Source organism: Tachyglossus aculeatus, chromosome X3, assembly GCF_015852505.1.
Source record: "Tachyglossus aculeatus isolate mTacAcu1 chromosome X3, mTacAcu1.pri, whole genome shotgun sequence".
Taxonomy (NCBI): Eukaryota; Metazoa; Chordata; class Mammalia; order Monotremata; family Tachyglossidae; genus Tachyglossus; species Tachyglossus aculeatus.
Window position 1 is genome coordinate 12,978,891 of NC_052099.1, and position 72,089 is coordinate 13,050,979.

General features: G+C 44.1%; 1 protein-coding gene across 1 annotated transcript; it reads right to left on the reverse strand.

Moving 5' to 3' along the window:
* Nucleotides 1–18,921: 18,921 nt before the first annotated feature.
* Nucleotides 18,922–58,434, reverse strand: HSDL2 (hydroxysteroid dehydrogenase like 2). Its single transcript, XM_038770214.1, has 12 exons — nt 58,174–58,434; nt 57,779–57,907; nt 50,305–50,468; nt 49,236–49,334; nt 48,972–49,086; nt 42,213–42,316; nt 39,893–39,991; nt 30,030–30,224; nt 29,492–29,563; nt 25,948–26,097; nt 24,798–24,926; nt 18,922–19,699 (listed from the first exon to the last, which is right to left on the reverse strand). Exons 1-12 carry the CDS (start codon nt 58,251–58,253, stop codon nt 19,587–19,589), a joined length of 1,449 nt encoding a protein of 482 aa, XP_038626142.1. The 5' UTR covers nt 58,254–58,434; the 3' UTR covers nt 18,922–19,586.
* Nucleotides 58,435–72,089: the final 13,655 nt, after the last annotated feature.

Genomic DNA, 72,089 nt, shown 5'->3' on the forward strand with positions numbered 1-72,089 from the left:
AGTCACACAGCTGACAATTGGTGGAGCCGGGATTTGAACCCATGACCTCTGACTCCAAAGCCCGGGCTCTTTCCTACTGAGCCACGCTGCTTCTCGTATCTATCCGAGCACTTAGTATAGTGCCTGGCACATAGTAAGCGCTTATTATCATTATCAAATGCTATGTGCCAAGCACTGCACTGTACGCTGGGATAGACACAATAGTCAGATTGACTGGGGGCCCTACACCATAAATGCCTCGCAGTCTGAGGGGGAGACAGGTATTGAATCCCCATTTTACAGAGGAGGAAACTGAGGCACAGAGAAGTTAAGTGATTTGCCCAAGGTCACACAGCAGACAAGTGCTAGAGCTGGGAATGAAACCCAGGTCTCCTGACTCCCGTATCTGGGCACTTTCTACTAAGCCATGCTAGGCTTCATCAGATATTTTGGTGTTTATATAGCCCAAGGTCCCTTTACAACAATAACTCTTTTTAGGGTTTAGGGAGAAAGGAGTAGCGTGTAAAAGGAAAGCTGAGGCATCTGAAGTGCCACCACTACCTGCTGCCTTTCTCCCAGTTTAGCCCAAGAGTGTTGCCATGCCAAGTGGGCATCGCTTCCCTCTGGGAAAAGAAATTCTGCACACATCTCCCCATTGCTACCTAGAATTTCCTGATCGGAGCTCCCTGCATCTGGAGTCTCAATTTTTTTAATAATGGTATTATTTTTATATTATATATTATAATATAATATAATAATATTATATAATATAATATATTATAATATTTTTATAATCGTATGTGTTAAGTGCTTACTATGTGTCAGGCACTGTACTAAGCTCTGGGGTAGATACAAGCTAATCAGGTTGGACACGGTCCCTGTCTCACATAAAGCTCACAGTCTTAATCCCCTTTTTACAGATGAGGTAACTGAGGCATAGAGGAAGTGAAATGACTTGCCCAAGGTCACTTAGCAGACAAGTGGCAAAAGCCGGGCCTGTGCTCTATCCACTACACCACGCTCCTTCTCATTCAATGGTATTTATTGTATGTTTGCACTGGGCAGAGCATTTGACAGAGCACAATCGGGTTGGTAAACTGTGTCCAAACTGAATGACTTGTATCTACCCCAGTGCTTAGATCAGTGCTTGGCACATAGTAAGCGCTTAACACATACGATTATCACGATGGGTGAACCTTGTCTGCACGCCCTGTAAGACTGTACCTGCAGTAACTTGGGTACAGTCCTACAGTGACTTGTCTGCTGTGTGACCTTGGGCAAGTCACTTCACTTATCTGTGCCTCAGTTACCTCATCTGTAAAATGGGGATTGAGACTAGGAGCCGCACCTGGGACAGGGACTGTGTCCAACCAGATTTGTTTGTATCCACCCCAGCGCTTGGTGCCTGGCACATAGTAAGTGCTTAACAAATACCATAATCATTATTATTATTATTAATAGTAGTAGTAGTAGTAGTAGTAGTCTACTACTACTACAGATGCCAATTTGTACTTCCCAAGCGCTTAGTACAGTGCTCTGCACATAGTAAGCGCTCAATAAATACGATTGATTGATTGATTGATTGATAGTAGTAGTGTGGACTAGTGGGTAGCACACAGGCCTGGGAATCAGCAGGACCTGGGTTCTAATCCCGGCTTTGCCACTTGTCTGATGCCTGGGACAAGTCACTTCATTCCTCTGTTGGACAGGCACTGTGTCCAATCTGATTAACTTGTATCCACGCTTCACGGTGTTGCTAAAATCTGCCCTTTCTACTCCATCCAAACCGTTGCCACGTTAATACAATCCCTCATCCTATCCCGCCTGGATTACCGCATCAGCCTCCTTGCTGACCTCCCTGCCTCCTCTCTCTCCTCACCCCAGTCCACACTTCGCCCGGATCACTAGCCTCTGAAAACGTTCAGGACGTGTCACCCTGCTCCTCAGAAAACTCCAGTGGTTGCCCATCCACCTCGGCATCAAACAAAAACGCCTCTCCATTGGCTTTAAAGCACTCCATCACCTTGCCTTCTCCTACCTCATCTGGCCTCTTTCCTCCATCCCAGCCCACACACTTCGCTCCTCTGGGGCTAACCATCTCACTGGGCCTCGATCTTGCGATCTCGCCTATCTCATCGACGACCGTTCTCCCACATTCTGCCTCTGTCCTGGAATGCCCTCCCTCCTCAAATCTGACAGACAATGACTCTCCCCTCCTACTTCAAAGCCTTATTGAAGGCCCACCTCCTCCAAGAGACCTTCCCAGACTAGGCCTCACCTTTCCTCGTCTCCCACTCCCTTTTGCTTACCGACATGTTCCCTTTGCTCCTTCCCGCTCCTAGCCCCACAGCACTTATGGACGTATCTGTACTTTTATTTATTTGTCCTGATGGCTGTCTCCCCTACTCTAGACTGTAAGCTCATTGTGGGCACGGAATGTGACTGTTTATTACTGTATTGTACTCTCCCAAGCGCGTGGTACAGTGCTCTGGCGCTGCGAGTCAGAGGACCCAGGTTCTAATCTCGCTCCGCCACTTGTCTGCCGCGAGACCCTGGGGAAGTCACGTCACTTCTCCGTGCCTTGGTGATCTCGTCTGTAAAATGGAGATTAAGACTGTGAGCCCCAGGTGGGACAGGGACTGTGTCCAACTTGCTTAACTTGTATCTATCCCAGCGTTTACCACAGGGCTTGCTACGTAGTAAGCACTTAACAAGTACCTCTAATAATAATAATAATAGGTCAGTAGACTGAGACTGCTACTAAACTTTCAATAAATACGATTGAACACGCTGCATTAATTTCACATGCAAATACACAAGTATGCCAATCATGCATACATCCCACAACCACAGCACACATCCACCCCACAATTGACGGCTGTGATTCAGGAGTGCTAGCAGCTGTTTTCCCAGATCCACAACCAGCTTCTCTCAACTTCTATACGCATATGGTTGTACATATTTATTACTCTGTTTATTTATTTATTTATTTATTTATTTTACTTGTACTTTTCTATCCTATTTATTTTATTTTGTTGGTATGTTTGGTTCTGTTCTCTGTCTCCCCCTTTTAGACTGTGAGCCCACTGTTGGGTAGGGACTGTCTCTATGTGTTGCCAATTTGTACTTCCCAAGCGCTTAGTACAGTGCTCTGCACATAGTAAGCGCTCAATAAATACGATTGATTGATTGATTGATTGATTGATAAGACCTTATAATAGTGGTATTTGTTAAGCGCTTACTATGCACTAAGAACTATGTTAAATTGGGGTTGGTACAAGATAAGCAGGCAGACACAATCACAGTCTAAGTGAGAGGGAGAACAGGTACTGAATCCCTATTTTACAGATGAGGAAATTCAGGCCCAGAGAAGTTAAGTGATTCACCCAAGGTCACACAGCAGGTAAATGGAAGAACAGGGATTAGAACCCAGATCCTCTGACTCCCAGGCCGTGCTCTATCCTCTAGGCCACACTGCTTCCCTGAGTGGTTACTTCTTTGGAAGGAATATAATAGTTTCAGCCTTTTGAATCCTTGTGCTGGCAAAAGGAGACAGAAAAAGAGCAGGGAAGCAGAGAATTGAGTACTCTGAACCACTCCCCCTCCATGGAAATAGCTATCCATGCTGTCATAGACCTTATCAATCTGAAACTGACCTATTCTTTCTATTTCCAATAGAAAGAAAATCATTTTCATCCTCAAGTTTGTGATCATTCTTTTGGTTTGAGGGGATTTAATAAGGTACAAATAAATGGTCACCATACATTAGCCTGGAATCTCTAGACCGAAAGCTCACTGTGGGCAGGGAACGTGTCTGACAACTCTATTGTTTTTACTCTCCCAAGGTGGGGGGGTAGAAGCAAATTGGGTTGGATACAGTCCCCGTCTCACATGGGGCTCACGGTCTCAATCCCCGTTTTCCAGATGAGGTAACTGAGGCACAGAAAAGTGAAGTGACTTGATAAAATTGTGACAAAAAGGGTTGACACCGCCTAATGCTGGCTGGCTAATGTGTGAGATAGCCATACCCTAGTCTCTCCTGTTAAGAATCTCCTGAAATTACTTCATTACGGACTGCAAACTAAGTGTGGATGCAGGGTGGGAATTTCAGGCAGAACTAAAAGTATTAGTCCTAGCAAGAGAAGGGCTGAGAAGAGAATTAAACCAAAGGATGAAAACATCTCTGAACTATAATGTAGGTGCAAGTTATTATCTGAAGTCACTTAAAAGTCATTTTTGCATCAACGTTTTGGGTATGCTTTTGCAGCTAAACATCAGAATTATGAGATCGTTACATTTCTGTCCTATGTGAGCAGATTATGGGGAATTCACACTAAATTGCTCTGAGAGATATGTGTTTTCATGTTTGAGAGGTAATCAAAAGACTGTGAGGCAAAGAATTGCTTTTCAGCTCATAATCACTTTTTAATCAGGACTTGTGCCTTTTGCTATTTTATAAATGGGGGCAATAAGTAACCACGCTGTTTCAGTCCATTGCAATCAATGAAGCTGACACATGGATTTGCAGAAATGCTTCATTGACTTCAGCGAAGCTAAACTCCAAAGGCGATAAAACATCATCAACCAAAGCAGTTATCAAGAAATCAATGGAGCTAACCTCCCGGATTTTATATACGTATGGAGTCCATTGTTTCCCAAGGAGCATTTTCCAAAGATCTTGGTCCTTTACAAATATCCTGTGATCTTCCAAATAAAAACCCAAAGGGCAAGGTTGGGTTTCACCTTGAAAGGCGACAGCAGCTACACAGAGAAAGGTCCTGCAATGGACAAAGTAATAATAAAAATAATAATAATTGTGGTACTTAAGCGCTTACTGAGTGCCAAGCACTGTTTTAAGCACAAGTTAATGCTTGTGCTTAATGCCTACCCTCGTCCCCCTCTCCACCCCCCCATCTTACCTCCTTCCCTTCCCCACAGCACCTGTATATATGTATATATGTTTGTACGTATTTGTTACTCTATTTATTTTACGTGTACATATCTATTCTATTTATTTTATTTTGTTAGTATGTTTGGTTTTGTTCTCTGTCTCCCCTTTTTAGACTGTGAGCCCACTGTTGGGTAGGGACTGTCTGTATATGTTGCCAACTTGTACTTCCCAAGCGCTCAGTACAGTGCTCTGCACACAGTAAGCGCTCAATAAATACGATTGATGATGATGATGAAGTTAATCAGGCTGGACACAACCCGTCCCACGTGGGACTCACACTCTTACTCCCCATTTTACAAATACGGTAACTGAGTCCCAGAGAAGTTAAGTGACTTGCCCAAGGTCACACAGCAGACATACGGCAGAGCTGGGATTAGAACCCAGGTCCTTTGGACTCCCAAGCCCATGTTCTATCCAGTATGCCACATTGATGCTAAGAATCACCATCAATGGTATTTATAATAATAATAATAATAATGGCATTTGTTAAGCGCTTATTACGTGCCAGGCACTTTTCTAAGCACTGGGGTAGATACAAGGTAATCAGGTCGTCCCACGTGGGGCTCACAGTCTTAATCCCCATTTTACAGATGAGGTCACTGAGGCCCAGAGAAGTTAAGGGACTTGCCCAAAGTCACAGAGCTGATCGTCATCCCCCGGGCCTGGAATGCCCTCCCTCTGCCCATCCGCCAAGCTAGCTCTCTTCCTCCCTTCAAGGCCCTGCTGAGAGCTCACCTCCTCCAGGAGGCCTTCCCAGACTGAGCCCCTTCCTTCCTCTCCCCCTCGTCCCCCTCTCCATCCCCCCCATCTTACCTCCTTCCCTTCCCCACACCGCCTGTATATATGTATATATGTTTGTACATATTTTTTTTTACTCTATTTTATTTGTACATATCTATTCTATTTATTTTATTTTGTTAGTATGTTTGGTTTTGTTCTCTGTCTCCCCCTTTCAGACTGTGGGTAGGGACTGTCTCTATATGTTGCCAACTTGTACTTCCCAAGCGCTTAGTACAGCGCTCTGCACACAGTAAGCGCTCAATAAATACAATTGATGATGATGATGACCAGCGGCAGAGCAGGATTAGAACCTCTAACTCCCAAGCCTAGGCTCTTTCCCCGATGCCACGCTGCTTTGTTGAGCACTTGCTGCGAGCAGAGCACTAAGCGAAGAGCTTAAGTAAAATGCAACAGAGTTGAGAGGCACAGTCCCTGCTCACAAGGAGCTTGCAGTCTAGTGACCAGCTTGGAGACAGAGGAAAAGACTACAGGGGTGGCAGCCACTGGGGATTTAGGGACCACCACCACCACTACTGGGGATTTAGGGATCTGGGGGACGGCTGGCTTAGACTGCGGTGTCTTCCCATGCCACCCTCACCCCCCTCCACGTGCCATCTCTAGCGGGTAGATGTGTCATCAATCAATCAATCAATCAATCAATTGTACTTATTGAGCCCTTACTATGTGCAGAGCACCGTACTAAGCGCTTGGGAAGTACAAATTGGCAACACACAGAGACAGTCCCTACCCAACAGTGGGCTCACAGTCTAAAAGGGGGAGACAGAGAACAGAACCAAACATACCAACAAAATAAAATAAATAGGATGGAAATGTACAAGTAAAATAAATAAATAAATAAATAAATAAATAAATAAATAGAGTAATAAATATGTACAACCATATATACAGGGCTCACAGTCTAAAAGGGGGAGACAGAGAACAGAACCAAACATACCAACAAAATAAAATAAATAGGATGGAAATGTACAAGTAAAATAAATAAATAAATAAATAAATAGAGTAATAAATATGTACAACCATATATACATATATACAGGTATATATGGCTGTATGTGTGTCATGGCTGGAGTTGGGTGGGCAGAAGCTAGTTTACCATCAGTGAAGCACCATGGTTTAGTGGACAGATTGAAACAGGAGGAGAAGTAGGAGAAGCAGCACAGAGCACAGGGCTGGGAGTCAGAAAGTCGTGGGGTCTACTCCTGGCTCCACCACTTGTCTGCTGTGTGACCTTGGGCAAGTCACTTCGCTTCTCTGTGCCTCATTTACCTCACCTGTAAAATGGGGATTAAAACCGTGAGCCCTCTGTGGGACAACCTGATCACCTTGTAACCTCCCCATCATCATCATCAATCGTATTGATTGAGCGCTTACTGTGTGCAGAGCACTGTACTAAGCGCTTGGGAAGTACAAATTGGCAACATATAGAGACAGTCCCTACCCAACAGTGGGCATCATCATCATCATCAATCGTATTTATTGAGCGCTTACTGTGTGCAGAGCACTGTACTAAGCGCTTGGGAAGTAAAAGTTGGCAACATACAGAGACGGTCCCTACCCAACAGTGGGCTCACAGTCTAAAAGGGGGAGACAGAGAACAAAACCAAACATGCTAACAAAATCAAATAAATAGAATAGATATGTACAAGTAAAATAAATAAATACAGTAACAAATATCCCCAGCACTTAGAACAGTGCTTTACACATAGTAAGCGCTTAACAAATACCAGCATTATCATCATCATCATCATCATCAATCGTATTTATTGAGCGCTTACTGTGTGCAGAGCACTGTACCAAGCGCTTGGGAAGTAAAAGTTGGCAACATACAGAGACAGTCCCTACCCAACAGTGGGCTCACAGTCTAAAAGGGGGAGACAGAGAACGAAACCAAACATGCTAACAAAATAAAATAAATAGAATAGATATGTACAAGTAAAATAAATAAATACAGCAACAAATATCCCCAGCACTTAGAACAGTGCTTTACACATAGTAAGCACTTAACAAATACCATCATTATCATCATCATCATCATCAATCGTATTTATTGAGCGCTTACTGTGTGCAGAGCACTGTACCAAGCGCTTGGGAAGTAAAAGTTGGCAACATACAGAGACGGTCCCTACCCAACAGTGGGCTCACAGTCTAAAAGGGGGAGACAGAGAACAAAACCAAACATGCTAACAAAATCAAATAAATAGAATAGATATGTACAAGTAAAATAAATAAATAAATACAGTAACAAATATCCCCAGCACTTAGAACAGTGCTTTACACATAGTAAGCACTTAACAAATACCATCATTATCATCATCATCATCATCAATCGTATTTATTGAGCGCTTACTGTGTGCAGAGCACTGTACCAAGCGCTTGGGAAGTAAAAGTTGGCAACATATAGAGACGGTCCCTACCCAACAGTGGGCTCACAGTCTAAAAGGGGGAGACAGAGAACGAAACCAAACATGCTAACAAAATCAAATAAATAGAATAGATATGTACAAGTAAAATAAATAAATAAATACAGTAACAAATATCCCCAGCACTTAGAACAGTGCTTTACACATAGTAAGCGCTTAACAGATACCATCATTATCATTATTATTATTAGTTATACAGCACTTACTGGGTGGAGAGCTATATTAAGCGCTTGAAAAAGTACAGTATAACAATAAACAGTGACAATCCCTGCCCACAACGAGCTCACAGTTGGAAGCCCCACCTGGGACTGTGTCCAACCCGATTTGCTTGTATCCACGCCATCATCATCATCAATCGTATTTATTGAGCGCTTACTATGTGCAGAGCACTGTACTAAGCGCTTGGGAAGTACAAATTGGCAACATGTAGAGACAGTCCCTACCCAACAGTGGGCTCACAGTCTAAAAGTGCTTAGTACAGTGCCTGGCACGAAGTAAGTGCTTAACAAGTTCCATTATTATTATGGTATTCATTCATTCATTCAATTGTATTTATTGAGCGCTTACTGTGTGCAGAGCACTCTACTAAGAGCTTGGGAAGTACAAGTCGGCAACATATAGAGACGGTCCCTACCCAACAACGGGCTCACGGGGGGGGAGACGGACAACAAAACGAAACATGGTACTTGTACTTATAAAAATATAATAATAATAATGGTATTTGTTAAGCACTTACTATGTGCCAAGCACTGTTCTAAGCACTAGTAGATACAAGGTAATCCGGTTGTCCCACGTGGGGCGCACAGTCTTAATCCCCATTTTACAGATGAGGTAACTGAGGCACAGAGAAGTGACTTGCCCAAGGCCACCCAGCAGACAAGTGGCGGCGCCGGGATCACCTTGTACCTACCCCAGCGCTTAGAACAATCAATCAATCGTATTTATTGAGCGCTTACTATGTGCAGAGCACTGTACTAAGCGCTTGGGAAGTACAAATTGGCATCACATAGAGACAGTCCCTACCCAACAGTGGGCTCACAGTCTAAAAGGGGGAGACAGAGAACAGAACCAAACATACCAACAAAATAAAATAAGTAGGATAGAAATGGACAAGCAAAATAAATAAATAAATAAATGAATAGAGTAGTAAATATGTACAACCATATATACATATATACATACAGATATATACATTCTGTATATATATATACAGAACAGTGCTTTGCACATAGTAAGCGCTTAACAAATACCAACATTATTATTATTATTATTATTATTATTATTATTATTATTAGAACCCACATCCTCTGACTCCCAAGCCCGTGCTCTTGCCACTGGGCCGTGCTGCTTCCCAAGGTTACGGTTGGAGCTAAGGGATTGTCATTTGTACTTCCCAAGCGTTTAGTCCAGTGCTCTGCACACAGTAAGCGCTCAATAAAGACGACTGATGATGATGGTAATCCAAGGTTACGCTCGGAGTTGAGGGGAGTATGAGAACTCCTCCCTCCAAGGACCGCGTTCGACTCGCTTTTCGTCCATCGTGATCGTGGATTCTCCTCTCAGGGTCGCACCGGGAGATTTTCCAGTCCTCTACCGTCTCAACTACAGGAGGGAGAGTCAAGCAGAGGCCTACCCGTTCCATTCCTAGCTTGGACAGTGGCTAACGAGCGGAAGGCCATCTTACAAGTCAAAACTTGGAAGACCGAAACTTTCTCAGGGAAGGTGGGGAGGGAGATATTCTATTTATTTTATTATTTTATTATTTTGTTATTTTGTTAATGACGTGCTGTGACCCACTTTTATAGGAACTGTGAGACCATCTCTCTGTGTCGCCAGCCCGTCCTTCCCAAGCGCTCAGTACAATGCCCTGCACGCAGTGAGCGCTCAGTAAATACGAAGGAATGAATCTAGCTTTCTGTTTATTCCGACACCCGTCCCCATGTTCTTTTTCGTCGTCCGTCTCCCCCTTCTCGACTGGGAGCCCGTTGTTGGGTAGGGGCCGTCCCCAGATGGTGCCAACTTGGACTTCCCGAGCGCTCAGTACAGTGCCCTGCACAAAGTAAGCGCTCAGTAAATATGAATGAAGGAGGCCCTGGTTGGGCGAGGCCCAGGCCTGACCCCCATTCTATTTATTTTATGTCGTTGGTATGTTTGGTTTTGTTCTCTGTCTCCCCCTTTTAGAGTGTGAGCCCACTGTTGGGTAGGGAGTGTCTCTATAGGTTGCCAATTTGTACTTCCCAAGCGCTTAGTACAGTGCTCTGCACATAGTAAGCGCTCAATAAATACGATTGATGATGATGATGATGATGAAAACTCCCCTTTGCTGGGAAACTGAGGCACGGGAGAGAGTCGAGGGCGGGGACTCAAATTTGCCGCTCAGAAGGAGGCAATGGTAAACCACTCCCGTATTTTTACCAGGAAAACTCCACAGACTGATTGCAGATGGAGGCGGCGCGTTCCGGGAGAGATGCGTCTGTGGCGTCGCTATGGGTCGGAGACGACTCGACAGCGAAAGACAAGATCTTGGATTGTTGATTGTTATTTTGTTATTGTTCTATGTGCCTGTTTTCCTCCGGGAAGGGGACCATTCGTTCATCCAATCGTACTTACTGTGTGCAGAGCACTGTACTAAGCGCTTGGGAAGTACAAGTTGGCAACACATCGAGACGGTCCCCACCCAACAGCGGGCTCACGGTCCAGAAGGGGGAAACAGACAACAAAACGTGTGGACAGGAGTCATCAGAACAAATAGAATTAAAGCTAGATGCACATCGTTAAGAAAGGAAATAGAATAGGAAATATGTACAAATAAAATAATCTGTACAAACGTATATACAGATGCTCTGGGGAGGGGAAGGAAGGAGGGCGGGGGGGGTGGGGAGGAGGAGAGGAAAAAGGGGGCTCAGTCTGGGAAGGCATTACCCCAGGGTTTAGTAGGGTGCTTGCACATAGTAAGCGCTTACTAAATACGGTTACTACTACTACTTCTAGCTGCAATTCCCAGTTTTAAAAGGGTTTGGAGGACTCGGTGATTTTTCGATTGTGAGCCTCCTGAGGAATAGAGACCTTGAGGAATTCTGGCCTGTGTATTCTTTCCCAGCGCTTAGTACAGTGCTCCGCACAGGGTAAGCACTTAACAATCAATCAATCAATCAATCAATCGTATTTATTGAGCGCTTACTATGTGCAGAGCACTGTACTAAGCGCTTGGGAAGTACAAATTGGCAACACATAGAGACAGTCCCTACCCAACAGTGGGCTCCCAGTCTAAAAGGGGGAGACAGAGAGCAGAACCAAACATACCAACAAAATAAAATAAATAGGATAGAAATGTACAAGTAAAATAAATAAATGAATAAATAGAGTAATAAATATGTACAACCATATATACATATATACAGGTGCTGTGGGGAAGGGAAGGAGGTAAGATGGGGGGATGGAGAGGGGGACGAGGGGGAGAGGAAGGAAGGGGCTCAGTCTGGGAAGGCCTCTTGGAGGAGGTGAGCTCTCAGCAGGGCCTTGAAGGGAGGAAGAGAGCGAGCTTGGCGGAGGGGCAGAGGGATTGGGGGCATTCCAGGCCCGGGGGATGACGTGGGCCGGGGGTCGAACAAATACTATTACTCCTAGAAGTGACGTGGGAAAAACCTGGAGCAACCCAGAAAACAAGTTCCTTTCTAGGCACTGAATCCCAACCCTGGAAATTGGAACAAGTCGCTTTAAAAAAATCTCGGTTAAGGAGCTAGGACATCAAATGCAAAGCAGGAATAAAATATTCCTTTTTGTACCACCATTATTGCAAAGGAAATTAGAATGTTTGTGCCCTCACTGGAGTCACAGTATGTAATGGATTAAATTAAACAAGACATATTTAGTAATCAACCCTCAAGTATTCTACTTCTGCAGGAAACACTATAGTGTATCATTCTTTAATAAACTTTCATGAATACAGAGTCTTTCCAACGTATTTCCTCATGCATATGCCTGGGCTACATAAAAAAGAACTAGGGTAGGACATGTTTTCCATATACATGAGTCAAGTAAAATGAAGGCAGGGAAGCTAGAAAAGCCGTTTTGTGTTCATAATAAAGACATCTGGGATTTCTTAATGAAGAAGAAAAAAGATCTTGTTAGGTGCGTAGCAGATTGAGATTTTATTTCAATAACAAAGGAATCACTTTTCACTAAAACAACAATTCAGATTCCAGGTGATTGCAAAGACCAAATTCTCTATTATTTGTAGAGTCTTAGCTCCAGATGATAAAGTCAATCAATCAATCAATTGTAATTACTGAGCACTTATTCCGTGCTAAGTGCTTGGGAGAGTACAACAGAGTTAGTAAACCCAATCCCTGCCTTCCAGGAGTTTACAAATTTTGACTTGTCTTATGCTGGCCTTCCAAGTAAGGAGATGCAAAAGTTTAAAGATAAGTACATAAATGCTGCAAGGCTGAGGGGGTGAGAGAGAGTACGTAACTGCTTAGCAATCAATCATTCAATCGGATTTACTGAGTGCTTACTGTGTGCAGAACACTGTGCTAAGTGCTTGAAAGAGTACCATGTAACAGTTGGTAGATATGTTCCCTATCCACAATGAGCTCACAGTCAAGAAGGGGAGATGGATATTAATATAGATACATTTAATTACGAATATTTACCTAAGTGCTATAGGGCTGAGGGAAGGTGCAAATCCTAGTTCAAGAAGTGAGTGGGGGAAAAAATAAATAAGAGATTAATCAGGGAAGGCCTCTTGGAGGAGATGTGCCTTCAATAAGGCTTTGAAGGTGGGGAGAGTGAATATCTGCCACATACGAAGAGGGAGGGCGACCCAGGCCAGAGGCAGAGGAGATCGAGGTACAGTGAGAGGGTTGGCATTAGAGGAGCCATGGGCTGCTGGTAAGCGCTCAATAAATACGACAATGAATGAATGAAACTGGAGAGTAGCGAGGTGGGGTAGGATGGGGGGGCAAGGTGATTGAGTGCTTTAAAGCCGACAGTAAGGAGTTTCTGTTTGATGCAGAGGTGGATGGGCAACCACTGGAGGTTCTTGAGGAGTGGGGAAACATGGACTGAGCGTTTTCGTAGAAAAATGAACCAGGTGGCAGAGTGAATTATGGACTGGAGTCGGGAGAGGCTGGAGGCAGGGAGGTTAGCAAGGAGACTGATGCAGTAATCAGGGCAGGTTGGAATAAACGCTTGGATTAATGCGGTAGCAGTTTGGACGGAGAGGAAAGGGAGGATTTTAGCAGTGTTGCGAAGGTTGAACAGACAGGATTTGGTGACAGATGGACTATGTGGGGTCATTCAATCATTTATTGAGCGCTTACTGTGTGCAGAGCACTGTACTAAACGCTTGGGAAGTACAAGTCGGCAGCATATAGAGACGGTCCCTACCCAACAACAGGCTCACAGTCTAGAAGGGGGAGACAGACAACAAAACATGTGGACAGGTGTCCAAATCGGGTTGAACGAGTGAGAGCAAATATTTATAGAATTTCAGCTCGGAGTGATAAAGCCAATCGATCTGTACCTAAATGTGGCATCTTGGTGTAGTGGGTAGAGCATGGGCCCGGGGCTCAGAAGGTCAAGGATTCTACTGCCACTTGTCTGCTGAGGGAAGTTGGGCAAGTTACTTAACTTCTCTGGGCCTCAGCTGCCTCATCTGTAAAATGGGGATTAAGAATGTGAGCCCTATGTAGGACCGTAACTGTATCCAACTCTATTAGCTTGGATCTACCCCAGGGCTTAGAACAGTGCCTGGCACACAGTAAATGCTTCACAAATACCATCATTAGTAGTAGTAGTAGTAGTAGTATTTACTAAGAACTGTTGTGCTCAAGGTACTAGGCGAAATTCTTGGACTAGTTCAATAAGTGCCCTCAAGGAGGTTACAATCTAGTTGGAGAGATAGTAAAAAAAAAAATAATTTAGAGATAGGAGAAAGAAGGAAAAGTGTTTAGGTAAGATTAGTGAATGCTTAAGTAAAAAGTTAGAAATATAACAGCAAACTCTTGTATTTAAAGTCGGCGTTTCAGAAGGTAAATGTTGTATAAGATGCCTTCTTGGGCCATAGAGGAACTGTTCCAAGGAATGATGCAAACGTGGATATTCCATTTAGTCTGGCCTCAAATAAAACTAATAATAATGATGGCATTTATTAAGCGCTTACTATGTGCAAAGCACTGTTGTAAGCGCTGGGGAGGTTACAAGGGGATCAGGTTGTCCCACAGGGGGCTCACAGTCTTAATCCCCATTTTAGGCACAGAGAGGTGAAGTGACTTGTCCAAAGTCACACAGCTGACAATTGGTGGAGCGGGGATTTGAACCCATGACCTCTGACTCCAAAGCCCGTGCTCTTTCCACTGAGCCACGCCGCTTCTTCTTCTCAAAGCCGGGGGATGAAGGGGCAAAAGGAAGCAGCACGGCATAGTGGGCAGAGCACAGGTATGGGAGTCAGAAGGCCATGGGTTCTAATCCCCGCTCTGCCACTTGTCTGCTTGTCCCCATTTTGCAGATGAGGCCACCGAGGCTCTGAGAAGTCGGGTGACTTGCCTAAGGTCACACAGCAGACATGTAGAGAAGCAGCGTGGCTCAGCGGAAAGAGCACGGGCTTTGGAGTCAAGAGGTCATGGGTTCAAATCCCAGCTCCACCAATTGTCAGCTGTGTGACTCTGGGCAAGCCACTTGGCTTCTCTGGGCCTCGGTGACCTCATCTGTAAAATGGGGATTAAGACTGAGCCACATGTGGTGTCAGCCTGATCGCTTTGCGACCTCCCCAGCGCTTGGAACAGTGCTTTGCACATAGTGAGCGCTTAATAAATGCCATTATTACTATTATTATGTAGTGGAGCCAGGATTCGAACCCACAACCCCTGACTCCAAAGCCTGTGCTCTTTCCATTGAGCCGCGCTGCTTCTCAAGGAGAGTGGTTATCTTTTGCTTGTGGATTTAAGCGGGGAGAGGGTTGGTCTCTCATTTCTGGTCAGCATGGCGGCTTTATTCTATTTTATTTTGTTAATATGTTTTGTTTTGTCGTCCGTCTTCCCCTTCTAGACCGTTAGCCCGCTGTTGGGTAGGGACCGTCTCTATATGTTGCCAGCTTGTACTTCCCAAGCGCTTAGTACAGTGCTCTGCACACAGTAAGCGCTCAATAAATACGATTGATTGATTGATTGACCTTGGGCAAGTCACTTCGCTTCTCTGTGCCTCGGTTACCTCACCTGTAAAATGGGGACGGAGACTGTGAGCCCCACATGGGAAAGGGGCTGTGTCCACCCCAGCGCTTAGTACATTGCCTGTGACAGAGTAAGCACTTAACAAATACCATCATTGAGAAGCAGCTTGGCGTAGTGCATAGAGCACACGCCCGGAAGTCAGGAGGTCGTGGGTTCTAATCCCAGCACCACCGCTTGTCTGCTCTGTGACCTTGGGCAAGTCACTCCACTTCTCTGGGCTTCAGTTACCTCATCTGTCAAATGGGGATTGAGACTGTGAGCACCATGCAGGGCAGGGACCGTGTCCAATTTGATTTGCTTCCATCCACCCAAAGCAACGCCAGGAGAATGGAACAAGGGTAATGGGAAAGATGCCAGAACATTCACTCTGCTCCTCCTCATCATCATCAATCGTATTTATTGAGCGCTTACTATGTGCAGAGCACTGTACTAAGCGCTTGGGAAGTACAAATTGGCAACATATAGAGACAGTCCCTACCCAACAGTGGGCTCACAGTCTAAAAGGGGGGGAGACAGAGAACAAAACCAAACATACTAACAAACTAAAATAAATAGAATAGATATGTACAAGCAAAATAAATAAATAGAGTAATAAATATGTACAAACATATATACATATATACAGGTGCTGTGGGGAAGGGAAGGAGGTAAGATGGGGGGGGATGGAGAGGGATCCACTTCTACTTAGGAATGAGAATGAGACTCTTAGGCTTGACTACATCATTTGACAAGATGGCATTACCCATTACCTCCTAAATTACGATCATCTTTCATAAACCAATGGGGCCAACACGTTTATTAATCACTTTAGGTAGCCTGCATTTAGCTGTCAACCTGAAAATAATATAGAAATTCAAGCACTATTTATACCTAGTACACTTCTGTTCTGAACACTGAGTTGAAATGAATTAGTATTTTCTAGAGAGTTATGTCTCTCAGTTATAATATTCTTTGCTTAGGCTAATTATTTTCTGACTTTCACTCACTTTTCCCTCTTGGAAACAAGAAAAGCAGAAACCATTTCCATCAGTTGGGTGAATTTCAAGTAGTGGTGGGGTGTTGGAGTAGAAAGGACAACTATAAATATATATACACCGTACACTTAGTGTAAAGCTTTCAGCTGCATGACAAAACACTAATATATACTGAATTTCACCTATACCACAAATGAATGCTTGGCCCAAACAAGACTGCCTAGACTTTTTTCCAGCTAACACTAGTTTAAAAACTCTCACCTTGCCGCTTTGATACATTTATAAATCTTTTTTTTTCAAATCCCAAACAAGGCCTCTTTATCCTGAGCCATCAAACAATTTGCCAGTAGGGAGAAAGACTTTTAATAGAGCAGTGGTTCTTGGAGGAAGGGAGGAAACAGGATGGCCATACTTTATGGCGTAATTGCCTCCATCTCATAGATTCCCCACCCCAACTCCCAATTTTGGGAAATAAAATATACATTTGTTTCTTCCCCATATAAATAATTGGGAGCAGTTCTAAAATAAAAATCAAATAATCCCAAACAAGGCCTCTTTATCCTGAGCCATCAAATAATTTGCCAGTAGGGAGAAAGACTTTTAACAGAGCAGTGGTTCTTGAAGGAGAGGGAGGAAACAGGATGGCCATACTTTATGGCGTAATTGCCTCCATCTCATAGATTCCCCACCCCAACTCCCAATTTTGGGAAATAAAATATACATTCGTTTCTTCCCCATACAATTGGGAGCAGTTCTAAAATAAAAATCAAATAATCCCAAACAAGGCCTCTTTATCCTGAGCCATCAAATAATTTGCCAGTAGGGAGAGAGACTTTTAATAGAGCAGTGGTTCTTGAAGGAGAGGGAGGAAACAGGATGGCCATACTTTATGGCGTAATTGCCTCCATCTCATAGATTCCCCACCCCAACTCCCAATTTTGGGAAATAAAATATACATTCGTTTCTTCCCCATACAATTGGGAGCAGTTATAAAATAAAAATCAAATACATTGCGATATTTGTTAAGCACTTACTATGCGCCAGGCATCGTACTAAGCGCTGGGGGAGATCCAAGGTAGTCGGGTTGGATACAGTCCCCGTCCTTCACAGAGCTCACAGTCTTAATCCTCATTTTACAGATGAGGGAACCGAGAAGTTAAGTAACTCGGCCAAGGTCACACAGCACACAAGCGGCAGAGCCGGGATTAGCATCCAGGTCCTTCTGACTCCCGGGCCCGTGACTCTATCCCGTTCCACGCTGCGTGCACACTCGAGTAAAAAAGACGGGAACGGTCAGAACGACCGAGAGATGGGTTCACGTGGGGAAGGGGAGTTTCTAACAGGCCCGCGGGGCCCGTGTCCTTTGCTTTTTGGTGGGCAAATGAGATCTGATAAAATACGATTCTCTTTTACGAGTATTTTTCATTCCGTGTGTTCAACAGATTTCTGGTTTCTCCTAGGCTTGGAATTCTTCAACCTCTGTTTCGCTATGCCACACCATTTTGGGTGTTAAAACAGGTGCCCCTGCACCCTCTGCTGAAAATTTTATATTTTTCTCCTCTAAACTGTGAGCTCACCGCGGGCAGGGACTGTCTCTTTATTGCTGTACTGCGTTTTCCCAAGTGTACAGTACAGTGCTCCACACGCAGTAAGCGCTCAATAAATACGATTGAATGAATACCCCGATCAGAAATAAGGTGACCATTCATTCAATAGTATTTATTGAGCGCTTACTGTGTGCAGAGCTCTGTGCTAAGCGCTTGGGTGGTAGCAGGAGTAGCAGCAGGGGGGATGAAAACAGTGTCAGGGACGATGGGTGAGAAATGCAACCGTGCAGCACGTCGGATGGACGAGGGAAAGGATGTCAGTCTGGCAGCCAGAGGCACACGTGCAATGATTAGACTGTGAGCCCACTGTTGCCAACTTGTACTTCCCAAGCGCTTAGTACAGTGCTCTGCACACAGTAAGCGCTCAATAAATACGATTGATGATGATGATGATGATGATTCTGTCAAGAGCATGGGCCTCGGAGTCAAAGGCCCTGAATTATGGTCATTCGCTCATTCAATCGTATTTATTGAGCACTTACTGCGTGCAGAGCACTATCCTAAGCGTGACAATCCCTGCCCGCACTGGGCTTACAGTCTAGAAGGCTGCTGTGTGACCTAGGGTGGATCACCTGACCTCTCTGTGTGTGCTTAGAACAAAGCTTGTCACACAGTAAGTACTCAATAAATGCCATAATAGTAATAATGCCAGGGAATGCGGGTTATCAAAATTCACTGAGTGCTTAGTATATGCAGCACCTGGAAAAGTACATTAGAAGAGACAGTGTCCGGAGTGTTCCTCTTACCTTCCTCCCCTTTTCTTCTCCTTTGTTTCCTTCTCTCTTTATTGCTAGACATAATTCCCCACATCAATAGCCCCTTCCCTGTTAAAGATTTGCCAATATTATGCAAAACACGGGACAATTATGCAGATGAATACAGTAGCTTAAATTAGTGGTGGTTTCCCTGTGTTTTTTTCCCCCCAAATATTTTGTTGTCTAATCACACAGAAACTAGGAAGAGAAAAACATTTATTTTTATTTCAGCGCATTTACACATACTTTGGGGGAAACAGAATGTATGCTGCAAACACTGTAGTTGGCTTACAAACTCTCCTTACTAAGAGTATACTCGCACCTATCAAAACGAATCACTGAAAGATTTCTTGAAAACAGAGAGTACATAAACCTGACAATAAGATTCTCATTCATTCAAAATCCCAAATTAATTTTAAAATTATCTCGCTTTACTATAGCATCTGGTAAAAATATTTTGAGAGAGAACAGATTTGAACTCGATTTTGCTTCTTAGGTCACTAATGTTTGGATAAGGAGCAGCTAGTTTAGCTTCTGACAATAAAGGGAAATGCCTTTAGGCTACTGAACAATGAATGACAAATGATAACGAGTTCGACTTGCTAGGTGGATTTAATCCAGCACCTCACAAAAAATATAATATGTGATAAGAGTAGAGCCCATTGGGGAATGGGTACGCTTTACAAGTCTGGGTGGAAGTAGATGAGCTTACTGTTTAAATTACCCTTTCCAGTTGTGCTGACATACAGATTCTATTAGCGCAAACTTGAATCACTTAATGAAACAGAAAAATAAAAATCAAACATTAGTGCTTTTAACGAAGAGGTTTTTACTTAAGGCTGGTGGCTTACATGGTATTACGCCCTGTTACAGTTTGGAGTTTACTTGATTCATTAATCTTTCCAACTTGATGGCCAGAGACATGTTACCTTTAATCTTCAGCTTTCCTGACATGAATGCCATTGTTGGCTTTAGTTTTCCTAAAACGAGAAAGAACAGAAGCTCTAAAGGGGAAAAAAAGTAAACAATAATACACTTGGAAATGAGCACTCAATACAGTAGTATTTTGAAAAACTCTACTACAGCTCTGCAATATTCTCTGTCATGAGGAGGTGCAGAAAGACTATCATTCGATACGAAATACGATTGATTGACTGATTAGCGTTAACATATTTTACACCATCACAAAGATCCAAAGTATAACAATTTTATATACATATGTATACATATATGTATATATAGGCATATATACACATATATATGCACATATATGCATATATACATATACATGCACATATATGCATATATATGTATATACATGCATGTATATACATATATGTGCATATATATGCATACATACATATACATGCACATATATGCATATATATGTATATACATGCATGTATATACATATATATGCATATATATACATATATACACACACACATATATACATATATACACACACACACAAATATATATTTTATATATATATATATATATATATATATATATATATATATATATATATATATATATATATATATACGCACACACACACCAAAAGAGATGAATGGAAATGGAAAACAGTAACAAACTCAAAAACACACTATTACATTTCTACATTTGATAAAGTCAGCACAGTACTGTGCAAACTTAATATTTCTGGATAATAATAATAATGATGGCATTTATTAAGCGCGTACTATGTGCAAAGCACTGTTCTAAGCGCTGGGGAGGTTACCAGGTGATCAGGTTGTCCCATGAGGGGCTCACAGTTTTAACCCCCATTTTACAGATGAGGTAACTGAGGCACAGAGAAGTTAAGTAACTTGCCCAAAGTCACACAACTGACAGCGGAGCCGGGATTTGAACCGATGACCTCTGAAAATTAGCATCTCGAAAGTAAGTGGTTTGATGGAGAAAAAGTATTCCCTATCAATGCTAGCATTCAACACTTTTGAATATTTTACACTCCATTGTAAGATTTAAGTTTCAAAACATAGTGTGAATAAATGCAGTATTTATATGAAAGTTGACACCTCTAAGGACTGAGCATGGATAGTTTCTTTCCTTTAGAGTTCATGTTATGTTTACTATTACATACTTGTGTGTAAAGTGCAACGATTGGTAATTGAATTTGTATACACAAAACCTGATTAAAACACCCAAGTGCATTTGATGCAGAAAATTCCTTTTGAAATGGCCCTTCCCTCTCCCCTCTGGCTTAACAATGGCTCTCCCTGCCTTCAGGACTCTCAAGTCTTTTGGGAGACTGCAAGAATGCCACCCCACTACAAGATAATCTGGAGCAATGTACATCCAGTTATATTCATTCAATCGTATTTACTGAGCACTTACTGTGTGCAGAGCACTGTACTAAGCACTTGGAAAGTACAATATGTGTCTGTGTGTACACACATATACACACACATTAGTTATGTGCAATCTTCTCTCACTTGTGCTACAGAATTATATCTGGCTTTCTGGCTTCTTTATATGTGCCCAATGCCTATGTGTGTTTGTCACGTTTTCCCCCAGTAGACTCTAAGCTCCTCGAGGGCAATGGCCATCTTTCCTATTTCCTCTGTAATTCCCTACAGGGAATACAGAGAACGGATCCCTGCACACAATAAATGTTGAAAATAAAAGTCACCTTCAGCAGCAAGGAAAGCAGTTCCTCAGGAGTGAGAATTATTATTCCCTCCCCCCACAAACGAGCTAATTATTTATATTACTGTCCATCTTTGCCTCTATCCTCTGGATTGTACACTCACTGTGGGCAGGGAATGTGTCTGTTGATTGGTATATTGTACTCTCCCAAGTGCTTAGTACAGTGCTCTGCACACAGTAAGCACTCAATAAAAGCAATTAAAATGAATGAATCTATTCTCTGGCCCAAGCTGAACCTGTTACGGTTTACAGCAACTTGGGCAAGTATGTCCCCTAGGGCTTCCCCTGGTTTCAGAGCTCTCAGTTCATGGCTTCCCCAACTCCTTTCTCTCCATTTTGCCAGAAGAGTATTGCAATAAGAGCAGTAAAACACTACAATAAAGATCTGACTTTATGATCTTCAGGTGCAAAGAGACAAACAGACATCTGTGCCCCGAGAATTTGCCACTAAGTGAATGAGGACGTATTTCCTCGAGTCAAACCTTTCATCTTCTACAGTACTAAACAAATGTTTCGGAAACCTCGACAATAAAGTTTCGAATATACTAAAGAAGGCAACATGAGAGTTCACAGTTCCCTGCGGGAAATAAAATTGTATCCATACAGTGTTCCTATTTCGGGTTAAGAAGTTTTGGGAAAGAGCTCTCCTGGCCTCTCCTGGCTAAAAGAAGAAATGTGAATTTGGATTACTTGCCTAGTTCTCCGCTTTGGTTACAAGCTAGTACTATAAACCTGTGGGTGTATATATGTCCATAGGTTATTTGTCTATTTTTCCTTTTATGTTCGAAGATGTCACTGATCAGATCAGACCCGGTCATACCGAGGAGAGCGCGTGGCAAAGTCACTCACACTAGTGCAAAGTCTGAGGGGCCTGTTAATATATTACGGGGTGGAACTGCCATTTATTATGCTGTTGATATATTTATAAGAATTCCATGAACAGAAACAGCCCCACTGCTACAAACGTACTCTAGAATTTAAAAAATCATCCCCCCAAAAATAGGACGAAAGCTTTGAGATTGACCCTTCTTGCAAAACACTAGTGGAATATTAAAATGGGAGGCAGGGATTGGGATTTTCCAGGGGGCTGCATTTAAGTGAACTGTGTAATCCATAAATACATGGACTTTGCACAAGCCTACACTGACTGTCCTTAAGAATTTAAATTGTATTACAGCTATCTTCACTGCACCTCTTCTTGATTTTTCTCTTTTTATCTCCTCTCTCCCCTCACCACCCCACATTTTGTTCCACAGCCCAAAAGGGATAAAATGGACAGCTAAGGAAAGGGTGGTGAGCTCCAGTCTTGTCTCATTTTTTGCCGCCGTCGAGTTGTCTCCGACCAATAATAATAATAATAACGGCGGCATTTGTTCAGTGCCTACTATGTGCGAAGCACTGTTTTAAGCTCTGGGGAGGATACAAGGCGATTAGGTTGTCCCACGTGGGGCTCACAGTCTTAATCCCCATTTTACAGATGAGGTAACTGAGGCACAGAGAAGTGACTTGCCCCAAGTCACGCAGCAGACGTAGCGACGCCATGGACGCATCTCTCCCAGAACATCCCGCCTCCATCAGCAATCGCTCTGGTAGTGGATCCAGAGAGTTTTCTTGGGAAAAATCCATAAGCGGTTTACCACTGCCTCCTTCTGTGCGGTAAATTTGAGTTTCCCCCCTCAACTCCCTCCCATGCAGCTCCTGCCTGGCACAGGTGAGTTTTGACTTGTAGCAGACTGCCTTCCACTCACTAGCCACTGCCCAAGCTTGGAATGGAATGGACAGTCTTAATCCCCATTTTACAGATGAGGTAACTGTGACAGAGAGAAGACGGTGAGCCCGCTGTTGGGTAGGGACTGTCTCTGTTGCCGAACTGTACTTTCCAAGCGTTTAGTACAGTGCTCTGCTCACAGTGAGCGCTCGATAAATACGAGTGAATGAACGAATGAAGTGACTTGCCCAAGGTCGTACAGCCGACAAGTGGCAGAGCTGGGATTAGAACCCAGGTCCTTCTGACTCTCAAGTCTGTATTCTTTCCACTAGGCCACGATGCTTAGCATATAGTAAGCACTTAAGAAGTACAGTGGTCAGGGACTTTGTCCCTTTCTCTTCCTCTCTGAGCTGTTTTGCCTCTAGGCCTGCTTGATTGTCTCAAAGCAGGATAATCAAGGCCGGCAGATCACATATCCTCTCTCCTTTCGTCCATCCCACCCCCGTCTTCTCAGGGAGATTAGCGTATCAACTAAAGAGGATGAAGAGCAGTTCCTTCCTCAGCAAGGTCAGGACACCCTCTAGCTTATCAGTGGTATTTGCTCACCTGGAGAACAGCGCAGGGACGGGAAATTGCCCCAGTGGGAATTTACTGCTGCCAGTCTTAAAGTATAATAATAATAATAATTACGGTACTTGTTAAGCGCTTATTATGTGCCAAGCACTGCTGCACTGGAACTGAGTTAATCTTGCCTAAAAGGGGAAACTCCGTCAACTCTGCTCCCTACTAGCGCTAGTAGAAGTAAACCTGTCTCTGACATACTGGCTTGAATACAATGCAGAGTCCGTGAGGTTTTCTTTGACAGCGCTTAAATACCATTAAAAAAAAATCCCGGCCCACAAGAACCTTGCCACCCTATGGTCACTTTGACCACAAACAGCTTTTGTTCATATAATTCACCTACTTACTCACTTAGAACAGTGCTTTGCACACAGTAAGCGCTTAACACTCTTTTAGACTGTGAGCCCACTGCTGGGTAGGGACTGTCTCTATGTGTTGCCAATTTGTACTTCCCAAGTGCTTAGTACAGTGCTCTGCACATAGTAAGCGCTCAATAAATACGATTGATTGATTGATTAACAAATGCCATCATTATTATAGCTGGCCAGTGACACTACACAAAACCACTACCACTATTAGCAATTCCTCTGCAGGATGTCTTTGTGACTGGAGCAAGCCTTAGCTGGTGCTTATGACAGACGGCTGGAAAGCAGCAGGGTCTAGTGGAAATCTGGTAGTGTCACATGTCTCCTGTGTGACCTTGGGCAACTCACTTAACTTCTCTGGGCCTCAGTGTAAAACACTGAGACTGTGAGTCCCAGGTGGGATATGGACTGTGTCCAACCTGATTACGTTGCATCCACCCCAGCGCCTAGCATTTTGTTCGGTGCCTGGCACATAGGTAGTGCTTAACAAATACCATTCCAAAGGGGGAAAAAAAAACAACCAGACACCACTAAAGTCACCACCAGGGTCATCAGTATTGAGTTGTCTGCCATTTGAGGAGAAGGGTGTTGACACGTGGCTAAAGAGACGCAAGAGCCCTGGACATGGGCAAAACGTATCACAGGACTATTGGGCTCTTTGAAAAAACAAGAGCAATTCATTTATCCACGGCTAATTCCTTGGAAGCTTACCTGAAAACATTTTCACAAAGTCGCTGGTGGACATGCTCATCACCACATCTACCTTATCAGGTGGTGTTCCATAGCCAGCACTGCCACTGTTGTTCTTCAGATCAAGGTACCAAGTTCCACCGCTCTCACCTAAGCGGAAGAATAAGTTGTCACAAGACTGTCGCTTTGAGCTCAGTTTCTACTGCCTCTCCCCAAGTCAGGTTATTTCTCAAACCCGTACATCTGCAGTCGCCCATGTCCATAAAGTTATTTACAATCAGATGTCCCTCTGCCATCTCCAGAGGGTTGTCCTAACCAGGACAAAGTGAAATTGCAGTGCACGCCTTGCTGTAAATTTTACAACCTGATATTAGTACGCTGGATTCTGGACAACCTGTGAGCCAGTGTAACACCACACTACTTGTGGAAAACGGGGAAAGCAACCTTTTTGACGAGGACAGGGCAGACTTAAAATAGATGCAGAAAAATGACCTCTCATAAAGCAGGAATGCTTCTGGGTGGTAGGCCATGTGCTAGCCTTTACAGAGTGTGTCATCCTGAGGTGGAGAATATTTGGTTTACTTCGCTAACCAACTCACCATAACTAGACTGCACTACGGGTGTTCTTGGTAGACAACAATCACATTTCTCAAATCGGCAGCTAAGCTCCTTTGGATCAATGTCTACGAATAAAATCTCCCCTGCTCCTTCTTCCACTCGCCCACTGACTTCCTCCTCAATTAACTGCCCTAAATAATCTGCTTCTATTAATTACTGGATTTTTGCATTATGTCATTGCCATATCCATGTGCCGATTTGCTCTTGAAATCTAAAACAGTCAATAGCATTTCCAACATACACAACGCTCTGTAAACGCTGAGGAAAGGCCCGAGGACAGAATCAAGGACATGGATTCAATCAAGGTCCCTGGCTCACAGGGAGTGCTGACCAATGACCACTTGCTATTTATAGCTGGGCACGTACTCTTTAGGATAAGCTTCCAACTAAACTTGCGAGTAGGGGGCTTGTCGTTCTACATAGTTCTCTGGGGAGTCTACTACATAATCAGCCAATTCAGAGGTAACGGCCACTTGAATCACACTGAAGAATAGTTTATGATAATCATTACAGAGTAACAGAATATAGAATAATTGGGGGACTTATTCCTTACCAGATAGTTCAAACAGATAAATTGCCTGGGTGGACTTCACAACTTCTTCACTCAGAGCTGCCTTAACGATTCTAAAAGTTTGTTCAACGGCTCCAGAAGGGGTAGGTACTTGTTCTTGGGTTGTCACCTCTGCAAATGCTGGAGTAGCACCTAAAAGAAATGTTCCCGGCGTCAATGTTTATCAGTCAGTCAGTTGTATTTACTGAACACTCACTGTGTGCGGAGCACTGTGCTAAGCAGCTGGGAGAGTACAATGCAACAATATAACAGACATTTCCTCTGCCCACAATGTGGCATTCCTTTTCCACAACAAATCACGGAACATTCAATTTGGAACGGCTCGCCTGGCTCCATGCGGACCCAACTCCGCGCTGAGCTCCAAAGGGGTGGGACTGATTTTGGAAATCGGGATGAGAGATGGCCTAAAATCAGCCCGTTTGCTACCTAATAACGGAGTGGAAACCATCCCCGGCTTAATCTAGGTCAGAGATCCATTCACTAGATAAAAGGAGGCTGTAAAAGTCAGTAAAGCCCCCGCAGAAGGGGCTCTAGTGTCCCTGGCGCCTCGATTAATCCTGCAGCGGGGCCGGGGAGGTGGATGTTGAAGCTCCTCTGCTAGACGCAGAGGCTGAAGTTTGCCATACCTATTTGACGGCTCAAATGTTTCCATAGATTTTTTTTTCTTTAACAACTGAAGAAACTGATGTGTTGGTTGCAGTGTTTTGAAACAACGGATTACGAGAATTTGTTTTTGAATTATTTTAGGCTTTTGAGATTTGTTGCCCTTTCCTCGAAACTCACACATATTTAGTTAACAGAATTATGTGATCATTGGACACTGTTCCAGGCAATGATATTTGGCAAATATTTACTGGTCGACAAACTCATGGTCTGGAGTGCATTTTTAAGTACCCACCAAAAACAGTATCTAATTAGCCCCTTGCTCATTCCCCCTACATTTCCCCTCGAATTGGTTTTGCTGGAAAATGTCAGTCATTCGGGAAATAAATCAGAAGCAGTGTGATAGTTTCCATTATGGATCCTCAATGTAGCCATCACTCATTTTTGAAGATCACGTTACTGATGGTTAGATAATACGAACGAATAATGGCATCTGTTCAGCGCTTACTATGTGCCAGGCACTGTACTAAGTGCTGGGGCAGATACAGGCAAATGGGGTTGGACACAGAAGCAGAAAAATGCTGCTTCTCATTTCAAGTCTGTCTGTTGGTACCTCGATCTCTGCGAAGTCTTTCTTCAAGAAGAGCAACCCCCAGGCTGAGATGTGCCGGCTGCAGTGACATCCATGAGGTCTACTGCTGTAACACAATGCTGGAGCTGGGCTTTGCTAGACACTTAAAATCATTTATTCTGACCTCCTGGCTCCTGTGAGCCCCCTTTCAGTTTGCCAGCACGGCGGCTGCTTGGATAGCTGGCTAATCACTTATTCTCCGTCCGTGGATCCTGGCCAGGCAAACGGTGAGCTTTGCCGCCACGCTAATAAGCTGGCGGGGTTACGGGCCTTTGTTGTGGACAATCATACCCAGCTGATGTTTAGTAGGGTTCAGAGGTAACCCTGGTGAAACTGTTCAAGACACTGGCTGAGTCTTCTGGAGGAGGTCCAGGTCTCACCGCTGGACAATGCTACAGCTTTATAGACCTGCGACTTGGTATCCAGATTGATGCCCTCTGGTTACCACCTTCCGTTAGGCTGCGGAAAGCCATGCTGGCCTTTTGTTTTCATCTTCCATCGTTCGCTGAATAATGATGCTATCCCCCACCGTCTCTGCATCACGCAGAAACTCACCGTCCGCTTTAAAGTACCCCATCACCTGTCTCCCCCACCTAGCTTTCCTCACTCTTCTCCCACTTCAACCCAGCCCGTTCACTTCGCTCCTCTAAAGCCAACCTACTCACTGTGCCTCACTAACTCCTTTCCCCTACATATCTGACAGACTTCCATTCTCTTGGCCTTCTCCGACAAACTTCTCACTGCCCCACCCTATTTCCCCTCCCTTCTACATCACCTATGCAACCGACTCTCTACCCCTAAGCACTTACCCCATCACCCACCAACAGCACTTATGTACATATCCTTATACTCAGTTGCCTCCCATTCCTGTAATTTAGTTCCGTGTTTGCCCCCATCTAGATTGTACGCTCCTTAGGGCAGGGATCGTGTCTTCCTACTCCACCGGGCTCTCCCCAGTGCTTAACAGAGTGCTCTGCACAAAATAAGGACTCAAGAAATACCACTGATTGAACTGATCAAATGCTTCACCTTAAGACACACGCACACACATCTTCTACTAATCAGCTGCATGAATCTATCTGGCCCAGAGCCTTTTTGAAGGTTTCCATAACTTAATAAAAAAAAAAAACAACAACAACAAAAACCAGGGCACCCACTGCCATATTAAAGGCTCAGTGCATCATCACCACCAGGGTAACAATGATTAAGAAAGGGACTCTGAATCACTACGACCCCCAAATTCAATATGTCTGAATGTGAATGCTCTAGATTCAGATGAACCTTAGCTAAACATCCTCAAGTGCAGACGATCACTTCATGGTAATGTGACTGAATTTTCCTCTGGGCTGCAGAAAATTCAGCCTGAAAGAAAAATACATTCATTTTTGCCTACACTCCGACCATGGTCTACAATTCGTGACTGTTGTACTTTTAATCCAAGGATTAAACCTTGAACCTCTCATCTTTTGATTTCGTCCTTGTTACTGTATGACTAAAATTAAGCAATGTTTGTGGTGGAATCAAACTCCAAGCAACTAGGGGTCTAGAATGGACTGTGTGCTAACACCGTCCTGACGGATTGGAGACACTGCGTGTGAAAGGTCAATAAGTATTTGCTCAGATCCAGGTGGCCCACATGTCTCTACCTCTGCTGAGCCAGCCCTGGGTTCACAGTCCTACAGATAAAATTTGCTCTTCTGGTAGAAAAGCAGGTCGGCCTTGGACTGATTTGCTCTTTAACAAGCAGCGAAAACAGCAAGTGAGTCCATCACTAATAACATCGCTAACACAGAAGAGCCCCAACCAAATCTTCAGCTAAAGGGTAAGGTGGCAATCCATGCTAGACAGACATCCAGTATAATGGTGAAGACGACTGCAAAACTTTCTCATTCTGAACCGTTAGCAGAAATCAGGAATAATTATATTACAGCTACTATTACTATAACTGGGGTGGATTCTTCCTAACAATAAACAAATACTTCAGAGACAAGCCACAGCCCCATCAGGAAGAGAGGCAGAATCTGATTACGATAACCAGCCAATCTTTTTATGGATTAGTGTATAACATTAAGAACTTAATACTTTTCCCATCTTCAACTGTTGGAAGAAAAAACAGCCCCTTACCCCCGTGTCAAGGCTAGCAGAAGAAAATGTTCACTTCTTCCACAGTTTTTTATAGTGTGCTCTGGGGGTGGAAAACAAAATCTTTCTTATATTTTAAAAAGGAAACACTAACAGTAGCCCTGAAGATGCTTTTGTACCTATTTGTAAAAAACACTGTTAGGATCTTACCCTGTGTCTCCATTTTCAAGGCTATGTCATCAGGATGGTCATCTAAGAAGAAGTCCGGAAGCAAAGGATAGCCTATATAAAAGAAAAGCAGTGAATATATCAGTTGGACAAAGTCTAGATTTTTACAGAGCTAGATGCACAGATGATAAAGCAAAAATTTCCACTTATCAACTAATAATGCTGCCTGCTCTTCTCAAGATCTGTGCAGACTTGAAGTGTCAAATTCACTGTCAAATGCTTTGGCAAATTGCTTGTGCTTCTCCCCACTCAAGTACTTTCTTCTTATAGAAGTTTTTACTGATTGGGGAAAAGCAGCCCAGCAAGGACGGAATGAAACCATTGAACACCTCCCGTTCTCTGCTTTTTTTTTTTTCCAAGGAGCCCATCCTGGATAATTACATCACCGGAAAAAAAATCTATATTCTGCTTTTTAAAAAATATAATTGTAACCAACAAAAGTTTGACATGTTCCATGGCAGATGTTTTTTTAAAAAATCATTTCCCATAAAATACCAATCCCAATACTTGGAAATATTACCTGGTTTAACTGCATAGATGTCAAAATCTTCTATCCCATCTTCCCTCAGCAGTTGTTCATCAATAACAAAGTTGCCAGTAAAACTTTTTGGCTTATTAAAAATGGAATAAGCAGCATCTGCAATGATATCAACTTTCCTGCACTGGTTTTCTACACCAGATCCTCCCAACATATCCATCGCAGCAGTATGTATGGCTACAAGGAAATAAAAAATATATTGCCATTGTTTATCATACAAAACCAAATATCAGAGGCAGGAACTAAATGCTGAGTGAATGACATCATTGTTCATACAAGAAAGCCCCATTAAATGGATAAGAGCTGGGAATACGCACTTCCAAATTCATAGGTTTTCCAGAGCACCCTAACTCAGGAAAAGCCCATCTCTGGAACAACTGAAAGGGCTCTGACTGAGAGACCTCCCAAAGAGGAGACGTGGGGGAAAAAAAATCCCCAAATTAAACCAGGGTTGGGAGATAATGAGGATATGCTTATTACGAGCTTTGCGATGTCAACAGGTTAGGCACGCATTTCTTACTGACTGGTTCTGAAATCACAGACAGCCCACCCACTACTTCATTTCACCATACAGAGGTTCCCCCAATCGACCTGTGATGTGTTCCTGGGAAACATGGAGGCATCATGAGTGGCTGTATTGGGGTGGGTGCATTTTCCCCACAGATCTGCACGCAATTCATTAGGCTCTACCCCTGAACCAGTCCCAACATGAAGTCTGAGCTCTATAAATAAGCTTCACCTGGCTGTCTCACATTTCTATCCCCTCCTGCCTGCGCTCTCCAGACTGGGCAATCAACCCCTTGAGTTCCAGCCCGGTCCCCACGTCCCTCCCTTCTCTTCTCTATGAGGCCCTCGGCCTCCATTGATAGTTATGGGAATTAGCCATGCCCCATCTCCATGGTGACCATGTGGCTTCTGCTAAAGATAGGCAAGAGTTGGGAGGTTGGGAGGTTGCCTGCTTATCAGCACCTCTTTACTTAAAAAAAAAATGGGAGAGAGGGGGAGAGCTAGGAGACAGGAGAGGGAGGTGCTGGGGAAGGAAAACTGCTCAGAAAGGAAGGACTGGGAAGGAAATCGATTTTCTGGCAGTGACTCCACACGCTGAGTGGGATTCTGTGGATCCTGGAGACGTCAACAGCTATGGTGTGACCTACCGCCAGATTCTACGCATGGTGGTCAATGGGAATGAAAGGGTTCTGCTAAAGTCAACTTTTCATTTTCTCCATTAGCACAGTAAAAATTAGATGGCAAGCTCCTTGAGGGCAAGGAACATTTTTCCTGCATCTGTTGTACCTTCAAAACTGTTCAGAACACAGTAGGTGCTCAGTACCATTTAGTGACTGAATAAAGATAGCATTGATAAGTTAACTCCACAGATAACCAGAAAGTTCGCTTTCACCATTAGTTTCCACTGTCTTCCCCACAAAACCTATTCAAAAAATGATTTCAACTTTATTTCCTTTCCCTTCCCTTGTTTGAGCGCTGATGGTAGTGTTAGTAGAGAATAAAATACCCATAGGAAGCACAACAGCTCTCTAAGGCATGTATATGTTATTGATTTATTTACCCACGCGGGTTTATTCTCTAATCTACTCTTATACACTTTGCTATTTCATATGGATCAACTTAATTCTGCAGGTCTCCTCCCAAGGGATTGTAAATTCTTCAAAGAAAGGTCTTTTACTTTTTATGACCATCTCCCAAACACCTAGTCCAGTGCTTCATTCACAACAGGCATCCAATATATAACACTGACGATAACGTATATCATAAGCAGAATAAGATTAAAATGAGATTTTGAATTCCAGCCTACCAGGTGGATGGCTTGACTGGGAAATGGAGGGAATACGATTGATTGATAATAGATGCTTCAAAGAGCTTTAAATGAGAGGAATATGGTTTGGCAAAGCCAAGGGACGGGCAGGGGTGGGGCGCCCTGAGAAATGGATAAAAAGGCAGGAGAGTCAAAAGTGAGGAAATGTGAAGTTTGCTTTAGAGGAACAAAGAGCACAAGCTGGCGTGTTGTGAGAGTAGATGAAAGGGAGCCAGCTGAAAGATGTTTTAAAGCAGACTGGGACTTTTTCTAAAATGCCATTTCTGCCTAGTTCATTAGCCAGCTAATGATGAATCTGCTACTGTCCTTTTGAATTTGATACTGTAATTCTGTCATTAGACAAATCATTAGACTGAAGTTGCACAGTTACAGGGAGGTTTTTCCCTAAAATTGCTTTTTTTGTGGGCCTTCAAACTGGACAGGAAGCTGTCCAACTGACAGCCGTAGCCTGTGGGTGCTCCTTGAGTTCTGGGGATCATTCAATCAGCGGTATTTATTGAGTGCTTACTGTATGTGGAGCCCTGTACTAAGCACTTGGGAGAGTACAATATAAACAGAGTTGGTTGACGCGTTGCCTGCCCACAATGAGCTAACAGTCTACGGAGGGGGAGAAAGGAATCGACTACAGGTGATTGTAGACCACCTAGGGTAACAGTGGGATTCGTGAACAGGGTCAAGAGGATGGAAACAAGGTGGGTGTATGTGTCAGGCCAATAAATATGCTCACATCAGGAAATCCAAGGTGGGGGACAAGGAGGTGCCTCCCTCCCAAAATCCATGTTGGATCATGTCGACAGAATGCAATCCCTACTAAAATTAGTTTGGTTCTGATGGTGAATCTTACCCATGTTTGGTATTGATGTGATAGTATTTGGTATTGATTGATAGTTTGGTATATTACCCATGGGGATGGGCGTGACTGAAAACAGTGACATGGAAATGACCGTCACGTCCATGCATAAATACTCTACCTTATGGTGTGCGTATTATTGATAGATGCAGCACCTGCTGCTGTTGGGGGATTTCTGAGTTTCGGGATTCTCTTGAAGCTTCTGCTTTTAAAAGAGTATCCTTTTAAAAAAGAGAATCCTTCCTTGAATCCTGCCAGTTGCTTCCCAATGTTCAGTTTTAATGCCTCACTGTCTGAAGTGCCATTTTACTGCATCATTAAAACATTTCTCACATCTCTTCCTCTTCGCTTTCGGTGCCCCCATTTCAGCTCACCACAGAGCAACTGCTTGTAGAATCTACTAGCAACCGTTCGATGTACCCGTCCCAACCCGTGACTCTACTGAGGTTGAGGTTATTGAGGTGAACAGGGCTTCCATGTTGGTGCTTAGCTTCCTTCCAGTACCTCCTTGCTTGCAATCCGGTCTTACCGATTACGTTGAGTAAGACACATAGGTGATGCTGATGGAATTGCTCAAGAAGCCGGATGAGGAATTTGTGGTGGGTCCAGAGCTCGTAATCCTGTCAGAGGCTGGACCACACAACAGCGTGCTGTTCAGTTTGGTCTAAAGCTTGAAACCACACTATCACGACACTCTCGTGCAAAATGCTAGCCCGCCTAACTTAGTTTGCCTTCTCCCGGTCTATTAGTGCATCCTGGACATCGTGCTTCATTGGCAGCAGAATCCCATGACAGCATTCAGTTTGGTGTTGTTGATGAAGACCTCTGATTGCAGGTAGGATTTCTCTGGTGTGGGCTGACACATTTTCCTGCTCTTCTTTTCTTTTTTTTAAAGATTTATCTTCAATCCATTGGGCTGGGCTGATTCTGTCAAGTGGCTCAATCATTGGAGTTTCTGCTTGCATAGGTACTTCCAGGGAGCAGTCATCCACATATTGCAACTCCTGAATTCGTTTTTCGGACTTGCAATGATGCCGATAAGACTGCTGGAAGAGTTTCTTAAAGGACTAGAAACACATTCCAACACCGGTGTTAGGGTTCCTTGTGGTATGCACTGCATCCATGTTGAAGGTTAAGCTGAAAAGGACCCAACCTACAATAGCCTTCTTTTGTTCCATTTGAGATGAGGAATGGGTCATATGGGCACCCTTCAGTGGTCCAGAAGGCCTCTGGCTTGGATGTTGCCAGCAATGGAGAGTAGTGAGATGCCGTAATAGCTACCACATTACCTCACTTTCTTCTTGAAGACGGTGACAAAGGTGGAAACGGTAAGATTCCTCGACAACTCCTCTGTGCTTCATATGTTGAAGAAAAGCTGTATGTGCTAACACAGAAAATCCCCCCCATGCTTGCAGATCTTGGCAGAGATGCCACTGGGTTCAAGTGCTTTTCTGTGGCTGACCGTGAGGGTGACTTCTACAAACAGAACTGTCTTTGGTTCAAAGGTGATATCGCCAAAGGTAGGAATCATTTGCATAATGTGGCCATGAAAATGTAATTATTATTAATAAGGTATTTGTCGATTGCCCAGCATTGTACTAAGCAAGCACTGGGGTAGATATATGATTATCAGATCCGTTTCTGTTCCCTTGCCATTCGGGGGGAACACTGCTCGGATGCTTTCAAACGCCACTGCTGTCTTCTGCCTCAGCAAAAAGTCAGACTGTAGCTGCCTAGTTTTACTAGGACGCTAATTTCGGGTTGGGAGGAGAGGAGGGAAAAGGTCCTAACAACAGCAAGGACCCACAGTGGAGTTGGAGACTACATGATCTAGTGGAAAAAGCAGGGGTCTAAGAGTCAGGGGACCTGGGTTCTAGTCCCAGCTCTGCTACTGGCCTACCATGTGACCTTAGGCAAATCATTTAACCTCTCTAGGTCTCTGTTTCCTCATCTGTAAAACGGGGATAAGACAGATCGCGAGCCTCATGATCTCATAACCTTCTATTCACCACGGTATGTTTAATACACGCCATTAGGGCTGAGGGTTTGCGCTGAGCTATCCTCAGTCTCCCTCTCTTCCTTTCTGTGTCCAGCGGCGTGAATTGCGAAATGGCTTTCGGGCACAGTGGGTGCAATCTCTGGTTACGGAAGGGTTAGGGGAGGGATGAGTGATGAGGGTTAAGCGCTTAGTTCAGTGCTCTGCACACAGTAAGTGCTCAATAAATATGATTGAATGAATGAATGAAGGATGGGGGGAGAGCTAGACAGGTCTTCACCATTTCTTTGTGAAAACCAGGGGAAAAGAAAAAAAAAATACAAAAGCAAAACTGTCCCTCACATAACTAGACAAAACAAAGCCAGAAAACAGCAGAAGTATAAGGGCAGGGCATATACAGACAAGGCCTGATTCAGGGGCAATAGCAGGTAATCACCTTTACCTTTGAGGGGATCTGGAAGGTCTGGTCAAATACGATTGATTGATTGATTGATTGATCTCAGTGCCTGACTGTAAAACCACCCCCTGCCAGTGGATGAGGGAAGGCCTCTCTAAAGAAGGTGCATCCAGCATCCGCCTCTCTGAGCTATCCTCCATCATGTTGTCTAGCCTGGCCCTGTGCTGTGATAAAGGCCCATCACCTGGTCAGTCTATGCATAAATGCTGCCTTCCTTTCTACCTGTTGATCGTTCTCATCATCCCTCAACGTATATCCCAATCAGAAGGGGTAGGGGATGGAAGTGACAGCTGTAGGTGGTGGAGGAGGGGGATGAAAAAAGTTAGTAACGAGTTAAAAACCCATACTTTGCACCATGTCAGCCAGGAAATCAGGAGCAGGGTAACCACACTTACTCAGAAGCCCCCTTTTCCTGGGCCAGGCCTGGAAGGACCTAAAAAAGGACAGAAAAGAAAAATGGCTTACCCTGTTTACTACCCCTTCTGTTGCCTGGATCCAGTTTGTATATCATTGGTTGCGTGAGGGACTCAATTCTGACATACCAGTGCCAGTTGTAGAGAGTAAAGGAGTGGGGAAGAAAAAAGTAAGCCATGTGGGACTAGCCAGGAAGCATGGAGCAGGGGAAATGCACTTCCCCAGAAGCCCCATTTTCCTGGGCCAAGTCGGTAGAAAGATACGGAGCTTGACGGAGAAAAAGCACATAAACACAGAGACGGCTTACCTTGCCTGCTGGCCCCCTATTGCTGGATTTGGGTCTTCTTCAAGAATTGGAATAAGGGCCACGTCTTTCCGTGTTGGTTGGCTCTCTGTGCTTCAGAGCACCACCTCGTCAATAACGAGCGAGCCAGTCAAGAGATCCCTCGATCCCACGAAGTGTTGCTGCCATCTCTGCAGGATTCCCTCCTGTTCTGTGATGATGATGATGGAGTGACTTTCCCTCTTCAGTGGTCATGTGCCAGATGTATTCTTTAGTGATGAGCAGAAGTCCCGCGTTTGGTAAGGGGCTGTACCGCTTCGATATAGCCCTGGATCTCTTCAGCCTTAGCATCCCCCTACTTCTGGTGCATGTTCCTTACCTTGAAATGTACGCCACAATGCACGCTCCTGTAGGCTTTTCCCATAAGGCTCCAGAAGGGCTGCCAAGTATTGATGGGGCATTGTTTATTTTGCCTCAAGAGCTCTTTAGCATTTCCACTGACTCAGTCTCGGTGACATGGAGAGGCTAATCCCTGGGTCTTGATGGCTGCCTTCTAAAAGTATCATGGAGAAATACCCATTTTCTCCTCTCACCGGAACTTTTACCCTGGGTTCCTAGTTCCAATGGGGCTGTTAAAGGTTACTGTGGAGCTTCTTACGTGTGGGTTTCTTCGTTATTCGGGAACTTAAAGGTGAGGTGTCTGGGAGACTTGGAGGACCCTTTATTTAGAGGACTACTGGTTGAACTGTCAGTGAAAGTACGCAAAGTGGTACAGAGGCACACGTGTATGAGTATACAGAGCTTTAATGGTTTTTCTCCACATCTGTCTCCACTTAAGAAAAAAACCAGCTACCTTTGTTTTTTCTCCCTAAAAGAAAAGGTAGTATATTTTGAAGGTATGTTATAATGTCGAAACATATTGAATTTGATCTTCAAAGCTGTAAAGTTCATAGTACGTGTTTGGAATGTTCTTTTATTCCAAATTCCAGGACTATTTTGTCTTTTCCATTTGAGATACCAGGGCTTTCAATGACACTTTTCATATTTAGTTCCAGCTAGTTCTTCTCCTACTTACTGTATTTATGGGTATTTTCTCCATTTGGGCTATAATCTACCAAATTAGAATGTAAAGGAATTTAACTTTACAAAAGGCATTAAGGCAGAGGTGGCCAAACCTCATCTGCTAAAGAGCTGCCAACTCAAACTATGATAATGATAATAATGATGATAATTGCATTTGTTAAGCACTTACTATGTGCCAAGCACTGTACTAAGCACTGGAGTAGATACAAGGTCATCAGGTCCCACAAGGGGATAATAGTCTAAATTGGAGAAAAAACAGGTATTGAATCCCCATTTTGCAGATAATAATAATAATAATAATGATAATGGTATTTGTTAAGCGCTTACTATGTGCAAAGCACTGTTCTAAGTGCTGGGGAGGTTACAAGGTGATCAGGTTGTCCCACGGGGGGCTCAAAGTTTTAATCCCCATTTTACAGATGAGGGACCGAGAAGTTAAGTGACTTGCCCAAAGTCACACAGCTGACAGTTGGCGGAGCCGGGATTTGAACCCATGACCTCTGACTCCAAAGCCCAGGCTCTTTCCACTGAGCCACGGACCTGAGGCGCAGTGAACTGACTGGGCCAAGGTCACAGAGCAGACAATAATCATGGTATTTGTTAAGTGCCTACTACGTGCCAGGCGCTGGGGTGGATACAAGCAAATTGGGTTGGACACAGTCCCTGTCCCACAGTCTCAATGCCCACTTTACAGATGAGGGAACTGAGGTCCAGAGAAGTAAAGTGACTTGCCCGAGGTCACACAGCAGGCAAGCGGCAGAACCAGGATTAGAACCCGGGTCCTCTAACTCACAGGCCTGTACTCTATCCACTAGGCCATGCTGCTTCAAGAGCCACAGATCAAAACAATGGCTTGGAGGAGTCTGCGGGGACGTGGTGGCAAGCAGGTGTTTGGGGTGGTGTGGGGAACGGCAAGCACGACAATGAGTCAGGGAGCCAAGGCTGGGGTTTGGGCCGGTCTTCACACCCCTCTCCACCCTGGGTAGCAAGGATGGAAGTGTCTCTGCTGAAAGTGTCTCTGTAGTGACATGCCACGGAAGACGTCGCACAGCATGTTTGGCCACCCTTGCATTAAGGTTTTACCAGTTGCACTGACACTAAAGACCTGCACGGTTATGATAACGAGTACCTAAACCTACCTCGCACCTGCAAACCACCAACCCACACCCGCCCTGTATCTGCAAAAACGTACCCAGCCTAACCTGCAATTTTGCTACAAGTTCCCATGGGTTGGGCTGGGGAAACTGGTACTGCGGGACTCTCTGGCAGGGCAGTCTTGGAGACCTAAGTACCACCCCCCTCTATCCATTCATTTTGCTAGCCCACAGGCAGCTGATCTGCCACCCTCCCTTTGCGGCAGATCCTTTGCTGGGACCGAGGTCGGGACAGGTTGGGGAGGGAGAAAAGGGAGGGGGAGAGACGGGGCAGCTTTGCGACAGGCTATGGTTCAGTCCCAGCTATGACCGACCTCAGGTATCCCGACAGTAGTGGCGACCACTCATTTTTATTTAACTGTGTTTGTTAAGGGCTTCCTACGTGCCAGACACTATACTAAGCGCTGGGGTAGATGCAAGCTAATCAGGTTGGACACAGTCCATGTTCCACATGGGGCTCACAGTCTTAGTCCCCATTACAGATGAGGTAACTGTAATGGAAGGTCCCCTTCCTTCCTCTCCCCCTCGTCCCCCTCTCCATCCCCCCATCTTACCTCCTTCCCTTCCCCACAGCACCTGTATATATGTATATATGGTTGTACATATTTAGTACTCTATTTATTTATTTATTTATTTTACTTGTACATTTCTATCCTATTTATTTAATTTTGTTGGTATGTTTGGTTCTGTTCTCTGTCTCCCCCTTTTAGACTGGGAGCCCACTGTTGGGTAGGGACTGTCTCTATGTGTTGCCAATTTGTACTTCCCAAGCGCTTAGTACAGTGCTCTGCACATAGTAAGCGCTCAATAAATACGATTGATTGACTGATTGATTGATTGAGGCACAGAGAAGTGAAGTGACTTGGCCAAGGTCACCCAGCAGGCAGGCGGCAGAGCCGGCATTAGGACCCAGATCCTCCACCTCCCAGACCCTGCTCTTTCCACTAGGCCAGGCTACTTTTTATTGATCCATTCAATGCAGCACTAGGGAACCATACGCTCACGAGACCTACACCTGCACCGTGACACTAGTTATCCACACTTGTGCTGCGGGAACCTGTGAGTTGGATAAAAAGTGGGTGTACAGGTTTCTAGTTAACACCTCTAGAAGGTATTTACTGTACCTATGGAAAGAAGCAAAGGGAAAAAACGGGATTTCCTTCTTTTGGGTATGACTGTAATTGGTTTCTTGCTCTTCCGCGTAGCAACGAGCATTATTTCTTTCCACCCCCTTTCATGGTTCACATGAGAATATAGAGGGCCAGAAGAAAACTGCCAGGTGGAAGTCGAGGACAGGCAGTTATTTGTAAAGGAGAATACTGAGGGGAAAGAGGTATTAATTGTGGGGGCCAGATGGTGCAACACTGAAAGGAAATCTGCCGAGTTGAATTTGCTACTAAACGGCGAACGGTGGAACTACGAATGCCTAAACACGACTGTGGCTGAAACCCTTGGGCACCAGTCAATTAAAAGGGCAGTGGGCCACCAGTTCAAAGGTCTCCAGACTGCACAATATGGAAATGGGTGCAGTGAACCTGCTCAGTATACTGCAGTACATAGAAAAACAGAGTGTTTTCCCCAGAAGCGCATTCAAGCTATTGCAACCATTCTGACAAAATGCAACCACAACTCCAACCACCCCCTTAAAAAAGGAAACTCAACAGCTTGATCCAGTACCTGTTAGAAGCAGGACCCTTAAATGGTTGAGCAGAGAAGAGAGAATCTATCAAATGGAATGCAGAGCATTCTAATAGACTAAAAATATTTAAATTACCTGTTTTAGGCCATAAGGCATTGACTGCAATTTCTCCTTTAAATTCTTCTGCCATTCCAAGTACACACATGGACATCCCATATTTAGCGATGGTATACGCTGAAAGAAAGCATGAAAAAGAATTCCTTAAAGAAATCTGCAGCTCCGTTACCTGTTCCCTTCCTGAAGCAACATAATAATAATAAGAATGATGGTATTTAAGCGCTTACTATGTGCAAAGCACTGTTCTAAGCACTGAGGGGGATACACGGTCATCAGGTTGTCCCACGTGGGGCTCACAGTCTTCACCCCCATTTTACAGATGAGGTAACTGAGGCTCAGAGAAGTGAAGTGACTTGCCCAAGGTCACACAGCAGACGTGGTGGAGGCGGGATTCGAACCCATGACCTCTGACTCCAAAGCCCGGGCTCTTTCCACTGAGCCAAGCTGCTTCTCAACATATCTGTTCAGCAGTAAAAGTTGTACAGGGGAAAAAAAAAAACCCTAAACATTTTATATATAGAAAAGTCTAGGCTGAGATGAACAAACCTATATTATTATTATTCCAAAACAAAATCTGCAAGCATTATGATGACATTTTAGAATTCTTCATCCTCTCTTGAAACCTATACTAATAAACACCATGAATGCATTTTAAAGAAATCATTTTTTCCAAAGGGTTTACTAATAAAGTTGTCTTACCTAGACAGTCTGTGAAATGTGAAAGTAGATTTAATTATTTAAAATGTTCAAAATAAACCCAATCCAGGCCAGCTACATCTCCGGAACAGGAATGTCCCCTATCAATTTTCAGTGAATCAAGCTGAAATCAGCTGCAAATTGAACTATTTAAAATTTTCACACTGAACCCAACAGGCTAGGTACGGATAACTCTTTAGTTGCATTTATAAAATTAGCTTCACCTTCTAATGCCATGGTGGCTACATCTCTGGAACAGAAATGTCCCATATCAAAGTTTAGTGAATTGAGCTGAAATCAGCCTTATATGTATGAGAAAGGACCCCACTACGTATCCCATACTAATTTTCCCAATTTCTGTTCAACCCCCATATCCCAGATGCACTTTCTGACGCTTGTCTGCTGTGTGACCTTGGGCAAGTCTCTGTGCTTCAGTTCCCTCACCTGTAAAATGGTGATTGAGACTGTGAGCCCCATGTGGGACGTGAAATGTGTCCAATCAGATTAGCTTGTATCTACCCCAGCACTTAGAAAAGTGCCTGGCACATAGTAATTGCTTAACAAATACCACAATTATTATTATTATTAATTATTATTTCCTAATGGGTAATAGTACCACCCCTCACATGCAAATACTCTATCTGGGTTTATGCAAGAGCGCAACAAACCACTGCCTTCTAATCGGCATGGGGTCAAAGAACGGAAGCAAGGGAGTATTACAAGAGGGCCAGGAAAGGGGGAATTTAAGGATATAAAGAAGCACAACAGAAGAGCAATGCAAGTGAACATGCATGTAGGCAGAAATCCTTCTTTTTCCAACTAGAAACAGCATGTCTGTATGGCTAAACCTTCTGCTTGAATACTAAAGGAGATAACCTGGGAATTAAAGAATTGGAGAAACAGGAGTCGAATCACAAACTGAAAATCTGGGATAAAAGAGAAAGGGAATCAATCTCATTAGGGGGTGAAAATAATTCTTCTGGGGTACTGCCCTAGCCACCGTTTCTAACTCTGGCCTCCTTGCCTTCTGCAAGAGAACAGGGTTAAGTCCCTTAACTGCTGAGAATTAAATAGTCCCACTTAACTTGGCTCTTACAAAGCACTTGAGAATGTATAAATTGATGTCAGAAATGTGTTCGCCCAAATACTCTGTCACGCAAAAAGGGAGTCAATCTACTCCCAAGTCAACCTACCGCATAAGGAGGTGAGAGTGTAGAGCCGACCCAACTCTCTCTTTGGCTCTCACACCGGAGTACCATGGCAGAGATCCTCTTAAAGCTGACCTCTTAAAATGGACCGTATTGCTGCCATTTCAGGAACTACGGTTTCTCTATATCATCTAGAAATGCTCTGAGATTCACTATTTGGCGATTACAACTTGCACCCGGGTTCTCACTCCAGAAAGGTCTCAAAGATTACATTGATTCCTAATCTGAATCTGATATATAAGAACAAAAAAAAGGCAAGGTCTGGAGGAATACTAAGAATTTTGTTTTGGCTACTTCTCTGTTATCTCTTTTGCAGCACTTAATTTTGAGTGTTGTCCACATAACAGCTTGAAAGGGCATTCAATTTCCTCATAGTTTTTTCAACAGAACAAAAGAAATCACATATTCACTTCCCCTGCTAACCAAACACCTACCACAGTGTTGTTTGAACCAGGCTGGATTCAGGTTTAGCGGTGGGCTCAGATTAAGGATATGGGCAATTCTGCTCTTTTTCAAGTAAGGGATGCACGCTTTAGAGCTGAAAGTGAAATCAAAAATTAAACAAGTTAACATCTTCCTTAGCATAGATGTCATTTTGGCCAAAATTACATTTTGGTTATACTTTAGATGAGAGGAGACAATTCTTGTAGTTGTCAGCTACCCAGGATGCATTCGGCAACGTCCAAATTCTTTCATTACCAGTATTTTCTTGGATTCACACGCAGTATATTCATTAGAAGAAATGAGTGCAAAGGACAAACACTGTACTTACAGGTATAGTCAATCATCATTATCTAGAAGGCATCAAGGCATAAAGCACCTGTTACTATGGGAATCTATTCAGTAAAAGCAATTTTTAATTAAAACTGCCCTTTCAGACTTTGGAGTGCCCATCCAAATTAAGATTGATGATATCACTCAGAACAGCCGAGTGAGAGGCGGAGGGGGGAGTGCTAAAGGTGGAATGAGAAGAGAGAAAGACACAAATAGAATTTTTCATATACAAATTTCAAGTGTCCAATTGTCCCTAATTTGTAGAACTTCAAACTCTACCTCAGTAACCCCAATCCTGCCTTCAGCATCTCATTCCAAGAAATACAGAGAACACCTCAGCTAACCAGTGACAACCCACCCTCTAGACTCTAAGCTCATTGTGGGCAGGGAATGTTTCTGTTTATTGTTGCACTGTACTCTCCCAAGCATAGTACAGTGCCCTGCACACAGTAAGCGCTCAATAAGTATGACTGACTGACTGACATCCTCCAGCCTCCAAATTCAGTATCCAAGCTCCACTTGGAAATATCAGTCTAGCGGACAAGGCATATCATTGACGATTTCACTGATTTGGGCTTTTCTTTTAGCTATCCTAATGATTAAGTACTGTGATATTGTGACCTGTCCATTTCCCCCTTTCGATTTTTCTCATTTGCCTCTCTCCTGAGGGGGACTAATGACACAATGCTTCACTTTCCTTATATGCAAGCAAGTGTGCCCTTATTCCACGGCTCCACAATGCTGCTGCTCCTAGAAGCTGAAAGGCTCTGAAGAGCCGTTGGATGGTGACAGTGGCCAGAGGCTACTCTTTAAATACAACTAGATGTTTAGCCTTGGTGTTTACGCTGTGGCACCACTGCCTATTGACTGCTGACATTTATTCACTAGAATCGCTCTAAGGTTTTCATCTCAGTCATTAACTGAGGAGTCACCAGGGCCTAGAGAATAGGGGATGGGGCCCCAGAGTTAGGAGACCTGGTTCTAGTCCTGATTCTGCTACATTCCTGCTGTGTGACCATGGGCAAGTCAGTGTGCCTTGGTTTCCTCATCTGTAAATTAGAGATAAAAAACCTGTTTCTAGCCTGGGAGACCGGTATTGGGTCCAATCTGATTCTAACCGAGAGTTTGGCACAGCTCTTGGGACATAGTAAGCGCTTAAACACCATCATTAGCTGTCACAGTCTTTTAGACTGTGAGCCCACTGTTGGGTAGGGACTGTCTCTATATGTTGCCAATTTGTACTTCCCAAGCGCTTAGTACAGTGCTCTGCACATAGTAAGCGCTCAATAAATGCGATTGATGATGATGATCATTACTATTATTGTTAAATGCCATCATTAACAATCAACCAGTAGTATTTAACGAGTGCCTACTGTGTACACAGCACTGTACTTAGCAACTGGGAGAGTACAACAGAATTAGTATACATGATCCCTGCCGCGCTACTGTCTTCATTACCATCGCTTAAGCTTTTTGCAACCTAGGGCACTGACACAGTGAATTTCATGCATTGATTAAATGACTTCGACTCACCCGTCTCGTTAGGTAATGTTGATAAAATGCTTGGGGATTTTGATCTAAACGGCGATACGTAATACACTAAATTTTGTCCTGACTAAGTTCATTCAAGAACACAAAACCTGATTAGGCCTAGGGACCATCTAGCCAACTTTTATGAAATCCTGACTGGTGATTTACAGGCCCAGACGAAGCAGTTGATTTCAAGTACTGCAGAAGCTAGGGGCACGGAGGGCCACTGTCCCCACACTATTGGCACCAAGGAAGCAAAGCCACGAACGCCCCACAGCTTTTTGGGCAGGCAGCAGGTCGGAGGCTGACAGCTTCCTTTTTTGTCACCCACGGGAAGCCACGGCTCCTGGCCTGACCCTGGAACCTCTGAGGTTTCTCTCATTGCCACTGGGCTCTGGAGCCAGGCCAGAGGTTCCTTTCATCCCTAGGGTCCGACGGGCACAAGGGACAGAGCCGCCTTCCCTGATTCCGCCAGACAGTCTCCAGGGGCGAGTTGGCGTCTGTGGCAGCAACAGAAGAGAGTGGAGAGAACGTGGCAGCGGAGGTTGATCACTGTGGTTATTAAAATGCTTTGTGTCGAAGCACCGCACTCAGCTCTGGGGTAGAAACAAGATCATCGAGTCCCACAGACTAAGCAGGAGGGGGACTGGGTATTGAATCCCCATTTTGCAGAAGAGGGAACTGAGGCACAGAGAAGTTAAATGACCTGCCCAAGGTCATACAGCGGACACATGGCAGAGCTGGGATTAGAACCCAGATCCTCCACTCTTTCCATTAAGCCACGCTGCTTTTCATTGTGACCTCTTCCCATAATCCTCTACTTCCATCTCCCTTCTCCCTTCAGCTGTCCTCCTCCTTTCATCCTTCTTTAATTAACATGATTTAACATGATGTCCTCATACGCACATCATGCCATCCCATCGGCCACCTTAGGTCTTACGTATGGATCGTTACACTTCTAAAGGGGAGGGACTGTGCCTTTTACTTCTAGGGTACGTTCACAAGTATCTAGTGCAGTGCTCTGCACACAGCTGTTCAATAAATATTGACAATGATATCCCCCATTTCCCCTAGACTCCAGCTGAACCCCTTTGCCTTCTCCCCCACCCCAGGTCTCTGGATATGGGATTTTTCTCTCTCCCTCCAAGTCTCAAGACTAATCAGGGGCCTTTCGACACTCACCGAAGGGCGGTGGACAGATTTCTACCCAGGAAATCATTCATGCTCCCTCAAAGTTCTGCCCTAAGCTCACCCTCATACTCAAATTGGAAAGCTGGCACCCCTGACAGGGATAAGTTTTCCACATGGAACAGTTTATTGAAATACGCTGCCATTAGCTTTTTACCCAAGCTTCTCTTTTCAAAGCTCAGAGAAATTAGAGTCAGGAAAGCAGGACTTCCAGAGATAAACCAAGAACTGTCCCACACTCAAGAGGACATTTAAATGGGACTCGGCTAACAAATAACAACAACTGCCACGAAAAATAGTGTTTGGACAACTGCCTTGAAAGGGTTACACTGCACATCGCTAGGATTTGATAATTAAGCTATAATATTCCTCTCTTGCACACAGGTTCCCGTTTTTATTTTACAATCAATTACTCCTGCCTTTGATCTAGGTTTTTCCTTTTGTATGAAGCTTCTGTTCCTTTCTTTTCCCCCCGAACGAGAAAAAAAAAATCTTGTATCAACAATTGGCCATCATTTTTTCATAACTGTCAAAACCCCAACCCAATCAATGAAATCAGAGGCTTCTGTGTGTACATGGTTCAATATTTTCAAGCACGCTTCAGTTTCACTGGGAAGAGGACACTATCATTATTGCCATTTTTCAATAAACCAAACACAGTGAACCTCAAAGCATGGGTTGAAAAAAAATCTAACCCAAGCAGTAAGATCATGTTTTCATACTCACAAAGAAAAGACTGCATTTCATTCACAATACAAAGAGAGTCTTCCCTTTGATTTACAAAACAATCCACTTCCTCCCACTACTTGTCCAGGTGCATTGCTCTATCTCCATGTCCTGTCTTTGATATGATAACATTAAGTACCAGATTTCTGAGCAAATGCTTTTAAGTTATAAAAAAAGGCAGATAATCAGGATAGGTAAAAAAAAGGCTCAGACTTAAAGGAAAAATGTCAGGAGAAACAGCAGTAAAAGGCTTAAAAACAGATATATTTACATTCAAGTCAGGGAATAATCTAAATCTGTGAAAGGATTGATGAATGTTTAGATCCAATACAGACAGAGACCTCACTTCTCCCTTTGGCATGGGGATGCAACAAGGAATACACCTTCTTCCACCCCAACTCATATTCTAGACAAGAGAAATCTCTGGTCACCCCCAAAAGCCCTCATGACCGTAGCCCAAGTCGACACAGGAGTGAAACCAGAGATAAAGGACTCAATTTCCAAAGAGTGACAAGCTGACATACCACAAAGAACAGCTTAGGATAGGTTTACGCTGGCCAGCACATCCCCACTGTTGTAGTAGTGTTCATTCATTCAATCAAATTTATTGGGCACTTACTGTGTGCAAAGCACTGTCTTAAGCGCTTAACCCGGTAGTAGTAATATTAAGCACTTACTGTGTGCAGAGCATGGTGCTAAGCACTGGGAAAGAATACACGGGGGGAATTAGACATGGTTCCTGTCCCTCAGGGGGCTCACAATCTAAAAATAAAAAGGGGGAATGGGGACTGGCAACAGATACATAAGGAAAGTGAAACAAAATACCAAAGAGTCCATGAAGACAAAAACAAGTCAATCAATGGTATTTACTGAGTGCTAAGTGCAGGGCACTGTTTTAAGGGTTTGGGAAAGTACAAGAGAAACTAGTTCACCCGTTCATTCATTCAGTTGTTCATTCAGTCGTATTTACTGAGCCCTTACTGTGTGCACAGCACTGTACTAATCAATCGTATTTATTGAGCGCTTACTTTGTGCAGAGCACTGGCCTGGGCTCTGAGTATTACAAGTGTGAACTCTGTCTCAATCATTCAATGGCATTTATTTGGAGCCCTAAAATGGCCAAGATGGTGGCCCCCCTCCCTAGTCCTAGGCCCCTACAGTGGCCAAGATGGTGGCTCCCTCCCCGGTCCTGGGCTCCTCAACAGCCGTGGGGCCGGGCTGAGGTCGTGGGGTTGGTGACAGAGAGCTCAGGAGCACCCCACTGCAGCCACCTGGCTTGGGAGGAGCAGGGAGGTGGTGTTTCCTTCCATGTCCCGCAGGGGTGGGGGCCGGGCCAGGTCAGATTTCCAGCTCCACTGGGTTTCTCTTGGGCAGGGAGCGTGTCTGCTAATTCTGTGGCACTGCACTCTCCCAAGAGCTTGGGGTACAGTGCTCAGCACATAGGAAGTGCTCAATAAATACCACTGACTGACTGACTAGACTGGGCTTGACCACAAGATTTCAGCTCATGCCAGGGCTCTCCTATCAGTGAATTACCACTGCTTTTACACATGAACACCGCATTAGCTACGTCACCTTATGTGGAGGATGACACACAATTAACCTGCAATTCTAATGAAGGGGAGTAGTGGGGTGGAAAAATGGAGCAACAGATGAAGAAAACGGGAAAGGCAGTTCAGAACCTGGCTGGACCCTAAGAATGGCACCTCCCCTAAGACAATGGAGCCTAGAAGAGCCACCATTGTGGGCTCTGCCGCAATATAGGTGGTTAGAAGGCAGGGTGCTAACGGGTAAGAGCTTAAAAGTTTCCTGCAGACAACCCACCAAGTGAATAATTCACTTTGGATCACTGAGAGTTTACTCACTATCGGATGAATCAATTAATCAATCAATGGTATACACTGAGCTTGTCCTGTGTGTAGAACACTGTACTAAACACTGGGGAGAGTAAAATACAACAGCGTTGGAAGACGTGTTCCCTGCCCAAAAGGAGCTAACAGTCAGCCACCATTGTGGGCTCTGCCGCAATATAGGTGGTTAGAAGGCAGGATGCTAACCGGTAAGAGCTTAAAAGTTTCCTGCAGACAACCCACCAACTGAATAATTCACTTTGGATCACTGAGAGTTTATCGTATGAATCAATTAATCAATCAATGGTATACACTGAGCTTGTCCTGTGTGTAGATCACCGTACTAAACACTGGGGAGAGTAAAATATAACAGAGTTGGAAGACGTGTTCCCTGCCCAAAAGGAGCTAACAGTCAAGATGCGGGAGTCGAGACCTTGATATTGATCAGTAAATTACAGAAATGTACTTAAGGGCTGTGGGGCTGAGGGTGGGGTGAATATCAAGTATTTACTCATGTTAATGCCCTCACTTTTAGCATAATTTTTGTAACATTTAAACAGGGCTATTATGTGGGTCATATGAGATTTAAGTCTAGCACTAAGAGGACATTTGAGACTGCATCTCTTCGACTGGCTCCTCCAAATGCTGCATAAAATGCTCTGCACACTGTAAGCGTTCAATAAATACCATCGATGAAACAGGTACTCAATGAATTAACCTCCTTCCCTCCTCCCCAGCAGTCTTAATGAATAAAGTCCACACCCCTTTTTGCTCCTCCTCTCCCCTCACCAGGCCTCTGAGGCTATCATTGCCAAAAACTGTGGTATAAAAAATAACCTTTAATGTTTTCTTCTCAAAAATCATGGTGGGGCAATTGTGTGAGTAAACATGGTAGTTAGGGGGACAGACCAAAACCCTTTAACAGTTCATAGAAGGAGTTTTTGCTGCAATCATCTATTTGAAATCCCTCCCGATGGACTGTGCTACTTTAATCCTTCCAATCAAAAGAGTAGGCGATCCAAAAAAAATTGGGAAAATATTGTTAATCGAGTTTACGCCTATATAACCGGAAAAAACAACCCTCTCAGAAAATGCTACTGTATTTTTCTCCCCTATGCTACTTACGTAAGATAGGTTCCCCTGGTGTTAACACTCAGCATCAGATCCACTCTCTTTGTAGGTGTTTCCAACGTGTTGGTTAAACTGATAGCGCTGGCATTGTTAACCAAGACGTCAATACCTAGTTTCAAAATAAATCAAATGAAATGTTGAGAAGTAAAAACTCAAAAACCTACATTACCTGAGTTTTTCCTGTTTCAAAAATATCAAAACTCAGCCTCAACTTCCACTGCCCTTTGATCGACAACAAATAGACAATTAGGAAATTACCTCCAAATCTCTGGACTGCTTGTTCCACTGCATCGCTGATTTGTTTTTCATCCCTCACATCAACTACACAAGGCAAGGCTCTTCCACCAACAGCTTCAACTACAAAGGATAAAAAAGAAAAGCATTCAAATATCATTCCTTCTCATTTTGATGTAAACACCATGATCTAAAATGTTTCTTACCAATACAAAATACACATTCTTAAATGACTTTTGAAACCTTGTACAGAATTGTACTCTCAAAAGCCTCCGATGGTTGCCCATTCCTCTATGCATCAAGGAGAAATTCCTGATCACTGGCTTTAAAACACCCAATCGTCTCTCTCCTTCCTACTCATCCCCTCTTCCCCCACCACACTCCAGCTCACACTCTTCTTTCCTCTCAAACTGGCCCATTCACTGTACCTCAATTTCATTTCTCCCTCGGTCGATCTCTTGCTCACCCTCAACCCCGCCTGGAATTCCCTCAACCTTTCATATCCGACAGACCAGCGCTCTCTCTTACCTTCAAGGCCCTTCTGAGACCGCATCTCTTCCAGGATGCCTTCCCAGAATAATCTCTCATCTCCCTATTTTATATTCCATAAACGCCACATAAGTCATTCCTGGCCCCCAAGCACTGTGGCAAGTCCTCAGCAGAACCGTAGCACTTCAGTACATATCTTACATACTCTACTATTTCATCCTGTGCAATTTAAGGGTCTGCTTCCCCTCTAGATTGTAAACTCCTTTACTGTACTCTCCCAAGTGCTTAGTACAATGCTCTGCACTCAAAAGCTATTCAATAAATGCTACGCATTGATTAACTGATTGTGTTAGTGAGGCAGATTTCCCCCCTCCAAGACCCAGAGCAAGAGATCAGTTTAGAGGACTTGGCAGGATGATACGTGATTCTCTTGGTTCCCAGCACCTTCACAGAATTGAAAAGTGCAGCAGAATACAAACGTCTACCTCTTTAAAAAGATTTTTATCCTTAAAACAATTTTCAAAAGCACAGGAGGGCTTTAAGATAACTCCCAAGTAGACTCTAGACACGTCAGATAAGACATCTGGAAAGGAATCCAACTTACTTTCTTCAGCAGCACTATAGATCGTCCCAGGGAGCTTTGGATGAGGCTGGGTGGTCTTTGCGGCAATCACAACATTTGCTCCATCCCTGGCGGCTTTCAGGGCAATTGCCTTGCCAATGCCTCGGCTTGCGCCAGTGATGAAGAGAGTACATCCTGCTAGTTTCCTAAAATAGAACAAACACTACCATAATACCAATCATACAGCTTTTTCATTGAGCAGACAATATTCATCAGTTATGGTACCCATTTTCCAGGCAAATAATAGGGAAATGTACACTTAAAATGCTTCTGACTGTTGTTGCTTCATTGAGGGGGAAAAAATAAGCTTTCCATACTTTATAGGTGCAATGGAAGAATTAACAATGCCCCTGATTATTTTATATAGGGTGTGCTTAGCAGCAGAAGATGCACTAAGGGCTAGGACACCTTCCCAGAACCTAGCAAAATCATTCTGACCTCACTGCCCACGTTTCCTGACTCTCTGGAATAAGGAAAAAAGAGTTCAGTGGCAAAAGGAGAAGCAGCATTGGCTTGGTGGAAAGTGCCTGGGAGTCGGGAGGTCGTGGCTTCTAACCCCGGCTCTGCCACAAGTCTGCTGTGTGACTTTGAGCAAGTCACTTAACTTCTCTGGGCCTCAGCTGCCTCATCTGTAAAATGGGGATCAAGACTGTGAGCCCCATGAGGGACATGGACTGTGTCCAACCTGATTACCTTGTATCTACCCCAACACCTAAAACAGTGCTTGGCACATAGCGCTTAACAAATGCCAAAATTAATAATAATAATAATAATAACAATAATAATAATAATAATAAAAGTGCCTCCCTGGGCTACCCCCAGCAGTTCACAGAGGGCATATACCACTACCACTCTGTACAATTTTCCCTGACTCCCTTTAGCTACCATTCTTACAGCTGAACATGACTGTCGGGAGCAAACTTCTGTAAGTGACATTTAATAATAATTAGCAATTACTATGGTATTTGCTAAGTGCTTACTATGTTTATTGTTGTATTGTACTTAGAAGCAGCGTGGCTTAATGGAAAGAGCACGGGCTTGGGAGTCAGAGGTCAGGGGTTCTAATCCCGGCTCCGCTGCTTGTCAGCTGTGTGACCTTGGGCAAGTCACTTAACTTCTCTAGGCCTCAGTTACCTCATCTGTAAAATGGGGATGAAGACTGTGAGCCCCATGTGGGACAACGTGATTACCCTGTACCTACCCCAGCGCTTAGAACAGTGCTTGGCACATAGCAAGCGCTTAACAAATACCAACATTAATGAATTAACAGGTATTTCATCCCCATTCTACAGATGAGGAAACTGATGCACAAAGTAGTTCAGTGACTTGCCCAAGGTCACACAGCAGGCAAGTGGTGGAGCCGGAATTAGAACTCAGGCCCTCTGACTCCCAAGCCTGTGCTCTTTCCAGTTTTCCCTACTCTCTCAACAAATCCTTCTCGATTCCACTGTCCCACAGTCAGGGAAAAAAGGAGCTAGGTAGTGGATGTTGGCTTTAAATTATTTTTTTGTTTCTTTCATTTATCAAACCTCAAAACTCGAAATTTAGCTGTGAGTCCCATTTGGGGTGGGGACTGAATTCTATCTGCTTCCGTTGTATCTACCCCAGAAGTTAGTACAGCAGTTGGCTAGTAGTAGGCACTTAAATACCACGAATGTTTTTATCATCATCATCAATCGTATTTATTGAGCGCTTACTGTGTGCAGAGCACTGTACTAAGCGCTTGGGAAGTACAAATTGGCAACATATAGAGACAGTCCCTACCCAACATTGGGCTCACAGTCTTATTACTGGTATTATTATTAATTTAGATGAATTAAATACCACAGGATGCACAATACTTGGCTACTTTAAACTCTAATATTTCGTTGAGTCATTATGTCAAGTCCTCAAATTAAGTCACAAGCTTCTAGAATTGGGAGGCATCTGGCTCAACTCTCTGCCTCCAGGTACCTAAACCATCCAGGGAAGCTAGGAAATTTTAGAAAAATAGACATCCAGGGAGCAGCATGACTTGGCTATGGGAATCCCAACCTTGTACTTATGGTCTAACTGTTGGGTCATCTAATCGCTGTCCCTGAACCTGTGGGATTCTTGGGGATAATCCCAAAATTATTGAGGTTCGGCTAGCTTCAAAGTGAATTTGGGAGATTTGCTCTAGACATACGAGTGTCGGACAGGTCCTATGATGTTCTCCTTCATTTAAATTTCAAAACTAATGTTTAGATTAGATTAATTTAAGAAGAGTGGCATTTCATGTTTCTGACGTCACGTATTTCTTTGTACGATTGCTAGGGCATTTGTGTTTTGGGTAAACCGAGTCCTGTCAAAATGTCTGTTTCACTACACTTTTTAGCTAGAACCTGACATCGGAGTTAGGGAATGTTTTTCAACAACAGCCTCCTGGATACAGCCCAGCACACTGTCGGTGGAAAGTCTGCAAATACGTGAATGGCACCTGACATGGGGTTTATGGGGGTTCTGCAATCAATCCACCCCAGAATTACAGAACTAGGTTTACCCTTGGTGTGGATCGGTGTTGCCCTGCCTCTCCAGACACCCCAGTGGTTTCTGGAGATTCATTAAGAGGTAAAAATGGAGCTACTCAATGTACTTCACCTACTTCAACAGCCTTAAAACATAAATCTGATTTGAACCAAGCTATCAGGCCCTCCAGACTGGTTGACAGAGTTAATTCCGCCATATTCACCACTTGGTTTTAGGTTTAGAGCAGGTCAATACAGTTCATGGTTTTCTGCTAGTGAAGATTCAGAGCCAGACTGTGCCAAGAGCAGGTAATGGAAGTACAATAAAACCATGGCAATAATAAAACAGGAAAGTCCAATGACAGAATTGGGGAATTCTTTTCCAAGCACACGTGGAGCTGCAGCGTCAGAAGAAATGGACGCGTACACGCATGCAGTGTCGGACTCGGTTAAGTACACGTTTTTCTTTATGTAGGGCTCTGTGACAACACAATGGGGGTACTTAAAATGTGTGTGTGTGTTGGGGGGGAGGTTGGGAGAGGACCCCGGGGGCCATTATTTCATTTGATCACAGAGGCCAAAGGGGGACAAGGGCTTTTAGGGTGGAGAAACCAGAACAAAGCTCCAAGATACAAAGAGCTAACAGGTCAGAAAGACCCATCTGAGGGGTTGTTGACAGCCTGGATGGAAGCTCTCAGGTTCTGTGGAAATCCAAGATGTGAAAGTCAAAACCATTGGGAGTCAACCAATCAATGGTTTTTAATGAGTGCTTACTGTGTGCAGAGCACTGAACTAAGCGCTTGGGAGAGTATAGCATACTTGGTAGATACGTTCCCTTTCCACAAGCTTACAGCCCCCAAAAGCCATGGGGGGAAAAAAACCGTCAAGCTAATAATAATAATGATGGCATTTGTTAAGCACTTACTATGTGCAAAGCACTGTTCTAAGCGCTGGGGTGGATACAAGGTGATCAGGTTGTCCCTCGTGGTGCTCACAGTCAAAATCCCCATTTTACAGATGAGGTAACAAGCACAGAGAAATAACTTGCCCAAAGTCACACAGTTGACAAGCGGCGGAGCCGGGACTAGAACCCATAATCTCCGACTCCCAAACCCGTGCTTTTCCCACTAAGCCATAATGTCTGCCAATGTACTAATGTACTTAAAACCTCCCAATGTACCTATTACTTGGGAATGACATCATATTCTAGACTGTGAGCCCATTGTTGGGTAGGGACCATCTCTATATGTTGCTGACTTGTACTTCCCAAGCGCTTAGTACAGTGCTCTGCACACAGTAAGCGCTCAATAAATACGATTGAATGAATATACACATCCTCCTTTACCTTCTTTCTCCTAGCTGTAATTTTAGTGCCTACCTCCCCGCTAGACTGTAAGCTCCCTGAGAGCAGGCATCACTCTTACTTTACTGTGCTCTCCCAAAGTTGCATTCTCTGCACAGTATATGCTCGTAAATACTACTGATTTGCCTCCAGAGCAAGAAACTTACGGGGACACTGGCCCCCATGAAATTGGAACTAAAGAGAGATTGGAGTTTTTTGCAGGGAATTTCGAGAGGGGGTTCTTTTAACATGAACTGTCTTGTCACTGCTTCCTGCTTCCCTGAGTCCTCGTGGCTCAAGTGTACCTGGCTCTGTGCTAGCACTAGTCAAACTGGTTCCTCTCAAATGGGATGAAAAAAACTAAGGAATCGGCAATGTCAAAATGCAATCTGAAAGCTGTCATGTTAAAACTTTCTGAAAAGGCCGCTGGCCCTTTATTTCCCCCTACTGTACCTTTTCTCCAAATTAACCTTTTGCTGAGTTGAGTTCACAATGAACCCGTTTTAGCTAACAATCACTGCATCATATGCCATTCCAGAGAACTGTGAGTGCACACGAATCAGCTTTCTTGCCCAACTTCTTACCTGGATAAACCCTGAGGGTTAGAAAGACATTAACTACAGAAAAAAAAATCAATTCCTGATGATTTCAGTGTGTGCTTAACCTCTCTCCCGAGTGACGACTGCCTGCGACTCCTAGAAATGGACCCGACGAGGGACTATTTCATGGGGGGGAAAAATAAGCCACATTGCTCGACTTATTCCGAATCTCCGTTATGATGTTTTAACCACCTGATTATCCAAAAATCAAGTCGCTGAAATAGGGTGGCTTGAAAGGGAAAAGAAAAAGTCTTAGTAATTGTGTGACCTTTCACCTAAAAATCTCAACAGACTTCTGGCTTGCCAAACACTCTTCCCCTCCACCAAAGTCAATATTATTTTTCTAATATTGCCTCTCGGAAGGATGGGGAAGTCAACTGACTTTCAGAGCTGGGGTCAGGGTCGCCCCCCTCCCCATTTTTTTTTCTTTTTAACCTATTAAATAGGATTGAGGGACATTCATTCATTCATTCATTCAATCGTATTTATTGAGCACTTATTGTGTGCAGAGCACTGTACTAAGTGCTTGGGAAGTACAAGTTGGCAACATATAGAGACGGTCCCAACCCAACAGTGGGCTCAAAGTCTAGAAGGGGGAGACAGAGAACAAAACAAAACATATTAACAAAATAAAATAAATATGTACAAATCAAACAGAGTAATAAATACGTACAAATATATATACATATATACAGGTGCTCTGGGGAGGGGAAGGAGGAGGTAAGGGGGGGATTCATTCAATCGTATTTATTGAGCGCTTACTGAGCACTGTACCAAGCGCTTGGGAAGTACAACTTGGCAACACATAGAGACGGTCCCTACCCAACAGTGGGCTCACAGTCTAGAAGGGGGAGACGGAGAACAAAACAAAGCATATTAACAAAATAAAATAAATAGAATAAATATGTACAAATAAAATAGAGTAATAAATCCGTACAAACATATATACAGATATACAGGTGCTGTGGGAAGGGGAAGGAGAGACTGTCTCTATATGTTGCCAACTTGGACTTCCCAAGCGCTTAGTACAGTGCTCTGCACACAGTAAGCGCTCAATAAATACGATTGATTGATTGATTGATAAGGGGGGGATTCATTCAATCATATTTATTGAGCGCTTACTGTGTGCAGAGCACTGTACTAAGCGCTTGGGAAGTACAAGTTGGCAACATATAAAGACGGTCCCTCCCCAACAGTGGGCTCACAGGCTAGAAGGGGGAGACAGAGAACAAAACCAAACATATTAACAAAAGAAAATAAATACGTACAAATACAACAGAGTAATAAATACGAATCCGTCAGACCGTCGAAGACATTTCCTAATTTCAGTTGAGTGGCACCCAGTAAGCGCTCAATAAATACGATTGAATGAATCCCCCCCCCTTATCTCCTTCCCCTCCCCACAGCACCCGTATACCTGTAGATATGTTTGGACGGATTTATTACTCTATTTGATTTGTACATATTTATTCTATTGTGTTAAAATAAATATGTACAAATACAATAGAGTAATAAATACGAATACGTCAGACCGTCGAAGACATTTCTTAATTTCAGTTGAGTGGCACCCAGTAAGCGCTCAATAAATACGATTGAATGAATCCCCCCCCTTATCTCCTTCCCCTCCCCACAGCACCCGTATACCTGTAGATATGTTTGGACGGATTTATTACTCCATTTGATTTGTACATATTTATTCTATTGTGTTAAAATAAATATGTACAAATACAATAGAGTAATAAATACGAATACGTCAGACCGTCGAAGACATTTCTTAATTTCAGTTGAGTGGCACCCAGTAAGCGCTCAATAAATACGATTGAATGAATCCCCCCCCTTATCTCCTTCCCCTCCCCACAGCACCCGTATACCTGTAGATATGTTTGGACGGATTTATTACTCTATTTGATTTGTACATATTTATTCTATTGTGTTAAAATAAATATGTACAAATACAATAGAGTAATAAATACGAATACGTCAGACCGTCGAAGACATTTCTTAATTTCAGTTGAGTGGCACACAGTAAGCGCTCAATAAATACGATTGAATGAATCCCCCCCTTATCTCCTTCCCTCCCCCACAGCACCTGTATATATGTTTGCACGGATTTATTACTCTATTTTATTTGTACATATTTATTCTATTTATTTTATTGTGTTAAAATAAACATGTACAAATACAACAGAGTAATAAATACGAATACGTCAGACCGTCGAAGACATTTCTTAATTTCAGTTGAGTGGCACACGGTAAGCGCTCAATAAATACGATTGAATGAATCCCCCCTTATCTCCTTCCCCTCCCCACAGCACCTGTATATATATGTTTGTACGGATTTATTACTCTATTTGACCTATACATATTTATTCTATTTATTTTATTGTGTTAAAATAAATATGTGCAAATACAATAGAGTAATAAATACGAATACGTCAGACCGTCGAAGACATTTCTTAATTCCAGTTGAGTGGCACACAGTAAGCGCTCAATAAATACGATTGAATGAATCCCCCCCTTATCTCCTTCCCCTCCCCACAGCACCTGTATATATGTTTGGACGGATTTATTACTCTATTTGATTTGTACATATTTACTTTATTTTGTTAATATGCTTTGTTTTGTTCTCCCCTTCTAGACTGGGAGCCCACTGTCGGGTAGGGACCGGCTCTAGATCAATCAATCAATCAATCAATCGTATTTATTGAGCGCTTACTATGTGCACAGCACTGTACTAAGCGCTTGGGAAGTACAAATTGGCAACACATAGAGACAGTCCCTACCCAACAGTGGGCTCACAGTCTAAAAGTCTAGATGTTGCCAAGTTGTACTTCCCAAGCGCTCAGCACAGTGCTCTGCATCATCATCATCAATCTTATTTATTGAGCGCCCAATAAATCCGACTGAATGAACGAATGACAGGACTTCTACATCCTTTGGCATTTCCGCGGCTGAGGCGAGAACGGACAACCGTGGGAGAAGGGAGGGAGCTGAGGGGAAATGGCGTCGGAGTGTGCGGTTCCCCTTACCCGGTGTTGGGAAACATGGTCACCGAGAGGTCGTTCTGCGGTGAGGGGAGCCGCGCCAACTGGTCCTGCTGAGCCGATCGGGCGGGGAGCGCGGCCCGGAGCGCGGCGAGGACGGCGCTGAGGGAAAGACTGAGAACCGAAACGCCGTTGTGAGGAGGAGGCCTTTCGCTCCCCCTTCCTCTTCGCCCTCCGTCGCCGCCACAGCCCGACGACGGCCGACTACCGCCAACAGGCTCGGCACCCGAGCCTAGGCCTCGCCCCAAACCCCGCGCTCGAGCCCCTCCCCTCAGAGGGCGGTCGGCCGCCCCTGTCCCCACTGCGCCTGCGCGCGAGCCCAGTCCCCGCCTCCCTTTCGCTCCCGCCTCGCGCGCGCCGCCTGCTGGCGGGGGGCCTACCTGCACAGCAGGTCTCCAGGCCCGCAGCCTCGCTCCTGCCTCGAAGTCTGAGGCACGCGGTCATTAGGGGGGGGGCCCATCCTCACTCGGGGGGTCTTCCCTCTTCCCTCCCCACTTTTGGTACATGATGGAACCGCCTCAGAGCCGGCCGGGGCGGAAAACGAGACCAGGCTGTTGGATAAAATCACCGGACCGTTCCGGATCCTACTTGCGGCCGGCCTTCCAAACTGATTTAGGGCTCTTCGTTTCTCCTCATCGTTTTCCCTCTTCCCACCCCGGCCACCAGCCCCCTCTTGTACCCCCCAAGCCGCACTGGAAATTCCGAGCTGGTGGGATCATAATGGGCCGGGGAGGGGGGGGGGCGCTTAGGAGGGAGAGTGATGTAATAATAAAGTATGACGTTATCGGTCATATGTTGCCCAATTGCTTAGTACAGTGCTCTGCACAAAGTAAGCGCTCAATAAATACGATTGATGATGATGATCGGGTCTGAGCAGTTGTCCAAGCGCCTTAACCATGGCAACGGGGGGGCTCGGATTAAGCCTTATGGTTCTTGACGACTAACAGCCAATGTAATCAAACAATCAATCGTATTTATTGAGCGCCTACTGTGCGCAGAGCACCGGACTAAGCACTTGGGAAGTACAAGTCGGCAACACGTAGAGACGGCCCCTACCCAACAGCGGGCTCACAGTCTAGAAGCCTGTAATCACGGGCTACTTTCCGTATTTCAGCGACACCTCCGTAATGTCATCGGAGCCCCTCCTTCAGAGGGCCAGAATCTTAAAAGCCGTCAAAAGGCAGTCAGGAAATGGGAATGAGCCCAGAGCGGCATAACGTAAGCAAGACGATCTCATGGAGCCCCACTGGTGAATCCGGAGGGAGCCTGGCCTTCTCCCTCTGCCACAGACTACCCCGGGGGCACTGGGGTAGATTTGGTACAATCAGATTGGGCACAGTCCCCGTCCCCCATGGGGCTCAGAGTCTAAGGGGGAGGGAGACCAGGTATTCACTTCTCATTTTGCAGATGAGGAAACTGAGGCACAGAGAAGTTAAGTGAGTTGTCTACGGTCACACAGTAGGCAGGGTTTAGAGGCAGAATTAGAACCCAGATCCTCTGACTCCCAGTCCTGTTCTCTTACCGCTAGGCCACGATGTATGTTCACAATGACCTAGTATGCACCTCCGTCTGGGACTTTGGACCCGATATTCTCCCCACCTCCAACCCCACAGCCCTTACGTACATATCTTTAAATGACATAAATGATTTATTCATATTGTCTGTTTTCCCCTTTAGACTGTAAACTTGTTATGATGATGATGGTATTTGTTAAGCGCTTCCTATGTGCCAAGCACTGTTCTAAGCACTGGGGTAGACACAAGGTAATCAGGTTGTCCCACGTGGGGCTCCCAGTCTTCATCCCCATTTTACAGATGAGGTAACCGAGGCATAGAGAAGTTAAGCGACTTGCCCAGCGGACAAGTGGAGGAGGCAGGATTAGAACCCAAGATCTCTGACTCCCAAGCCTGGGCTCTTTCCACTAAGCCACGCTGCTTCACAGGAATGTGTCTGCTAATTCTGTTGTACTCTCCCCAGCACTTAGTACAGTGCTCTGCACACAGCAAGCATTCAATAAATAGGATTGATTGATTAGTGTTCTGCACACGGTAGCTGCTCAGTAAATGCTGCTACTGTAGATGATGATGATGCTGACCACTGGTCTGACCCAGTAATCAAATTTCTTACGTTTAGCCGGAACACTAAATGGCCATTTTCTATAATTAATCATATACAACACTAGTGCTCTCTACTGCAGTACAAAAACAATGATTTTTTTTCATTTGACCATTATGCCCAGCCATAAAATTTTATTGAATTAAGTAAAGCAAACAAAATTTGAACCTAATAGTAGCTTTAGTCAGTCCATCACCCATATTAAACTCTGTACTAAATTTTCTTCATACAGTTACAGCAGAATTCCCACTGTGATGATAATGTTCCACAGTGAGCATTTTTTCATTCACGCCATGTGATGCCATCTTGAATAACAGCAGTCCACGGGGATTCAAGGATATAAATATTTGAAAACACAATTTGCGTCCATAAGCAAGGCTGTTCACACACCAAGGGCAAGGTTGGATGACACTACCACTTCTCCCTCAGCTAGTGGATGGTTTCTGCTTCTTGCGGAACCCGTTAGGAGAGAAAAAAAAAGGAAAACGAAACCCAAAGCCGAAAGTGAATACGTGTTCTACCATAACGTGCGTCTTCATTTGACATTTTGGCTGGAGTACCGTTAGAGAACGAGGGAATGTTCTTCCGACAACCTGAGCCTGTTTGGATACACTGTGATGAAGGTTTGGAAGACATGGTTTGTGTGCCTGGGTGTATGCATTTGTGCACAGTGTCACAAACAGTGAGTGATAATAACCACAATAATGGCATTTGTTAAGCGCTTACTATGCGCCAGGCACTGTACCAAGTGCTGGGGTGGATACAATCAAATTGGATCGGACACAGTCCCTGTCTCGCGTAGGGCTCACGGTCTTCATCCCCATTTTGCAGATGAGGTAACTGAGGCACAGAGAAGTGAAGTGGCTCGCCCAAGGCCACACAGCAGACAAGTGGTGGAGCTGGGATTAGAACTCACGACCTTCCCGTGCTTTAACCACTACGCCGCCTGTCTCCCCCTCTAGACTGTAAGCTCACTGTGGGCAGGGGACGTGACTACCAACTCTGTTAGATTGTACTCTCCCAAAGCGAGCGTTGAATAAATACGATCGACTGAAGTTAATGCCGCAGAAATTTACCCTTGGCTATGAGAGAGACTGAAAAAAGAGTAGGACGCAGACTTCTTTAAACGGAATGTGCGCTTGAGTTGCTTTGACAGTAGCGGTGATGGGTTGCATTGGATCCATCTCGTTCAACTTGTGACCCTAGTGTAGGACGGCAAATTGGAGGGAGAGGGATGTCTGTGGTCTTGGATGGAATATCTCTGGGAATTCTCCTCAATAGATGCCCTCATCTGTTTATAGCCTTTTCCCGGTGTGAACCCATTACAATTCCCCACTGCTCACAGGAGATGCAGAGGCACATTCAAAGAAGGATTCCCTTCCTGGGTCAACTCTGTTGTATTGTTATATCATCATGATGATGATGGTATTTGTTAAGCACTTACTCTGTACCAAGCACTGTTCTAAGCACTGGGGGGATCCAAGGTAATCAGGGTGTCCCACGTGGGGCCCAAAGTCACACAGCTGATAAGTGATGGAGCTGGGATTAGAGATTATGAGATAGGTCACAATCCCTGTCATTCATTCAATCGTAATTATTGAGCGCTTACCCTGTGCGGAGCAATGTACGAAGGGCTTATAATTGTGGTATTTGTTAAGCATTTACTCTGTGCCGTGCACTGTACTAAGTGCTGGGGTGGATGCAAGCAAATCGTCCCTGTCCCACGTGGGGCTCACAGTCTTAATCCCCATTTTACAGCTGAGGGAACTGAGACCCAGAGAAGTAAAGTGACTTGCCCAAGGTCACACAGCTGCCAAGTAGGGGAGTTGGGACTAGAACCCATGACCTTCTGAATCCCAGGCCCGGGCTCGATCCACTACACCATGCTGCTGTCCTACTCGGGGCTCAGAAAAGGTACTTTATCCCCACTTAACAGATGAGGAAACTAAGGCCCAGAGAAGTTAAGTGACTTGCCCAGGGTCATGCAGTAGGACAATGGACGTCCTGACTCTCTGCCCCATGATCTTTCCACTCATTCATTCATTCATTCATTCAATCGTATTTATTGAGCGCTTACTGTGTGCGGAGCACTGTACTAAGCGCTTGGGAAGTACAAGTCAGCAACATATAGAGACAGTCCCTACCCGAAAATGGACTCACATTCTAGAAGGGGGAGACAGACAACAAAACAAAACATGTAGACAGGTGTCAAAATGGTCAGAACAAATAGAGTTAAAGCTATATGGACATCATTAACAAAATAAATAGAATAGTAAATATGTACAAGTAAAATACAGTAATAAATCTGTACAAATATATATATACAAGTGCTGTGGGGAGGGTAAGGAGGTAGGGCGGGGGGCGATGGGGAGGAGGAGAGGAAAAAGGATCTTTCCACTAGGCCACGCTGATTCTAGGGTGGGGGTTACCAGAGACTATTTTACTTCATTATCTTGGTTTCCAGGGTTTTTCTAACTCAGCTATTGGGTCTGAGTCTGAGTCTCAGCCTTCCAACTTCACACACCGTTCTAGTTTGAATTGAAAATAAGATGTACAGAAATCACCATGCACATATATACACCCAGTCAAATCCCCTTAAAGTACGTTTCAAGGACTCAGTTACAGATATGGGAAAACCTGTTTTTTAGTATGGAGACCTTTTGGGGAGGAATGGAAAGTTATGGATAAATTGATGGTATTCTCCCCAAAAAGTATCATTCAGGAAAACTTCACCAAGTAGAACTTCTTAAAGGACATTATATGGTATGTTTCAGTTTAAAATACATTAAAGAATAGAGAAGAAGCCCAAAAACCTGTTGAGACAGGGAAAGAAATGAAAGATGAAAGGATCTTTTCCTTTGTAGAGGAAAATTGATTTTAAACAAGTTTCCCTCCAGCCAAATCATGTTGATAATTCAATTAAATATCGTGACTTATTTGGAGGATTTCATGTTCAAAGTGACTATCCATGGCATAGATGCACTGCACTAAGGTACATCCTTGCATTTTTGAATAAAAATAGGGATCCCAGTGTGCAAGGAGCAAATTAATCGAAAACAAGGGTTGGGATACCTTCCATGCTAAATGGAATAAAAGAGGATAAGGCTTGTGATCACTATGGGCTTTGAGGTTTTTGTGGGAGAAGAGTGTTCTTCCTTTCCATTATATAAACAGTTACATGTTTTTCGTCTTCCTCCGTTTGAATTTTCTTTTCTGACTATGTCCTTTCACCACCTGATGTATGCTTACGCTTCGCTTTTATCTCTATTGTGCTTGCCATTTCTTTGAGCAGAATTCTCCTGCTGTTTTTTTAAATGGACAGTTGTTTGTGTTTGTCCCTCTCAGGATTCGTCCCTCTCAGTGTTATTTACTATCTTTACTTTTGGCTTACTGGTAAACAACAAAGGTAAAACTTTGTTCTCATGCTAATGAATCCACGTCTTTTATTAACACCCTTCAAGGGATTGTTGAAAGGGCTGTTTCATCGGAAATATTTTTCTCATCCTGTAATTATACATGGAGAATACAAGAAGACAGAAGTGTTCGGTGGCTGTCCCCTGATAACATACTAATGGCCAGGGGCAGAGGACAATCCAGATCTGGCTCTGCTCTCAGTGCTGAATTGGAGCCGTGCCCTAGAGCCATGCCTTGGTTGAAATCCTAGGGTCTGACCTGGCCTTAAGACAAGTTCCAGAAATGTACATCCATATTTGTACTTCCCAAGCGCTTAGTACAGTGCTCTGCACACAGTAAGTGCTCAATAAATACGATTGAATGAATGAATGAATGAATATTTGGAATGATAATGATAATAATAATGTTTTTAGTTAAGCACTTACTGTGTGCCAGACACTGTGCTAAGTCCTGGGGCATATACAAGATCATCAGGTCCGGCACAGTCCCTGTCCCACATTCATCCATCCATTCATTCATTCATTCAATCATATTAATTCAGCTCTTACTGTGTGCAGAGCACTGTTCTAAGTTAACCAAGTTAACTTGGTAGCAGTTTGGATGGAGAGGAAAGGGTGGATTTTAGCTATGTTGTGAAGGCGGAACCGACAGGATTTGATGGCAGATTGAATATGTGGGTTGAATGAGAGAGAGAGAGAGGAGTCAAGGATAACGCCAAGGTTTACGGACTTGTGAGACAGGAAGGATGGGGGTGCCGTCTACAGTGATGGGAAAGTCACGGGGAGGGCGGGTTTTGGGTGGGAAGATAGGGAGCTCTGTTCTGGGCATGTTAAGTTTGAGGTGATGGGAGGACATCCAAGTAGAGATGTCTTGAAGCCAGGAGGATATGTGGGACTGGAGAGAGGGCGAGAGATCGTGCTTAAGTAGGAGGGAGACCAGGTATTGAACCCTATTTTACATTTGAGGAAATTGAGGCACAGAGACAATACGTGACTAGCTCAAGGTCACACAGGAAGCAAGTGATGGAGCCAGGATTAGAACGCAGATATCCTGAATCCCAGGCCTGTGCTCTTTACATTGGGCTATGCTGCTTCTCTGCAAACTGGTTTGGCCAGTTGGTGTTTCGAGTCTCTTCAGGCGACAGGGAGGGATGACAGAGGATTGAGGAGGGAGTGGGGCGAATCCAGTCCAGCTCGTATGTCCACTTTTCCCGTTGGGCCGCTGAATCTTGGGGACTCGGTGAGTGCCGAGACTTCTCCGTGATTCTTCATAAATGTGCAGCAGTTGCGATAGTGTCACGGCCACCGAGTTTGCTGGGAGCCACCGACCCCATCAATCAATCAATCAATCAATCGTATTTATTGAGCGCTTACTGTGTGCAGAGCACTGTACTAAGTGCTTGGGAAGTACAAGTTGGCAACATATACAGACAGTCCCTACCCAACAGTGGGCTCACAGTCTAAAAGGGGGAGACAAAGAACAAAACCAAACATACTAACGAAATAAGAGTAGATATGTACAAGTAAAATAAATAAATAAATAAATAAATAGAGTAATAAATATGTACAAACATATATACATATATACAGGTGCTGTGGGGAAGGGAAGGAGGTAAGATGGGGGATGGAGAGGGGGAGAGACCCCATGTAACTCAAGGATTCCAAAATTGTGGGGATGAAGGGGAATCATAATAATAATAATAAAAATAATAATAATAATAATCCCACTGGCTTTGGGATTTTTTTGACTAAAAATCCTTGCATCAATTTTCTATAATGCAGATGAACTTTTATAACTGATGTCATAAGATGGTCCTGATAGAGAAAGGAGTTCAGAGGTGAGCAGAGATGTTCAGAAGGTTTTAGCCTGCTACAAGGTACTTTATGGTGTTGTTCAACCCAAATTGGACCAAATTGAAAAATCACTGCTACAGTCAGCAGAGGAATCTTCTACTAGGGCAGCCTCCTCCCACTCCGTATTGCAACTCCTTGGTTAATGCTGCAAAGTATATGTTGCCAATTTGTATATGTTGCCAATTTGTACTTCCCAAGCGCTTAGTACAGTGCTCTGCACATAGTAAGCGCTCAATAAATACGATTGTAAGTGATATTTTGAATTACTTGAGAACCAACAATAGTTTAATGATATTTAGTGCTACAGAATATTGCCTGTAAAGGAATTTATATTTTTCCAGAGATTCTAGAATAGATCCCAATTTATAACATTTTAAATAATAATAACAATAATAATAATGATATTTGTTAAGCACTTACTATGTACCAAGCACTGTTCTAAGCGCTGGAGTAGATACAAGGTGATCAGGTTGTCCCACGTGGGGTTCACAGGCTTAATCCCCATTTTACAGATGAGGTAATTGAGGTGCAGAGAAATGAACTGATTTGCCCAAGGTCTTACAGCAAACATGTGGTGGAGCCAGGATTAGAACCCAGGTCCTTCTGATTCCCAGGCCCGTGCTCTATCTGCCACACTGCTTTTCCCAAAAACTAAATGAACTCATATCTCCCCAAAACTTAATAAAGTGGATTACCACCACTAGGAGCCCAATAATGATGGCATTTATTAAGCACTCTTCTAAGCGCTGGAGAGGTTACAAGGTGATCAGGTTGTCTCACAGGGGGCTCACAGTCTTCACCCCCATTTTACAGATGAGGTAACTGAGGCACAGAGAAGTTAAGTGACTTGCCCAAAGTCACACAGCTGACAATTGGCAGAACCGGGATTTGAACCTGTGACTGACTCCAAAGCCCGTGCTCTTTCCACTGAGCCACGCTGCTTCTCACCAATAAATACCATTACAACCACAACTTTTTAGCTGGACTCCCAAGGTCACTCTACCTAGGCCTTGAACAAAGACCCAAGAATTTCCAATCAAGTATGAAACAGACCCAAAAAGGTGACTTTTCTGGACTGTTCCCTCTTTGAAGCCTGCACCTTTTCGGTTTCACATCTCTATAAAATCTATAATTTTTATTTTAATGTCCGTTTCCCTCTATAGACTGCAAGCTCTTTGAGGCCAAGGATCACCTCTACCAACTCTATCGTATTGAACTCTCCCAAGTGCTTAGTAATAATAATAATAATGGCATTTATTAAGCACTTACTATGTGCAAAGCACTGTTCTAAGCACTGGGGAGGTTACAAGGTTATCAGGTTGTCCCACGGGGGGGCTCACAGTCTTCATCCCCATTTTACAGGTGAGGTAACTGAGGCACAGAGAAGTTAAATGACTTGCCCAAAGTCATTACTACAATGTTTTGCACACTGTAAATGCTCAATAAATACGATTGATTGATTGATTGACTGAAATCCCTGCCCTCTTTTGACCCTTGTCCACAATGAAAAGTTGGCATTTGTGACTACATGGTATCAGATCCCTGGAGAAGCAAGGTGGCTTAGTGGAAAGAGCCCGGGCTTGGGAGCCAGGATTCATGGGTTCTAATCCCGCTTCTGCCACTTGTCAGCTGTGTGACTTTGGGCAAGTCATTTAACTTCTCTGGGCCTCCGTTCCCTCATCTGTAAAATGGGGATGAAGCCTGTGAGCCCTACATGGGACACCCTGATTACCTTGTATCTACCCCAGCGCTCAGAACAGTGCTTTGTCATAGTAAGCACTTAACAATTGCCATCATCATTATTAAAAGAAATAGGTAGCGCTAAACTTTAAATAAATCTACTTCTTAAAATAGTATGGATCGTTTTCCTTTTTGTGCCTCTCGGTTCATTTCTTCCCCCCTCCAGCTCCCATGTTCCCACACAATTCAGACACTTTACTGGGTTATCTAGATTTCCTGAACTTTCTGAAGTGTGATGCAGGGCCCAGGGTCAAAAAAGAATACATTTTCACAGAATAAAGAACTCACAGAAGGTGTGACCAATTCAATAATGTAGCGAAAATCCCAACTCCCATCTCCCCACACAAATCGGACACTTTCTCGGGCTATCTAGACTTCCTGCACATTTTGAAGTGTGGTGTAGGCCAGAGGGTCAAAGGAATTCATTTTCATAAAGTAAAGATTTCACAGAGGGTATATCCAGTTCAACAATGCAGGTAAAATGCTTCCTGCTGAGTGTACTCAAACTGTAAACACTGCAACGTAGCTCCAAATAGGAATTATGTGCATGATGCAGAGCTATGCATGAATATAAAGTTGCTGCCAGAAAAATGTTTTAAGGTGCCAAAATGGGGCCAAATAAGTGGAGACTTGAACATGTTAAAATGGATGCAAGTCAATCATTCAAATTAACGTAGACCCGTGGCTAATTGCCTGAAAGAAATCAGGCCAGTCGGTATTGAAATCAGGCAGCCAAGAATTTTTAGGAAAGCTGGGAAGCAATGTGGCCCAGTGGAAAGAGTTCAATCATTCATTGGTTCAATCGTATTTATTGAGCATTTACGGTGTGCAGAACACTGGACTAAGCGCTTGGGAGAGTATAGGATAACAATAAACAGACACATTCCTTGCCCACAGCAAGCTTACAGTCTAGAGGGGGAGACAGACATGAACATAAATAAATATTAATTTATATTCAGAGTCATGAGCTTGGGAGCCAGAGGACCTGGGTTCTAATCCCAGTCCTGTGTCTTGCCTGCTGTGTGACCTTGGGCAAGTCATTTAACTTCTCTGTGCCTCAGTTTCCTTAATGGGAAAATGGGGATCCAATACCTGCTCTCCCTCCTACTTTGACTGTGCGCCTCACACAGGAGAGGGACTGTGTCCTACTCGATTGATTTGTATCCATCCCAGCGTTTAGAACGGCGTTTGACACATAGTAAGCACTTAACAAATACAATTAGAAAAAACCCCGAAAATAGGATACCTCCCCCGGAATTAACCACCCCCTTCCCCCACCGCTATACGTACCATTACTAGAAAAACAGTAAGGCTGAGAAGAGTTGGTATAACTTAGCAGGCGGGCTGGTTGCCAAAATTAATTCCAACTACAACCCAGCCTGTACACTTTGCTCCCCTAACGCCTACTCTCTGCACCTTGATCCTATCTGCCTCACTGCCGACCTCTCACCCACTTCCTCCTGCCTCTGCCCTGGAACTCCCTGTCTTCATATCTGACAGACGATCACACTCCCCACCTTCAAAGCCTTAATAAAATCACTTCTTTCTTCTCCAAGAGATTTACGTGTTTCTACCCCAGTGCTTAGAACAGTGCTTAACAAACAAGATGATGATGATAATAATAATAATAATGCCAGCTAAACCTCTCTCCCTTCTGTGTCACCCTTGCACTTGGATCTGTACCCTTCATTCATCCCATCCTCAACCCCACAGTACTTACGCTCAAATAAATCCATGATTTATATTAATGTCTAGACGGCGAACTCCTTGTCAGCAAGGAAAGTGCCTTCCAACTCTGTTGTACTGTATTCTTCCAAGCACTTAGTACATTGCTCTGCACACAGTAAACATGCAATAAATACCACCGATTGATTGATTGATTTTCAGAATCTCCTTCCATGGAGATACAGGAAATCTTTGACCTATGATCAGTGCTGAATGGTTATGAGACAGTCTGATGTAGAGGCATACGGACTAAATGAACTCCGTGACTCAGTGATTATTCCCATTCAAGGTGGAAAACGTAGATTCGCTCTCTCTTTGTTGCTATTTCATTGCTAAGAACTGGGAATGGAAGATTTTAATAAGGTCAAATCACTAAGAGGCCAATGAACTGGACAAAAATTGCATTTAAGTAAGGGCATGAGATATAAAGTAAGAAAATTACATAGGCAAAGACAATTTTTGTCTGTGTTGAGAGAATAAAATAAAATGATTTGGGTTGTTTTTTCATCAATTTCTCAAAATCTATTTCTTTGCCTAAATTAGACCCCAAAATATCCCTGGGGTTTTTCCCAGCTAAAAATTGCACTCTGTCTTTTGCAAAAAAAAAGTCCTTTTTCCAATATAGCATGCTGCTGTAGGTTCTCTATGAAGCAGGCTGATAAAGCTGTCAGTTCATATTAGATTGGCAACCTAAGTCCATTCTTTTTTCGCCAAGTTCCCTCTGTATTTAGTGAAAATGTTTCTTGGCACCTGAGAGAAGAAGGACGTTGTCAAGTTTAGAGGTAATTCTTCAGAGTACGGTTCCTGTATTTGCCTGACCCATTTATTAGCATTTACTAAGTGCTTACTGGGTGCAGAACACTGGCCTGGGCTCAATTTTTACCTTAAGAAGTAGTTTCAGCTCACAGTTGAAGTTCTCCTCTCCCCCGACCTCACACACACATATTGAGGAGGATAATCAAATCCTGAAGGCTTCAACCAGAGGCAGATATCTTTTTTTTTATGGTCGTTGTTCTAATAATGGCATTTATTGAGCGCTTACTATGTGCAAAGCACTGTTCTAAGCGCTGAACACTTACTATGTGTCACACACTGTACTAAGTGCTGGGGTAGATACAAGCTCATCAGGTTGGGCACAGTTCATGTTTCATTGTTTTTTTCTTTTGTTTTGTATTTTTTTAAGCGCTTTACTATGTGTCAGGCACTGTTCTAAGCCCTGGGGTAGAGACAAGGTAATCAGGTTGGACACAGTCCACTTCCCACACGAGACTCACGGTCTTAAATCCCCATTTCACAGATGAAGTAACCGAGGCCCAGAGGAGTGAAGTGACTTGGCCCAAGGTCACCCAGCACGGTGAAGCCAGTTATCCTTGGGTGTATTTTCAAGGATCTAAAGGAAGACAGTCATCGTGCCAGAGGACGAGAACTTGGGGGAGTCCAGCAAGCAACGGACAAGTAGCAGTGAGAGTCTGGGCCTCTGCCAGGAGCGTGGCGAGAACCGGCCCCCAAATCTGGGAAGCTGAATTCCCCGGGAACCGCCCTGGGGAAGTCATCTCCCTTCCCACCCGCTCCAGCTACTGCAGCCGCTCCTTTTCCTCACTTCCAGCTCCTTCGCACATTCCTCCGTGGGAGGTCGGGAAAGGCGAGAGGGCGAACGAGACCTTGCGACTGCAAGAACGCGGTATCTAAAAAAAGACTAAAAGTGAATCTACCCTACTGGTCTTGAAAAAGTTGATCCAGCACTTCTTCCTGCGAATCATCTTTCATCGGGAAATCTCATTTCCCTCAGGCCGTGATGTCAAGTCCGTATGTGGCTAGCTCGGAAACGGCAAGTACTGTTCTTATTTCTGGACAACTGCTATTTTCCTTGTTGCCTAGCCTCCCGAGGTTCCCAAATTGTTAGTTTCTTTTGATTTGGTAAGTTTTTATTCGTTTTTGCAATCCCCTACAAGAGTAGCGAATTGAAAAATTTGCCCCCTCATGATCAGTGACCTACTTACTGTTTTTTCTGTCACTCCAGTTACTCACAACCTGCAGCGATCCCAATATTTTGCACTGGAAAGAGCCTGGGCTTGGGAGTCAGAGGATGTGGGTTCTAATCCTGACTCGGCCACTTGTCTGCTGTGTGACCTTGGGCAAGCTGCTTAGCTTCTCTGGGCCTCAGTTACCTCATCTGTAAAATGGGGATTAAGACTGTGAACCCCACGTGGGGCAACCTGCTTACCTTGTATCTATCCCAGCGCTTAGAACGGTGCTTGGGCACATAGTAAGAGCTTAACAAATACCATCATTATTATTATTATTATTATCTCCCTCGCAGTCAACCCCTTGGCCTCACCCTCCCTTGGGCGTGGAACTCCTTCCCCTTTACAATGTGGCAGGCCACCGTTCTCTCCACCTTCCTCCAGACCATAAGAGCTCGCTATGGGAAAGGAAGGTGTCCACTAATTCTGCTGTATTGTACTCTCCCAAGTGCTTAGTACAGTGCTCTGCACATAGTAAGTTCTCAATAAATACCACTGATTGATCAGTGAAATAAATAAATAATTAATAAATGATTATGGTATTTGTTAAGCGCTTACTATGTGCCAAGCACTGTTTGAAGCGCTAGGGTAGATACAAGGTAATCAGGTTGTCCCACGTGGGGCTCACAGTCTACATCCCCATTTGACAGATGAGGTAACTGAGGCACAGAGAAGTTCAGTGGCTTGCCCAAGGTCACGCAGCAGAAAAGCAGATCTCCTCCAGGAAGCCTTCCCTGATTAATCCCTCATCTCCCCACCCTATCTCCCTCCCTCCTGCGTGGCCTGTGCATTTAGGTCCACACTCCTCTAAGAAAGGAAGTTCCTGCTAAAAGGAAATATCTTAATATTGAATGGTAGGGGAAGCAAATCGTGACGATAATATCCGAGAACACCTCAGTTGTCTTTGCTTGGTTCTTTTCCTTTCTTAGGGTGAATGAGCTGTGATGTCAGCTCATGTATGAAACGGAGACTGCCATTTACACATAAAGGGCACCAACTTCAGGGAGCACAGGTGGGGTAACGCCTGTTTTCCCCTCAAGATTAAGATTAGAGAGTCAGAGCCACGTACTTAATTCCCAAAGATTTGTGGGCCGGGAAGAAAGCCCGTCCTGTCCCTTGCTACTGGCTGACATTGGAGGATGCCAAAATGGTAGTTTTTGGGTTTTTTAAATGGTACTTGTTAAGTGCTTACTATGTGCCAGGCACTGTACTGAGTGCTCAGTAGATACAATCTTATCAGAGAAGCAGTGCGGCTCAGTGGAAAGAGCATAGTCTTGGGAGTCAGAGATCATCGTCATCATCATCAATCGTATTTATTGAGCGCTTACTATGTGCAGAGCACTGTACTTAAGCGCTTGGGAAGTACAAATTGGCAACATATAGAGACAGTCCCTACCCAACAGTGGGCTCACAATCCGGCTCTGC

Bases quoted from the DNA above. Each gene is read 5' to 3' on its own strand.
- HSDL2 (XM_038770214.1), bottom strand. From the start codon at position 58,253: ATGGGCCCCCCCCCTAATGACCGCGTGCCTCAGACTTCGAGGCAGGAG. The intron at 49,087-49,235 runs GTAATTTCCTAA...TTTTGAAACTAG, and splicing joins AGCAGTCCAGAGATTTGGAG to GTATTGACGTCTTGGTTAAC. The intron at 30,225-39,892 runs GTAATTTAAATA...ATTTCCTTGTAG, and splicing joins TGCCTTATGGCCTAAAACAG to CCATACATACTGCTGCGATG.